Genomic DNA, 72089 nt, shown 5'->3' on the forward strand with positions numbered 1-72089 from the left:
ACATTGCTATAGAGAGGCAATAAAGGAGGGATTATTGATGAAGAAGTTCATTTTAGATCTGGACATCTTGCTAGGCAGCGAGGAGTCGATTCCGTTATATTGCGACAACAATGAGGCGATTATTCAAGCAAAAGAACCCAAGTCTCATCATAAGTCTAAGCATTTTCTATGAAAGTTCCACCTGATCAAAGAGATCGTGGCCTGAGGAGATGTAGCCATGGAAAAAATTTCATCCAAATATAACATCATAGATCTACTAATAAAGTTGTTGTCTCAGATTTGCTAGTCATAGGTGCCCAGCAAACCAATCACGTGAGTGATGACACGTGTGACTTGATACAGAATCTTTTTGCTTATTATATTTTGGCGTATATCACTTTATAACTATTACATAAATACGTACATATATATATATATATATATATATATATATGTATATATATATATATATGTATGTATATATATATATATATGTATGTATATATATATATATATGTATGTATATATATATATATATGTATATATATATATATATGTATATATATATATATATATTGTGATGTCCTTTGATTTGTGCAATGGGAATCGGATCGTGATGAGATCACGATAATGAGATCGATTCACCTTTAAACACATCCTAAATAATCTCGGTCATAGGTTACTCGAGAGGGACATCGTGATAACCGGACAGACTGGTTTGCTATATACCCGTCCATATGATTGATGCAATTGGTCTCATAGCTGCTCATGTAGGGACACTAGGGATACAATACAGGTGCTCATTGGAGAATGAGTTCACTGATTGATCCGCTTACGGAATGCTGGATGGTTGATGATGCCTTATTGTCAGACAACGATTCCGTAGTCCTAGTGGTGTATCTGGTCCTTAGACTTGAGACACCAAGGATGTCCTGTATGAGTGCTCCACTCTTTGATACTAGACTTATAGGTTTGGCTGTCCCAGATCTAGTACAGCTGGTCAATGGGAGTGGTAGTCGACCTTACGAGGGCTATTGAGTGTCGATAGAGGATCATCCACTCTCAACATCATGAGAGGAATATCCCATGTGTTCTTGCTCAGACAAATCCCTTGTCAAGGTCATTCGGGTTGAGAGAGAAAGAGTTCTCCGGGAGAATCCGATTAGAGCGAGACTCGAGTAGAAACCATATGGGTCTGACAACACCATGCTCGATATACGGTCTCTGGGATATTAGATGGATGAGGGACTATAGGTACACGATAACTGAGGACAGCATGTAGAGAGACGGTCAAAGGCTTAATAGTCCCATTTTAGTTGGGTTGGTGGCCTCTTTAGGCTTGTAAATAAAGGTTGTGTCATGTGGACATGTGCAAGAGATTTTTGGTCTGTAATGGACCATTTTGTTAGAATCAAGAGCACTAAGGGGGGGGGGGGGGGGGTGAATTAGTGTAGCAGAAATCTTTCGACGATAAAAATGATTTCGGTGTGAAAGCCAATTCTATGATTACTTTAACTTAAGATCAATCGAGATGACGTTAAAGTCAATCTATGAAGGCAGTTTGCAGTTATGATGAAAACTAGAATATGAGTGCAAATTGAAATATAACGTTCGTACGAAGAAACTGATTTACGTCTAAATGCTGATTCGTAAATCACTTGATTAGGCGAGATGTAGCTTAAGCAAGGATATTAAGGCAGTTTACAGTTAAGATATAAATCAAAATGTAAAGGCAAACTGAAATATGATAAATGTACGAAAAAAATAGATTTACGTCTAAACGCTGATTCGGAAAGTGCAAAGCTGAAACCCGATCGTATATGCGCAGAAAGCAATAAGCATTAGAGGAGGTTTGTAGTAAAGATAAAATGCTCAAAGTAAATGCAAACCGAGATTTAGAGTGGTTCGGTCAATCTTGACCTACTCCACTTTTGGCTTCCACCACCGACGAGGTCACCAACGTCAACTAGAGGCCATCCTTCAATAGGCGAAGGCCAACCACCTTTTTACAGTTTCACTCCTTTTGACGGGCTTAGGAGACAACCCTTACAGAATTTTCTCTCCTCTCCTCTCTTTACAGCTCAGAACTTGGAAGAAAAGAGAGAGAAGGACTTTTGGCCTTTACAACAATTTTGAGCTCTAAAAATCACAAAACAAGATCAAGATTTCGATGTGTATCCTCTGTGCTTTCAGTGCTAAATGGGTGGGGTATTTATAGGCCCCAACCTAATTCAAATTTGGAGCTCAAAATTGTCAATTCCCAGAATTCCAGGATCAGGCGGTTGCACCTCCTGACTAGAGCGGTTGCACCGCCTGGCAGAGCTCGAAGACTGAGCCTCTAGGTGGTGCCACCTCCTGTCAGGGGCGGTTGCACCTCTTGCTAGAGCTCGAAGACCGAGCTCAGGCGGTGCAACCTCCTGACTGAGGCGGTTGCACCGCTCAGCCAGTGCTCGGAGACCGAGCCCAGGTGGTGCCACCTCCTGTCAGGGGAGGTTGCACCGCCCAGTCTCGCTCGGAGACTGAGCCCAAGCGGTGCCACCGCCTGGCTGGAGTAGTTGCACCTCCTAGTCTCGCTCAGAGACTGAGCCCAAGCGGTGCCACCGCCTGGGTGGAGCGGTTGCACCTCCCAGTCTCGCTCGGAGACTGAGCCCAGGCGGTGCAACCTCCTGCCTTGGGCGGTTCAACTGCCTGGCAGAAATCAAGGTCTGAATGGGTTGATCCATTCGGCCCAATTTGAGTTTTTCAGGGGCCCAATTGCCCCAAGATTAAGTTAATGGGATCACCTCTCATTTCTAACTTAATCATTGTGCTAACTACGATATTCCCTAAGACATTTATTGCAACTTGCTCCGGTGTGTCAATCGCTTCTTCTAGCGAGCTTCCGGCGAACTTCCGTCGATCATCCGATGAACCCTCGGTGATGCTCCTGCGGACTTCCGGCAAACTCCTGGACTTGCGACGATCCACTTGGCGAGTTCCGATGAGCTTCTTTGGCAAGCTCATGGACTTCTCAGATTTGTTCCCGCAGAACCTCCGACGACTGTCCGAACTTCTGTCGAACTTTCGAACTCCCAACGTGATCATTGTCTTGACTCCGGCGCAACTCCTGCTGCATGTCTTACTTTCATCGTAGTTAATCCTGCACACTTATCTCAACATATAGATTAGATAACAAATGACTATTGACTTCATCATCAAAATCCGAGATTTAACAATCTCCCCCTTTTTTATGATGACAATCAATTGATAATGGAGTTAACCTTAACTCCCCCTGTCTATATGCCATACTTGAGATAAGTCATTTTAGAATTCAAAACCTTTGAATTCAAGAGACATATTGATCATTTAAACTTATCAATACTCCCATCATGATGTATCTCTCTGAAGATGATGTCAAGGCTTGACATTCATTTTCAAATTTTACATTACATGTTTGAATGATGATAATAGTAGCAACTCATCATATTGTAAGATATCAACATGTAAAACTGCGAAGTAAGATTTTGATATCATTACATGATGCACACATTTCAAATGATGTTTTAGCAATTATTGCATTTCATCACATGGTAAGATATCAATACATAATATTACGATGCAAGTTTTTTGTTTGATATCTTGACCTGATTATAGCAATCATAGCATCTCTTGGTGATGCGAGCATGGCATTAATACTCATATATTTCTCCCCCTTTGTCATCAACAAAAAGCATGGTAATTATGATACCAAGAGAACAATATAAGCAAATTTTAAGCATCAGTGTAATAATTGTTCATGCCTTTACTCGGTTCATGTTATTTTCCAATAGTAAGTGATAGGAAATCAATTATACAAGCATGATATGTAGATCACTTTGAATACTTCTTCTTTTTTATTTGTTATAATCTTTTTGCATGAAGGAGGAAGGCCATTTGTGATACCAGCTATTTGTGAGTTTACACTGAGTGAAAAAAAATCGATGAGAGATTAAATCATGCTTCAGGTATCAAGATGTGTATGTGAAGCAAATCTTTATAAGTAAAAACACTATCATTCATATTTCAAGATGGAATTCATAAGCAGGAATCATTTCATCAAGTCCATTTCAGCAAAATATTTTTCACACAAAAGTGTATGAGAAAATCTGATTTTTAGGATACCAATTGTTAAGCGAATCCAAACATGAAATGAACACTTTCATGCATTCGGACAAGACTATGCTACATATTTTCAAATACAATCATGAAGACAAAACATGCTTATTGTTATGGAAATTTTTGTATTCAACACATAATTTCCAACATGTTATTTAGGCATGTAATGGTAGTCAAGTGATTTGATCATTCAATAAAGTCCGAAATATAATTTTAACTAGTTTATATACTCGGAAACATCAACATTCCTAATTATCTTCTTATGAAATCAAATTATTCTTCACTTAGAGGTTTTGTAAAAATATCAGCTAGTTGATGTTTAGTATCAATGAATTCTATGATTACGTCATGATTAGTAACATGATCTCGTATAAAGTGATGTCTAATATCAATATGTTTTGTTCTTGAGTGTTGTATAGGATTTTTCGTTAAGCATATTGCACTTGTGTTATCACATTTAATAGGAATATTTTTAAGATGAATTTTATAATCTTCTAAGGTGTTTTTCATCCATACAACTTGTGCATAGCATGCACTTGCTGCAATATATTCAGCTTCGGTTGTTGAAAGTGCAATCGAGTTTTGTTTCTTAGATGACCAGGAAACAAGGGCATGTCCTAAAAATTGACATGTTCCTGATGTGCTTTTTCTATCTAGTCTACAGCCAGCAAAGTCCGTATCAGCAAAAGCAATTAACTCAAGATTCTCTGATTTTGGGTACCATAATCCTAGATTTGTGGTACCATTAAGATATCTAAGTATTCTTTTAATTGCTTTGAGATGAGATATCTTAGGGTTTGATTGAAATCTAGCACAAAGTCCTACATTGAACATGATATCTGGTCTAGTTGCAGTGAGGTAAAGTAAACTTCCTATCATACCCCTATAAGTTTTTTGATCGAAGCTTTCTCCACTTTCATCAATTTCTAACTTAGTGGAGGTGCTCATAGGAGTGTTAATAGCTTTTGAGTTATTCATATCAAACTTTTTCAGCAAATTCATAGCATATTTAGTTTGACTAATAAAGATGCCATTACTTAATTGTTTGATTTGTAAGCCTAAGAAGAATGTTAATTCTCCCATTAAACTCATTTCAAATTCAAGACTCATAGTTTTAGCATAAGATTCACAAAGAGATTCATTCGTAGAACCAAAGATAATATCATCAACATAAATCTAAACAATGAGAAAATTATTTTCAAAATTCTTGATGAACAATATAGTATCAACCTTGCCTTTTGTGAAATTATTTTCAATAAGAAAAGAACTAAGTCTCTCATACCAAGCCCTCGGAGCTTGTTTTAAACCATAAAGAGCTTTAATTAATCTTAACACATGATTAGGGAGGCTGTTATTTTCAAATCTAGGAGGTTGTTCAACATAGACTTCTTCGAAAATAAAGCCATTTAGAAAAGCGCTTTTAACATCCAATTGAAACAACTTAAAATTATTACTACTAGCGTAGGCAAGGAGCATCCTTATGGCTTCTAATCGAGCCACAGGAGCGAAGGTTTCTTTGTAATCGATACCTTCTTCTTGGGTGAAACCTTTAGCAACTAATCTAGCCTTGTTTCTAACCACGATACCATATTCATCTTGCTTATTTCTAAAAACCCATTTACTACCAATAACTAAATGGTCATTTGGCCTAGGAACAAGCTTCCACACCTCATTTCTCTCAAATTGATTTAATTCATCTTGCATTGCGATAATCCATGAATCATCTTTCATGGCTTCGTCAACACATTTGGGTTCAATTTGGGAGAGAAAAGTGGCGTTGGAACAAAAATTTTTAAGAGAAGAATGTGTTTGAACCCCCTTTGATGTGTCTCCTAAGATTAGCTCCTTAGGATAAGCATCTACATACTTCCAATCCTTGGTTAAGGATATTTCGGAAGTGGATGCATCCAAGTTACTAGTTGGAGACGGGGTTTCATTTAAATTCAAGGAATCAAAATTAACATCATCATCAAAATCGTTTTTCATGATTTTGGAAATCTCATTGAAGACAACATGAATTGATTCTTCAATAATTAAAGTTCTTTTATTGAAGATATGAAAAGCTTTCAGAAACCGAAGAATAACCAAGAAAGATTCCTTTATCGGATTTAGTATCAAATTTTCCTAAGTTATCTTTTTCATTCAAGATAAAACACTTACACCCAAAGACTTTAAAATATGAAACATTGGGTTTTTTGTTGTTCCATAACTCATAGGGAGTTTTGGTGAGTAAGGGTCTTACTAGAACTCTATTCAAAATATAGCATGCAGTATTTACGGCTACGGCCCAAAAATATTTGGGTAGGCTATGTTCATTCAACATGGTTCTTGCCATTTCTTGTAGATTTCGATTTTTTCTTTCTACTACTCCATTTTGTTGAGGATTTCTAGGAGTAGAGAAATTATGGTTGTATCCATTGAGTTCACAAAATTCTTGGAAATCATGGTTTTGAAATTCACCACTATGATCACTTCTAATTGACGAAATCATGGAACCCTTCTCATTTTGAACAAGTTTACAAAACTTGGTAAAATATCTAAAGCATTCATTTTTCTGTTTTAAGAAGTAAGTCCATGTGTATCTGCTATAGTCATCCACAATGACGAAGGCGTATTTGCTACCTCCTAGGCTCGATGTAGAGATTGGTCCGAACAAGTCCATACGGATCAATTGTAAGGGCCTAGAGGTGCTTATTTGATTCTTAGATTTGAAACTGCCTTTAATTTGTTTACCTAATTGGCAAGCATCACATACATTATCTTTGATGAACTTGATATGAGGAATACCTTTTACAAGTTCTTTAGATGATATTTGAGTGATTAGTTTCATGCTAGCATGACCTAATCTTCTATGCCATAGCCAAGCATCCTTATTCAAAACTGAAAAACACATTTCATTACACAAATCATTGATGTCAATATTGTATACGTTATTTTGTTTTAATGCAATCATAGACGTGTTTTTGTGTGGTTTTTCAATGATGCAAGCATTAGACTCGAATCTGACAATATATCCTTTATCACATAATTGACTGATGCTCAAGAGGTTATGTTTTAAACCATCAACTAACAAAACATCTTCGATAAAGAAGTTGGATTTGTTACCTATGGTTCCTTTGCCAATGATTTTACCCTTGTTGTTGTCTCCGAAGGTGACATAGCCTTCGTCTATGCTAGTGAGCTTAGAGAATTGAGATGGATCTTCGGTCATATGCCTTGAGCATCCACTATCAAGGTACCATCTCTTGCTCCTAGCTTGCGATGGTATAGGTTTCTACAAGAAAGGATGATTTTTAGGTACCCATTTGCTTTTGGGTGCCTCAAAAATAGATCTACATTATTTATCATGTTGCATAGAATTTATCATAGTTCCTTTAGGAACCCAAATTAATTTGTTTGGACTAATTTTCTTGAATGGACAATTATGCGTTTTGTGTCCAAGTTTGCAACAAAAGTTGCATTTGCTTTGGTGTCGAATATGTAAGATGGGGCCTTTTATGAAGGTGGTTGGATTTTGGTGAGGACTTCTCACAAATCCGATTCCACTTCTTTTGGGAACGTGACCCTTGTTTGCAAAGATCATGTTCAATGACTTGCTACCAACCTCGAATTTCTTTAAGGTGTCCTTAAGTAGCAAGTTTTCCTTTTGGAGAGTTTCTAGATCATGGCATTTTATGCATGAACTTAAACTATCATGATATTCAGTTTTTAACTTATCAAAATTACAAGTAAGACTATCATGCTCCTTTTTTAGCAATTTATATTTTCTACTAATAATCTTGCATTCATCAAATAAGTCATGGAAGGCATTTAATAATTCATCAAATGATAAATCTGCATCTATTAAATTCGTTACCTCCTCTCCGATGGCCATTAAGGCGTAATGAGCAACTTGCTCGGTGTTGGACTCCTCTTCTTCGGACGCGCTCGAGTCATCCTATGTTGCTTTGAGCGCCTTCTTCTTTGATGTTCTCTTCTTGACTTGGGGACAATCACTCTTGTAATGTCCTGGCTTCTTGCACTCATAGCAAATAACTTGGTCCTTCTTGGATTCAAATTTATTTTTTGTTTCATTCTTAAACTTGTTTCTTTTAATGAATTTTTTAAATTTTCTTGTTAGAAGTGTCAAGTCATCGTCACAGTCCTCATCACTTGAGTTTTCTCTCAAGTGGTCTTCTAAAATTTTAAGTGTCATATCCTTCCTGTTCTTTGGAAGGATGTCTTCTTGCTCTTCATGAGCTTTGCAAGTCATCTCGTAGGTCATTAATGACCCAATTAGTTCTTCAAGAGGGAAGTTGTTTAGATCTTTGGCCTCTTGAATAGTAGTGACTTTAGGATCCCAACTCTTAGGAAGGGATCTTAGAATCTTATTTATGAGCTCAAAATCCGAAAAACTTTTTCCGAGTCCTTTTAGACCGTTGACGACATCCGTGAAACGGGTAAACATGTCGCCAATAGTCTCACTCGGTTTCATCCGGAAAAGTTCGAAAGAGTGTAACAAAAGGTTTATTTTTGACTCTTTCACTCTACTTGTGCCTTCGTGAGTCACTTCGAGTGTGTGCCAAATATCAAATGTAGTTTCACAAATCGAAACACGGTTGAACTCGTTTTTATCAAGTGCACAAAATAAGGCATTCATAGCCTTTGCATTAAGAGCGAAAGCCTTCTTCTCCAATTCATTCCAATCGATCATTGGAAGAGAAGATTTCAAAAATCCATTTTCGACAAGATTCCAAAGTTCAAAATCCATAGAAATAAGAAAGATCCTGATTCGGGTCTTCCAATAGGTGTAGTCCATCCCATTGAACAGGGGTGGACGTGTAATAGAGTGGCCCTCTTGGTTTCCGGCGTATGCCATCTCTCTTGGGTTTTAATCCATTTGAGAGTTAACCCCGCTCCAATACCAATTGTTAGGATCAAGAGCACTAAGAGGGGGGGGGGGGGGGGGGGGGTGAATTAGTGCAGCGGAAATCTTTCGACGATAAAAACGTTTCAACAATAAAAACGATTTCGGTGTGAAAGCCGATTCTAAGATTACTTTAACTTAAGATCAAGCGAGATGACGTTAAAGTCAATCTATGAAGGCAGTTTGCAGTTATGATGAAAACCAGAATATGAGCGCAAACTGAAATATGACATTCGTACGAAGAAACTGATTTACGTCTAAACGCTGATTCATAAATCACTTGATTAGGTGAGATGCAGCTTAAGCAAGGATATTAAGGCAGTTTGCAGTTAATATATAAATCAAAATGTAAACGCAAACTGAAATATGATGATCGTACGAAAAAAACAGATTTACGTCTAAACGCTGATTCGGAAAGTGAAAAGCTGAAACCCAATCGTATATGCGCAGAAAACAGTAAGCGTTAGAGGAGGTTTGCAATAAAGATAAAATGCTCAAAGTAAATGCAAACCGAGATTTAGAGTGGTTCGGTCAATCTTGACCTACTCCACTTTTGGCTTCCTCCACCGACGAGGTCACCAACGTCAACTAGAGGCCTTCCTTCAATAGGCGAAGGCCAACCATCCTTTTATAGTTTCACTCCTTTTGACGGGCTTAGGAGACAACCCTTACAGAATTTTCTCTCCTCTCCTCTCTTTACAGCTCAGAACTTGAAAGAAAAGAGGGAGAAGGACTTTTGGCCTTTACAACAATTTTGAGCTCTAAAAATCACAAAACAAGATCAAGATTTCGGTGTGTATTCTCTGTGCTTTTAGTGCTGAATGGGTGGGGTATTTATAGGCCCCAACCCAGTTCAAATTTGGAGCTCAAAACTGTCAATTCCTGAAATTCCGGTATCAGGCGGTTGCACCTCCTGAATGGAGCAGTTGCACCGCCTGGCAGAGCTCGAAGACTGAGCCTCTAGGCGGTGCCACCTCCTGTCAGGGGCGGTTGCACCTCCTGCCAGAGCTCGAAGACCGAGCTCAGGCGGTGCAACCTCCTGACTGAGGCGGTTGCACCGCTCAGCCAGTGCTCGGAGACCGAGCCCAGGTGGTGCCACCTCCTGTCAGGGGAGGTTGCACCACCCAGTCTCGCTCGGAGACTGAGCCCAAGCGGTAGCGGTTGCACCTCCCGGTCTCCCTCGGAGACTGAGCCCAAGCGGTGCCACCGCCTGGCTGGAGCGGTTGCACCTCCCAGTCTCGCTCGGAGACTGAACCCAGGCAGTGCAACCTCCTGCCTTGGGCGGTTCAACCGCTTGGCAAAAATCAGGGTTCGTATAGGTTGATCCATTCGGCCCAATTTGGGTTTTTCAGGGGCCCAATTGCCCCAAGATTAAGTTAATGGGATCACCTCCCATTTCCAACTTAATCATTGTGCTAACTACGATATTCCCTAAGACATTTACTGCAACTTGCTCCGGTGCGTCAATCGCTTCTTCCGGCGAACTTCCGTCGATCATCCGAAGAACCCTCGGTGATGCTCCTGTGGACTTTCGATAAACTCCTGGACTTGCGACGATCCACTTGGCGAGTTCCGATGAGCTTCTTTGGTAAGCTCATGGACTTCTCGGATTTGTTCCCGCAGAACCTCCGACGATTGTCCGAACTTCCGTCGAACTCTCGAACTCCCAACATGATCATTGTCTTAACTCTGGGGCAACTCCTACTGCATGTCTTACTTTCATCATAGTTAATCTTGCACACTTATCTCAACATATAGATTAGATAACAAATGACAATTGACTTCATCATCAAAATCCGAGATTCAACACATTTTACCCTTTGTTGTGCAACTGTTCAGAGCTTGTAAAGTCTGTTTGTAATTTGCATTGTCTATGAAGTGTTTTTTAGAGATGTTTGCTTGTGGATCCCGATTGAGACGTTCTCTCTAACCCGTTCTCTCTTTTGTTGGTCTTAAGCGGCAATGGGAGGCTTCGGGGAGGCTGACCTTTATGGATGGACACGCAAGGGTGCCGCACAACTTAGGCAAAACCAGCTAAGTTCGTGACTGATGGTATCAGAGCGGGACAAGCACTCATAGAAATACTTAGCATGCAAACATGGGGGGCCTAGTGGGGCTGCGTTGAGGGCATTCAGCACACGCGCGACCGTTTGGGGGAAAACGGGCATGGAGATGTAGGGAAAAGGAGTCGCTCGAAGGAGCGGGCATCTGACATTGGCATTCAGAGGAATGGCCAACCCTTCGCGGAAGAGGCACCACGAGAACAGGTAAGCTTGGAAGAATGCGGAGCGCATAAAGGTTGGGATGGCTGAGTTTGAGCTATGGCTCAACGTTGACAACCATACTTGATGGTGCTTAAGACAAGCAAGGCGCTTGGTAAAGGATAAGACAATGCAAGGTGGAATGAGTTGCTCAATGACCAAAAGAGTTATGCAAAGCTCACAGAGGTGAGGGGAATTGTTAACTCGAAGAATTTGGTACTCATGCATGGGCTTATATGCGGACGATGGAATGTTCGTAGCCATCCCAAGGTGACCGAAACTCGGCGCCATGGAGCATTAAAACTTTCTCTTCGGCATGTAAAGGATACGTCCGTAGGAGGCTGAAGTGTGCAACGAGTTCAGTATGTTGCTAGGCCTTGAGTGGTGCAGCGGGGGTTGTATTGACGTGGAGTCACAATCTAGCAAGTGTGTTTGCAGGAGACAGAACAATGCATAGTTTGTTCAGCAGATCAGAATAGTCCAAGGGGATGGTGGTCTCCGAAACGAAGAGAGATGTTGCTCCAACGGGACAATTATCCAGGAGGGATAAGTCCCGGTTCTCTAGAGGGAGAATCATGTGGGACGGACCTTACAAGTTGGGGAGGAGTACCTCAACAAACAACAACTCCACGAAGCTCAATGGACTAAGCAAGCAGCGAGGAGTCGTTGCATGATCTCGCTCGAGAGAATGCATTGGTGGATGCATTGCGAGATCAAGTGGGGGAGCAACCCAAAGCAACTCTAATGAAGGCACACTTGGAGTCGATATGGAGATCGGGCTCAAGGGAGGGCTGACCCGTGGAATGGTGGGCGCGAGGGCCACCATCGACTCAATGCAAAAACGAGGAGCGGAGCAACTTGGGTGTAACTCGGCGAAGTACCCAAGCCGCATGAAGGGAGCTAGCATAGAAGTTGGAACATGGAGCGGAGGCACAGTGCTTTCCTTAGACAGAGGTCAAGGACATGAACTCTTGCAGAGGAAAGAGTAGAATCATGTTGTTCCATGGGTTCTTCATTCTGACTGAGCGGACTCATCTTGCATGGTGCCAAAGATGAAAGGAACTTCTGGGAACATGCACCTTATCTCGGAGAAGCATTTGATGGAGGAACTAAGGTGACTTAATTTGCGGAGGCGAAATTGGGTTCAGAAGGCCTTAGCACGGGGCAAGAGGACTCAGAGGTGGGTACTCTTGAAGAATATGCCACAGTGTTGCCATTCAAGTTGCCATGAAGGAAGCGGTGCACAGCGGAGATTGTGCTGGTAGGGACAGAGGCCCAAGATCTAGACAATGGTGCACAAATTACAATGAAGTCGGTGGACTTCGGGAGCTACTAGGCGACGGACTGTCCTAGAGCGGTGCTTCATTTAGGTGTGACTCAAGAGTGGGTGGATGAAGGTCGATTGCCAAAGGAGCGAACAAAATCGAAGGTGGAAGAGACCCTGCGCTGTATTGGCAAAGGCCACACATGGAGGGTTCACAATTCGAGTTTATTCCACAAGGATCAGAATGCAATGAAGATGTCACCAGGAGGCGACATGGTGCAACGGATCGTGGTGGAATAGTTCGTAGCAATACGATACACACTACATAGTCCTATGAGGGACAAGATCATATGGAGGTATGATCGGGAGCTACTAGAAGCTCCACTTCGGTGAACAATAGAACGGCAAGAAGGGCTATGGATTCAAGGAGTGAAGGCCATGGTACCGCAGAGGCGGGTCTTCCGTGCTTGCATCGAATTTTGCATCGAATAAAAACCTTGGTCATCAGCATATGGGGGCTGGGTTCCACCAAGGGAAAAGTTCGAATGCAAGTACCAGTGAGTTCCATGGGAGGGACTTGATCATGCAGAGGTATGATCGAAGCAGCTGGAGAGTTGGACTGCTCTAGAGCTCATATTCGCTTAAGGGAGCCCGACAAGTCAGAGGACAAGGTCGAGTAAGCGAACGTTGCTACCAAGGAAGCTAAGGAGAACAGAATCATGGCAAACCCTATAATGCGATGGCAGAGGCCATGCATGGGAGTTGCAGTCTATCTTTCCATCGACCAAAGGAGAGCTGCTTGGAGAACACAAAGGTGTTGAAGCAGGGGGTCAAAAGGGGCGAGGAAGCGACGATGAGTCCAAAGGGACTTAGCTACCCAAAATCTAGCATCAGTTAGAATGTAGGTGGACTCAAAATAGTGCCACGGAGACATATCTACTGATCGTGAAGAAAAGGGATGCAGATGCGAGGCAACGGATAGTAGGGCCATGGGCATGGCAGCGCCATGGTACCGTAGATGCGGGACTTCCGTGAAAGTCATTGATCCCTTGCTCTCATGGAGAGAGAGCGCTTGGTCGTGAAAGGGGTTGAGGAGGTGGAGCATGCAGAGGCAATCTCCAGGTACCGAGACAAGGCTGAAGGGCAGAGGCCGAGGAACTTTATAAGACCGGTGTCATGAGCTTCTCATCAAGATAGCCGAAAGTGAAGGACTTCAGGTCATGCAAGAGTGTATAACCAAGGAACAAAGCAGGTAGTACGCGGTGCTATACCTTCGCTACTCAAGAGAGTAGGCGGCAGGGTTGATGGAGAAGACGGTACAATCCCAGAGACGACCTCATCTATTAGAGAATTACTCCAAGTTGGAGTGAAAACTTCCCGCATTCCAGAAGTTCGATGCCATTGAGAAGGTGAATCATAGTAGCTAACTCAACGCAAGGAGTGCAAACACTTCAAGTGCTTCAGAAGTGTGAGCAAAGAGCAGGTGAAGGCCAGTAACCAGATCGATGCATGAAGTACAACCTCGAGGAGGCAGGCGAAGTCAAGTAACCTTTGCCTTCTCAACTCTTAAGAGAATGGGCGAAACCGAGTACCCCAATTCTCTTATCTATCCTGCAGAGGAGCTCTGCACAAGTTCAAAGACCCTTCGAAGATAATGAAAGACAATAGTTGTCAAATCCTCACCAACGGTGATCAGTGCTACTGAGAGTAGATTGTCCGCTTCATTTCCCAACGAAATGCCAATCAAAAGTGCAAGTGATGCGAACCTACTTGGATGTGACAACTAAGTGAAAGAAGAGTTAATGAGCAAATTTTGTGGAGGAAGGACCTAAAACTTCAGAAGTTTGCGAGACGATGCTTGTTAAAGCTCCAACAAGCATCCACCCAATTCAAGCAGCATGAGGAATTTGAGAGACTGGCGTAGTAAGGATGGTCTTTTCCTTCATCTGGGGGATCCGCAGGAATCAACAATGATCAACACAACTCAGCCAACCCCACACCAGAGTTAGAGTTATTGGTGAGTTGAAGCAGCATGGCGGATCAAAGGTTCGACTACTCAAAAACAACAGCGGAGAGCAGCTAGGAGCCAAGAGGCGCATTGTAGCTGGAGCAGAAGATTGAAGACTCAGCAAAGGCGAGGAGTTGCAGTGTCGACAAAGGCTTCAACGAGGACGTCGAAGGAATAAGTGGGGGAGAATGTCACGGACAAACTTCTAAACAGGATGTTTGATGTAATGCTTATGTATATCCGTGTCTTTTGGTATGTTCATGCCTTGTACAGTATGTAGAGGGATGGTCGAAGGCTTAATAGTCCCATTTTAGTTGGATTGGTGGCCTCTTTAGGCTTGTAAATAAAGGTTGTGTCATGTGGACACGTGCGAGATATTTTTGATCTATAATGGACCATTTTACCCTTTGTTGTACAACTGTTCAGAGCTTGTAAAGTCTGTTTGTAATTTACATTATCTATGAAGTATTTTTCAGAGATGTTTGCTTGTGGATCCCGATTGAGACGTTCTCTCTAACCCGTTCTCTCTTTTGTTGGTCCTAAGGGACACTGGGAGGCTTCGGGGAGGCTAACCTTTGCGGACGGATACGCAAGGGTGCCGCACGACTTAGGCAAAACTAGCTAAGTCCGTGACAAGGCGGTGGTACTACCAGACTAGGTGGTGGTACCGCCCAGTGCAGTGTCAGTGTCAAACTAACACTAGCAGTGGTACCGCCCAGCACAGGCGGTGGTACCACCCGTACTCGGGAAACCCGGGATGAGACTTTTTTATGCTCTAAGTTTGAATCAACTTGAAGCCTATAAATATCCCTATCATCCCTGGTTAAATTATACAAGCACAGAGAATTTAAAAAGGGAAAAATGTTGTTGTAATCTCTTGTGAGAATTTTTCTCTTCTAGTTTAAGTGTTAGAATAGTTTGAGAGAGGAATAAGTGCTTGTAAATGTTGATTCCTAAACCTGTGAAAAAGAGAAGAGGGGTGTAAAATGGTAGTTGATCTTCGCCTATTAAAAGAAGATCATTAGTGGATGTCGGTGGTCTCGATGGAAGGGGAATTGGCACAGTGGATGTAGGTCACAACGACCAAACCACTCTAAAAATCTGGTTTACATTTTGTCTTAAGTAATTTACTTTAACTGCAAATCACTTTATTTGCTTACTGCTTTCAATACATTTATGAATGTGTTTCAAGTTAAGATCTTTATAAAACAGTTTTCATCGGAATCGATTTTAATCTAAATGAAACGATTCAAATCTATGATTTTACCACTGCAATAATTCACCCCCACTTTTAGTGCCAACTCGTTCCTGACAGTTGGTATTAGAGCCTCGTAATTTCTCATTTGGTTTAACACTCAAGAGAAAAGGTGCTTTTCAGCTTTCAAGAGGATCACTCTCTCATTCGTCCTCCCTTGTTCAATAGGACGGACTACATATATTGGAAAACTCGAATGACAGTTTTCTTGCTTTCGTTGAATCTTGATTTATGAAATATTATTGAAAATAGATTTCAAAGGTCTTCTCCTCCAATGAACCATTGGAATGATTTGGAGAAGAAGACTTTCTCTTTAAATTCGAAAGATATGAATGCTTTGTTTTGCACCTTAAACAAAAATGAATTTAATCATGTTTCTATTTACGAAATTACGTATGATATTTGGTATGCTCTTGAAATCACACATGACGGCGCTAGCAAAGTTAAAGATTCGAAAATCAACCTTTTAATGCATAATTTTGAACTGTTTTATATGAAACCAAGCGAAACCAATGGTGACATGTACACCTGTTTTACGGATGTCGTCAATGGTTTAAAATCACTTGGTAGAAGTTTTTTGGATTTTGAACTTGTAAACAAAATTTTATGTTCTCTTAATAAGAGTTGGGATCCGAAAGTAACTACAATATAAGAGGTAAAAGATCTTAATAATTTGTCACTTGAAGAACTTTTTTGGTTCATTGATGACATATGAAGTGGCCCATAATGCACAAAATGAACTTGAGAATAACTTTCCAAAGAACAGGAAGGAGTTAGCACTTCGAACAAAAGAAGACCACTCAAGCATAAGCTCAAGTGATAATGAACTTGAACTCCTCATAAAATTTAAAAAGTTCATTAAATAACAATTGAAGTACAAAAATAAACTTAAAAAGAGCGGAACTACTTGCTATGAACGCAAGAAGAAGTTACCAAAAGACGAATCGAGCTCCTTCGAAGACGAGGAGAAAATCAATAAAGGCGAGGTGGCAAACTACATCTTAACGACTTTCGACGATGAGGTAATCAAAATGCCCTTAGTTTATTTCAAAATTACATGATGCTCTTCATGAGTTATTTTTAATTTAGAAAAATTATTTTTTTGAAAATTATATGTTTGATAATGTAATGATAATGCAAAATATTAGGAATCATGCTTATCCTTCTAGTAATGATCATGAAAATTGCATGTGTTATGATAAAGGAACAAAATGTTAGACTTAAATCATGCTAGATGTTTTAATGATAATGTATATCTAAATGATTTTGATTAAAAATACCTTATGAAATCATGATGTTTTAATGATGTAATGAAGTAATATTTGTATCATAATGATTTTTATTGATCTTGATGATTTCGACGATTTTTCTTGCTCTTTCAATTTTAAACTATGATGTATGGTTTTCATACGAAAAACTTGAGCATCCTAATATGAAATCAATCATACAAAATGAAACACATAAAAAGAAAATTGTATTATCATTGAAATCAAAATGATAAACCAAAACACTTGTATAAAAAAGCCTTATGTTGAATGTGTTATATCTTTGGTCATGATGAGGAAATTTGTTTTTTGGTTTATATGATGATATATGTTTTAATTTGGCATAAATGACAAAGGCATGCTTGTATGAAACAAAAAAATATATTTTTTTTTCTTGAAAACTTCTCAATCACTATCTTATCGAGTTTTCAAAAAAAGATTAATGAATCTATTTATATTTTGAATCTCTTGAATTATGAAAGTGATTTTGATGATTATGAAATTGAATGAATTTTGTCTATATCATGATCTTGATTTCTCAAAATTATAACTTAGGATTTTCCCTTATATGAATCAAGATCTCTCATTTGATCACTTATGTCCTTTTTGTCATTTAGAAAATATCTCTTTCGGAATTCATGACTTAAAATTTCATTTGGATATCTTTTATTATTTGATCTCCTAAGATTTCTTTTTGAATATTTAAGAAGAGATTTGATGAAATAAATCATGTCTTGTGGCATTCATGATTTGATATTATTATCTTTCATGACATGACTCCTTTGTATTTGTAGTTGTAAACCTCATGTTATAAGTAGAGCATTGATGTAAAAATTGTATTCTTCCACTCTAGTTCTTCCTTGATTACAATAAAGGGGAGAAAGAAAATCGTTAGTTTGAATGTTAAATTTAAGTAAATTACAAAAAATGCATAAACTCTCCTTATATATTCTGTTTCGGATCATGATCTTGATTTCTCGAATTTTAGACTTGAATCTTCTTTTTGAATCAAGATTATTTTCCTATCATGCTTTCTATTTACAAAAGAAGAAACTTGTCAAAAATGATATATGATCTTTTGACATTCATTTTTGTTGTTTACATTTGTCATGATTTGAAAATTGATGTAAAGGGAAAAAGAATTATAACATTGTATTCTTCACTTCTTTTTTACAATGACAAAGGGGGAGAAATATTGCTAGATCATCTTACAAAATTTAGAAACTTACACTTTGCAAGGGAAACAAAATTGCTAGCTCAAATATTGCAAAGGAAGCAAAAATTTGCTAGCTTGCAAATTGCATAAAGAGAGAAATGCTATCTTGCATTATCAAGCAAAAGTGCTATCTTGCCTATTTCAAGAAGCAAAACATGCTAACTTGCACATCTAGTAAAATTTACAAACTTACATATTTCAAGAAGCAAGAGTTACTTTCTTGAACATCTCTTTTTTACTAGCTTGCATAATGGAGATTATGTTTAGCACACAATGATTTGAACTTATGTCTAAACACTTAATAGTTGCACTTCTCCTTTTTGTTGATAACAAGGGGGAGAAGTATGATATTATGCATAAGTCTATGATAACATGTTACTTGGATTTTTGAATCTAAGAGTTCTATCAATATGACATATTGATATGGGGAGTTTGGTTAAACTCCAGGAGTTAAGGTTGACTTCGTCATCAATTAGTTATCATCATAAAAAAGGGAGAGATTGTTGAATTTCAGATTTTGATAATGAAATCAATTGATAAGTGTTTATGATTTGATTTGCATTTTGAGTGATGCAGGATGCTTCGATCAAGGAGAGATAATTAAAGCAGGAAGAATCATGTTAGGTCGGAGGAAAACGTGTTAGAAGATTGGACGTCGGACCGGAAGATCGGTCGACGTATCGATAGAAGGCTTTGGGCCATAGATTCGGGCATCGAGGCAAGAAGAGTGGATATTATACTAAGGATATCGGAGTTGCAGAGGTCAACTGGCCGATTGGACAATAAGCCACAAGAGAGGATGATATACCAAAGAATCGGATGAAGCGTCGATGGACCAATGACATGCTGGACAACATGATTCATGCTTACTAATAATTGTCTAGATCAAAGTATGTTTTATGTGTGCAGGATTAACTATGATAGCAAAGCATAAAGCAAAATGAAGTCCTAGAGTCAAGAACATGATTTTGTTGGGAGTTCGAGAGTTTGTCGGAAGTCCAGACATTCTGTCATGGACAAAGTTCTAAATAGGATGTTTAATGTAATACTTATATATGTCTATATCTTTTGGTTTGTTCATGCTTTGCACAGCATTTAGAGAGACAGTCGAAGGCTTAACAACCCCATTTTAGTTAAGTTTGGTGGCCTTCTTAGGCTTGTAAATAAAGGTTGTGTCATGTGGACACTTATAAGAGATATTTGGTCTGTAGTGGATCATTTTGATCATTTGTTGTGCAACTGTTCAGAGCTGGTATAGTCTGTTTATAATTTACATTGTCTATAAAGTGTTTCCTAAAATATTTGCTTGTGGATCCCAAGTGAGCCACTTTCTCTAACCTGTTTTCTCTTTTGTAGGTCCTAAAGAACCATGGGAGGTTTTGGGGAGGCTGACCTTTGCGAACGGACACGCAAGGGTGCCACACGACTTAGGCAAAACCAACTAAGTTTTTGATAGATAGTATTAGAGTGAGACAAGCACTCATAGAAACACTTGGCATACAAACATGGGAGACCTAGCAGGGTTGCATTGAGGGTAGTCAGCACGCGCGACCATTTGAGGGAAAATGGGCATGAAGATGTAGGGAAAAGGAGTCGCTTAGAGGAGCGACCATTTGAGATTGGTAATAAGAGGAATGGCCAACCCTTCGTGCAAGAGGCACCATGAGAACATGCAAGCTTGGAAGAATATGGAGCGCACAAATATAAGGATGGCTGAGTTCGAGCTACGGCTCAACGTTGACAAATATACTTAATGGTGCTTAAGGCAAGCGAGGCGCTTGGTAAAGGATGAGACCATGCAAGGTGGAATGAGTTGTTCAGCGATCGAAAGAGTTGTGAAAAGCTCATAGAGGTGAGGGGAATTACTAACTTGAAGAATTCTATACTCATACATGGGCTTGTATACGGACGATGGAATGTTCACGGCCATCCCAAGGCGACCGAAACTCGGCACCATAGAGCATTGAAACTTTTTTTTCGGCATGTGAAGGATATGTCCGTAGGAGGCTGAAGTGTGTAGTGAGTTTAACATGTTGCTTGGCCTTGAGTGGTGCAACGGGGGCTGTATTGACGTAGAGTCACAATCTAGCAAGTGCGTTTGTAGGAGGTAGAACAATGCACAGTTTGTTTAGCAAATCGGAGTAGTCCAAAGGTGATAGTGGTCTCTGAAACTTTCAGAGAGAAAGAAGCAAAGAGAGATGTTACTCCAATGGGACAGATATCCAAGAGGGATAGGTCCTGGTTCTCCAGAGGGAGAATCATATGTAATAGACCACACATGTTGAGGAGGAGTACCTCAAAAACAACCACTCCATGAAGCTCAATGGACTGAGCAAGCAGCACATTATCTCGCTTGAGAGAATGCATTGATGGATGCATTACGAGATCAAGTAGGGGAGCAATCCAAAGAAACAAAATGAAGGCACACTTGGAGTCGATATGGAGATTAGACTCAAGGGAGGGCTGACCCATGGAATGGTGGGCGCGAGGGCCACCATCAACTCAATGCAAAATGAGGAGCGGAGCAACATGGGTGTAACTTGGCGAAGTACCCAAACCGCATAAAGGGAGCCAGCATAGAAGATAGAACATGGAGCTAAGGCACTGAGCTTTCCTTGGACAGAGGTCAAGGACATGAACTCTTGTAGAGGTAAGAGCAGGATCATGTTGTTCCATGGGTCCTTTATTCTAATATAGTGGACTCATCTTGCATGGTGCTAAAGACGAAGGGAACTTTTGGGCACATGCACCTTATCTCAGAGAAGCATTTGATGGAGGAACTAAGGCGACGCAACTTACGGAGGTGAAGTTGGGTTTAGAAGGCCTTGGCATGGGGTAATAGGACATGGAGGTGGGTACTCTTGAAGAATATACCATACTGTTGCCATTCAAGTTGCCATGAAGGAAGCGGTGCACAACGGAGATTGTGTTGGTAGGGGTAAAGGCTCAGGATCTAGACAATGGTGCACCATTTTCAGTGAAGTCGGTGGACTTCGGGAGCTACTAGGCGACGGACTATCCTAGAGCGGTGCTTCATCTAGGTGTGACCTAAGAGTGGGTGGATGAAAGTCGATTGCCAAAAGAGCGAACAAAATCAAAGGTGGAAGAGACCTTGCGATGTATTGGCCGAGGCCACACATGGAGGGATCACAATTCGAGTTCATCCCACAAGGATCAGAATGCAATAGAGATGTCACCAGGAGGTGGCATGGTGTAGTGGATCATGGTGGAATAGTTCGTGGCAATACGATACATACGAATATAGCCCCATAAGGGACTAGATCATATGAAGGTATGATCGGGAGCTACTAGGAGCTCCACTTCGGTGAACAACACGATAACAAGAAGGGCTATGGATTCAAGGAGTGAAGACTATGGTACTACAAAGGCGGGTCTTCCGCACGTGCATCAAATTTTACATCGGATGAAAGCCTTGGTCATCAGCATATGGGGGCTATGTATCACCGAGAGAAAAGTTTGAATACAAATACTAGTGAGTCCCATAGGAGGGACTTGATCATGCAGAGGTATGATCGAAGCAACTGGAGAGTTGGACTGCTCTAGAGCCCATATTCGCTTAAGGGAGCCCGGCAAGTCAGAGGATAAGGTCGAGTAAGCAAATATTGCTACCAAGGAAGCGAGACGAGTTTAGAGGGACTTAGCTACCCAAAATCAAGCATCAGTTAGAATTGAGGTGGACTCGGAGGAGTGTCATGGTACCACAGAGGTAGGACTTCCATGAAAGTCATTGATCCCTTGCTCTCATGGAGGGAGAGCACTTGGTCATGAAAGGGGCCAAAGAGGTGGAGTATGCAGAGGCAAACTCCAAGTACTGAGAGAAGGCTGAAGGGCAAAGGCCAAGGAACTTCATAAGACTGGTGTTAACGAGCTTCTCATCAAGATTGCCGAAAGTGAAAGACTTCAAGTTATGCAAGAGTGCACGACTAAGGAACGAAGCAGGTAGTACGCAGTGTTGTACCTTTGCTACTTAGTGGAGTAGGCGGCAAGGTTGATGGTGAAGATGGTACAATCCCAGAGGCGACCAAAACTATTAGAGACTTACTTCAAGTTAGGGTGAAAACTTCTTGCATTCTAGAAGTTCGATGGCATTGAGAAGATGAATCATAGTAGCTAACTCAATGTAAGGAGTGCAAACACTTCGAGTGCTTCAGAAGTATTAGCAAAGACCAAGAGAAGGTCAGTAACCAGCTCAATACATGGAGTACAAACCTTGAGGAAGTGGGCGAAGTCAAGTAACCATCGTAAACCGCTGAAATTTTTCGACGAGAATTCTGCTATCGCAACTTGCACCAATTTCCTTACTGTTATACTATCGAAATTTCCTTAATTAAATTAATCATCCTTGCTGTCATATAAACTGTGATTTTGCTATCAATTCCCTCCTCAATTCTCTCAAGTTTTTGGTGGAAATTACGTCGAGAAACTGCTGTTTCTTCGACAATAATTCTGCTCTTATAAGATAGCACATACTTGCTGCAACTTCCACTGATTTCTATCAAACCTTTGCTATCATCTACCACAGATCCAAAACTTTCATCCACAGCCCTAAAACTCCACCAAACCACACCCTCAAACTGCACCCAAAATAGCCACAAAACAAGCCTAAACCATAGCCTATATCCACCAATCCACCAACCCTTTCGACCATCACCTCTCTCAACCAATACATGTCTTTAACCCGACAATAAAAGAGAGATCTTAACATCACAGATTTGGCAGCATATACTATGGCATCTGAGGAGGTAATCAATGCTAAATTTGAAGCCTTCGAGGCTCGAATGGAGGATAAGATTCGGACGCTCTTTACCAAACTCATATTGGGCCAACCACTAAGCCCGAAGAAATCACATCAAGGAGAGAGCTTTGCCCAATCGCACCAAGCCCGAAGATATGACTTCCAAGAGAGGGGAAGCTCTATGACCAACCCCAACTATCCATGCATGAGAGTGGACTTCCCTAGATGGGAAAAAGGAGACCCGATTGGTTAGATCTCGCACGCGGAGCGATATTTTCGGTACCACAAAACCGCAGATGCATCAATGGTGAAAATTGTAGCTATACATCTTGAAGGGGATGCTATATAGTGGTTTAACTGGTTTGAACATACTTATGGAGTCCTTTTATGGCGATAATTCAAAGAAGGACTACTGATACGCTTCAGACCAACCAATTATGAGAATATTGATGGACAACTAGCAAAGATCCGACATACCTCCACCATTCAGGAGTACCAAACCAGGTTTGAAAGGTTATCTAATCAAACTCATGATTGGTCTCAAAAACAGCTATTAAGGACCTTCATTGAGGGCTTGAAGCCGGAGATCTAAGGAGAAGTTAAAGCATGACAACCGTACACGCTTATGATAGCCATCTCTTTTGCACGACATCAAGAGGAGCAATTGAACCATGAAGCTCGGAGGACTAGGGTCACTCCTCAACTAGCAATATTGAAGCCCTCATCCCCCCCTACTGTCAACTGAGTCTCTACACTAAAGAGGTTAACAAGAGAAGAGCTTCAGGAGTGATATGCGAAGGGGTTATGTTGGCATTGTGACGAGCCGTGGAGCCGTGAGCATCGTTGTAGTAAAGGGAGACTTCTTATGATTGAACCAATAGAAGAAGAGGTCATTGAATATCCAGAAGAGAGCCTTGAACATGAAGAAGAAAATGCAGAAGAAAAGCCACAACCGATTGAAGTTATGGTATATGCACTAGTCGGCTACTCAAACCCGCAAACAATGAAAGTTGGAGGCCTTCTCAAACAACAACCGATCACTGTTCTCATCGACATGGGTAGTACTAATAACTTTCTAAACATTAAGGTTGCTATCCAGATAGCTTTACCTATTGAGAATTGCAGCAGGTTTGACGTTAAGGTCGCCGATGGATGGATTTTGAATTGTGATCGTAGGCACCCGCAGGAGAAACTATTGATGTAGGACCAAGAGATAATTGCATATTTCTTCCTTCTCCCTCTTAACAATCATGAGGCCATGCTTAGAATTAAATGGTTGATGACATTATGTGATGTTTCCTGAAATTTTAAGAAACTAATTATGAAATTTTACAGTAAGGAGAAACAGGTGACATTGCACGGGAAACGTGGGGGCGACATAACAATGATTTGCACACAACAAATGGAGAAGGTTTTGCATAAAGCATGCAGCAGCTTTTTGGTACAACTTGAGCAACAAACTAAGGGAGAGCCAATAGAATTTGAAGATCCAAATCTACTTCCTTTGCTTGATGAATTTTCAAATATATTTGACGAACCACGCAACCTACCTCTTACCCGTCGGCATGATCTTTGTATAATGATTCTTCCAGGAAAATCTTCAGCAAATGCTTAGCCATATTAGTATCCACATCTCCAGAAGGATGAAATAGAAAGGATTGTAAAAGAGATGCTCAAAACAGGAGTTATTCGGCCAAGTTGCAACCTCTACTCTTCACCGGTGTTACTTGTACGCAAGAAGGACGGAACAAGGCGAATATGTGTTGATTACCGAGCTCTCAATGGCATAACCATCAAGGACAAATACCTTATTCCAATAGTAGATGAATTGCTAGATGAAAGGGAGCACAAATTTTCACAAAGCTGGACCTTTGATCTGGGTATCATCAAATACGAGCGTGCGAAGAAGACATACGGAAAACCATCTTTTGAACACACAACAACCACTACAAATTTTTGCTTTCTTCAACAGAAGGTGGAATATCTTGGGCATATCATATCAGAGGAAGGTGTGGCAGTGGACCCCTTCAAAATTGGAGCAATGCAAAACTGGCCGACCCCGAGGAACAAAAATTGCTACATGGCTTTCTGGGTTTAACAGGCTACTACCATAAGTTCATGAAAAACTATAGAAAGATCAATGCACCACTTACTTTCTTATTGGAAAAAGATGTCTTCCAATGGTTGGACAGAGCCTCCGCTACCTTCGACAAACTTAAGGCAGCCATGATGATGACGTCGGTGCTAACACTATCAGATTTCAACCGACCCTTCATTATTGAGGCCGACGCATCTGGAGTCGGAATTGGAGCCATTCTCATGCAAGATGGTCGACCACTTGCATACACTAGCAAGACATTATCTCCCTCCCATCAAAATAAGTCAACATATGATAAGGAGATGCTCGCCATTGTGCGCGCAGCAACGAGGTGGAGACCCTACTTGATTGATCGACGATTTCAAATTAAAATCGACCATAAAAGCCTCAAGTACTTTTTGGAGCGAAAGATATCATCCCCTAAGCAGCAAAATTGGGTAACAAAACTTCTTGGATTTGATTATGAAATAACTTACAAAAAGAGGAAAGAGAATATTCTTGCAGATGCACTTTCGCAATTACCCGAGCAAGTTGAAGTTTCGACCGTTTCACTTCCGACCAGCGGCTTCCTTGAGGATATTAAGATGGAATGGCAGGAAGATTCAAAAACTAGTAAGATTACAAAAAATTTGGAGGAAGCACCAAGCTCCGTTGCTCATTACAATTGGGACTCAAAAAAATTACACTATAAGGGACGCATTGTGCTTAGGATAAATTCTACTTGCATCTTCACGAGCAGATTTTGGACAAAGTTATTCTATATACAGGGTACTAAATTGAAAAGGAGTACGGCATATCACCCACAAATCGACGGCCAGACAAAAGTTGTAAATAGGTGCTTGGAGACAGTCCAAAGCCACCCGCCAAATATGACTATCCAAGGAGAACTCCAGACCCAGCCAAGTACCATTATTGATTGATGGATCAAGACTCGATGACGACGACCCACTACTAAAGTGATAATACAGTGGGTGAACCTACCAACAGAAGATGCCACTTGGGAGAACTATGACGACTTGAAGATCAAATTCCCAAAATTCATGAATCGTTAGCCTCGAGGACAAGGCTAATTTGAAGAGGCGGGTCTATTAGGACTATAGCTAGGAGAGTCCTAATTGAGAGGGACATTCATGTTAAACCTACCTAAGCCGACCCTTATTAAAGAGGTGAAGAGGCCGGCTAGGGTTAGGAGGTTGTTTCTTATAGAAGAATTAGGAGTTGTAAAGGAATATGAGTCTTGAGTAAAAGTCCTATTAGGAGTTGGTTAGAAGTAGGAGTCTTGAGTAGGAGTCCTATTAGGAGTTAGGGTTTAGAAACCCTATAAATAGCCATGTATTTCTCCTCTTTTGATAAGCAATAGATGAATCTTTTCTACAGCCTTTGAGCAGCAACTTGGAGGGAGGAACCCCTATAGAGTTCCAAGGAGGCCGATCCCCTAAAGAGATCAACCCCAAGTTTAGAATCTGCAAGGGTTCTAACAGAAGGTTTAGAGAGGTTGTGGGAGAGATTGAGGTAGTTTCTCACGGGTTGGGGGTGGTGTCACCGCCGGCCCTAACCCCTCGGCTTATAAAGGGGCTCTCGGGCGGTGCTACCGCCAAGACGAGCGATGCCACCGCCTGGCGCCCGAGCGCTCAGGCGGTGCTACCGCCGGTTCTAGCAGTGCCACCGCTGGCATGCCGCGAAAGAGAAAAAAAAAATTCTTTCTTCCCCCCTGTTGTTTTTCAGAGGTGTTTGACTCAAGATAGGTTGAGATATTGGGTTGTACTTTAATATATCATTTGGAATCAAAGAGAAGGATAAAATCAAATCCACAAAAGAACGGAACAAGGATGAGACATTTTTCGAAAAATACATTCAAACAAGCTTATTTTCAAGGACAATTTAACATGCCTAGTTCCCTTCTAATGAATTCAAATTGGTCTTCATTTAAGGCTTTTGTAAAAATGTCTGCTAATTGATGCTTTGTGTCAATAAATTCTAGAATGACATTATTGTTAGGGATATGATCGTGTATGAAATGATGCCTAAAATCGATATGCTTAGTTCTAGAGTGCTGAATTGGATTTTTGGTAAGACATATGACACTTGTATTATCACATTTTATGGGAATATTTTTCAAGTGAATTCCATAGTCTTCTAATGTATTTTTCATCCAAACAACTTGTGCACAGCATGCACTTGCAGCAATGTATTCGGCTTCTGCCATGGATAGTGCAACTGAATTTTGTTTCTTGGAAGTCCAAAAAACAAGTGCATGTCCAAAAAATTGGCATGTTCCAGATGTACTTTTTATATCTATCCTGCATCCGCCAAAATCGGCATCTGCATAAGCTATTAAATCGAATTTATCAGATTTTAGATACCACAATCCTAAATTCGGAGTTCATTTAAGATATCTAAATATTCTTTTAACACTCTTAAGATGAGATAATTTAGGATTGGATTGAAATCTAGCATAAAGTCCTACACAAAACATGATATCCGGTCTAGTCGCGGTGAGGTAGAGTAGACTACCTATCATTCCCCTATATGTTTTTTGATCGAAATTTTTACTATTTTCATCCATTCCATATCTAACTTAGTTGAAGTACTCATAGGGGTGTTTATCGCTTTTGAATTATTCATGTTAAATCGTTTTAACAATTCTAATGTATATTTAGATTGGTTAAGAAATATACCATCACTAAGTTGTTTGATTTGAAATCCTAGAAAGAAGGTTAATTCACCCATTAAACTCATTTCAAATTCATGACTCATACATTTGGCAAATGATTCACATAGCGATTCATCCGAAGAACCAAAAATAATATCGTCAACATAAATTTGCACAATAAGAAAATTGTTTTCAAAGTGTTTGATAAACAATGTAGTATCAACCTTGCCTTTGGTAAAATTATTTAAAGTAAGAAAGGAACTAAGCCTTTCATACCAAGCTCTAGGAGCTTGTTTCAAGCCATAGAGAGCCTTAGTCAATTTGAATACATGATTAGGAAGAAGAGAGTTTTCAAATCTAGGAGGTTGTTCGACATATACTTCTTTGGAAATAAAACCATTCAAGAAGGCACTTTTGACATCCATTTGAAATAGTTTAAAATTATTACTACTAGCATAGGCAAGGAGCATCCTAATGGCTTCTAATCTTACCACAGGAGCGAAGGTTTCATCGTAGTCGATACCTTCTTCTTGGTTGAAACATTTGGCCACTAATCTAGCCTTGTTTCTAACCACGATACCGTATTCATCTTGCTTGTTTCTAAAGACCCATTTAGTACCAATGACTAAATGATCACTAGGTCTAGGAACAAGCTTCCATACCTCATTCCTTTCAAATTGGTTCAATTCCTCTTGCATTGCAATGACCCAAAAATCATCTTTTAAGGCCTCGTCAATGTATTTAGGTTCGATTTGAGAAAGGAATGCGGCATTAGCACAAAAATTCTTGAAAGAAGAATACGTTTGAACCTCTTTTAATGTATCTCCTATAATTAGCTCCTTTGGATGAGCATCCATATACTTCCATTCCTTGGGTAAGGAAATTTCGGACGAAGATGCATCCAAGTTACTATTTTGAGGAGGGGATTCATTTAAATTCAAATTATCAAAACCAAGATCATCATTAAAATCATTTTTTTTTTAATCAAAAATTTCATTAAAAACTATATGAATAGACTCTTCAATAACTAAGGTTCTCTTGTTAAAAACATGAAAAGCCTTAGAAACGGAAGAGTAACCAAGAAAGATGCCTTTATCGGATTTAGCATTAAATTTTCCTAAGGCATCCTTTTCATTCAAAATAAAGCATTTTCAACCGAAAACTTTAAAATAAGAAACATTTGATTTTTTGTTATTCCATAATTCATAGGGAGTTTTTGATGAAGACGATCTTATTAGAACCCTATGCATGATGTAGCAAGCCGTATTCACGGCTTCGGCCCAAAAATACTTTAGTAGACTATGTTCATTTAACATAGTTCTTGCCATTTCTTGTAAGTTTCTATTTTTTCTTTCAACTACTCTATTTTGTTGAGGATTTCTTGGAGTGGAGAAGTTGTGATTGTATCCATTAACTTCACAAAGATTTTGAAATTCACGGTTTTGAAATTCGCCACTGTGATCACTCTAAATTGATGAAATCATGAAGCCTTTTTCGTTTTGAGTGAGTTTACAAAATTTTTAGAAACACTTGAAACAATCACTTTTGTGAACTAATAAATAGGTCCAAGTGTACTGTTAGGACCCTTTTTCTAAGCTTTTGAATAATGTTTGTTGAGTCTGTTTAGTCCAATTGTTTATTGAGTCGGTTTGGTTCAATTAGAGTCAAGTAGAGGTTTATTTAATATTTATTTATTATTAGAGTTCAAGTCCTGATGGACTCTGGGTGTAACTCAATAAATAGGGATGTAACTGCTTCTTTTCAATAATCTATGAAAAATACTATTCTGTCTTTGGACAAACCCTAGGAGGCCATCCCCTCGAAGTGATCAAGGAGGGTCGATCCCCTCGAAGCGATCAAGGAGGGCCGATCCCCTCGAAGCGATCAAGGAGGTCGATCCCCTCGAACCAATCATTATCATCCTCATTTCTCCCCTTTCTTCTACGATAAGACTTTAGGGTCTTACCATTTGGTATCAGAGCCTATGATAAGACTTTAGGGTCTTATTATTTGGTATCAGAGCAGCGATCCTTCGCGTTCTCATTGCAACGAAGCTATCAAAAAAAAAAAAAAAAAGATACGAAGAAAGAAAGAAAGAAAGAAAGAAAGAAAGAAAGAAAGAGAGAAGAAGAAGCAGCAACCGCAGCCACGCACCCTTGCTTCCCCTACGTCCGACCAGCCCACCCGCCGGCCATCGCTGCTCTCCGGCCAGCGCCCACCATCGCCCCGCTTCCCGGCCGGCGACCACCACCGCCGCTGTTCCTCGGCCAGGAGACGACGCTACCAGCGTCCATCCCAGCCCCGCTTCCCCTTGCGTCGTAGCGCAACCGCTTGACTCTTCTCCTCGGCGATCGTTGGTGACGCTGCTCCCAGCCGCGCCACCACCGCTGCCTCTCCACCGCAACCCTAGTCGTGCCCCCCCTTGGGTCGCAGCCGCAGCCGCCTGTTGCCGCAGCCCCTCATTGCAACGATTGCAGAAACAGAGTTCCTCTGTTGCCGCAGCCCCTCGTCGATATCAGCCGTGCCTCCACCAGCCGCGCCGCCTCCAGCACTCCTCTTCCCCTCCAACGCCGTCGTCGACCAACCGACCCATCACTGCTGTGGGCCACCGTGCGACTGTTGAATCTCGTATTTTGATGATGAAACCAATTGATAATTATGTTTATGTTTAACTGTATTTTGAGTGATACAGGTCTACTCAATCAGTATTAGACAAATAATGTTGGGAAATCATTGGGGGGCGACATCATATGAGCAGCGGAAGAACAAGAAAAACAAAATCCCCGATTCCCAAAAAGTTGTTCGTCGTCGTGCGAAGATTGGTGCGCAAAAATCCGCAAAACACAAAACTGCATATAGAGATTGTGTTACCTAGGGAGATCGTATATCCCTGTTTCCTTGCAGATCCTTAGGAGAGGGTGAAGGAGGTCAAGCGTCCTCCTCTCTAGCGGTGATCCACACAGTAGGGTTGCGATGACGCTCCTCAAAACTCCAGGCCTGCTCTGAGGTGGAGAGGGAGAGGAGAATAGGAAAGGCAAGCAAAGACTCTAGCCTATGAGGCTGTGAATCCCTCCTATTTATAGAGATCCCGTGTCAAACCCTAATGGGTCCTTCCCTAGTGGGTATTGGATCTGCATCCAATAAGACAAGGGCTCCGTCGGATATCTCATATTCGAACCTCTACTCATCGCAATTCCTACCATATGTGTGTGACCCTCTAGGCCCAATATCGAGCTGGCCGTGAGTCATACCTGTCAGAACTCCTTCTAACTCAGTGAATTATTATCTCTGTAATAATTCACTAGACTCATCGACTACGGACGTACTAGGCCACTACGCCGTAGTCCCCAGACGATACAGGGGAATCCAATCCATTGGACCTGTCTGTCCTCAGTTACCATGTACCTATAGTCCCTCATCCATCTAATATCCCAGAGACCGTATATCGAGCATGGTGCTGTCAGACCCATACGGTTTCTACTCGAGTCTCGCTCTAATCGGATTCTCCCGGAGAACTCTTTCTCTCTCAACCCGAATGACCCTGGCCAGGGATTTGTCTGAGCAAGAACACATGGGATATTCCTCTTATGACGCCGAGAGTGGATGATTCTCTGTCGACACTCAATAGCCCTCGTAAGGTCGACTACCACTCCCAATGACCAGCTGTACTAGATCTGGGAACAGCCAAACCTATAAGTCTGGTATCAAAGAGTGGAGCACTCATACAGGACATCCTTGGTGTCTCAAGTCTAAGGACTAGATACACCACTAGGACTACGGAATCGCTGTCTGACAATAAGGCATCATCAACCATCCAGCATTCCGTAAGCGGATCAATCAGTGAACTCATTCTCCAATTAGCACCTGTACTGTATCCCTAGTGTCCCTACACGAGCAGCTATGAGACCAGCTGCATCCATCATATGGACGGGTATACAGCACACCAGTCTATCCGGTTATCACGATGTCCCTCTCGAGTATCCTTTGACCGGGATTATTTAGGATATGTGTTAAAGGTGAATCGATCTCATTATCGTGATCTCATCACGATCCGATTCCCATTGCACAAATCCAAGGACATCACAATAAATATATGCATTTATGCAATAGTTATAAAGTGATATACGCCAAAATATAATAAGCAAAAAGATTCTGTATCAAGTCACACGTGCCATCACTCACGTGATTGGCTTGCTGGGCACCTATGACTAGCAATCTCCCACTTGACCTAAAGCCAATCACCTATGTGTCTGATCCCCATCAGACTCCTGTGACGCTCAAAGACAATCTGAGACAACAGCTTTGTCAGTGGATCTGCAATGTTATCTTCGGATGGAACTCTTTCCACTGCTACATCTCCTCGGGTCATGATCTCTCTGATAAGGTGGAACCTCCTCAGAACATGCTTAGATTTTTTATGAGACCTAGGTTCCTTCGCTTGAGCAATTGCCCCGTTGTTGTCGCAATATAGGGAGATCGGCTCCTCGCTATTCGGCACGACTCCCAAATCTGTGATGAACTTCTTCAACCAGACTCCCTCCTTTGCTGCATCTGATGCAGTAATGTACTCCGCCTCTGTGGTCGAGTCAGCAGTGGTATCTTGCTTGGAACTCTTCCAGCACACTGCTCCTCTATTCAAGGTGTACACATACCCTGAATTCGACTTGCTATCATCGACATCAGACTGAAAACTTGAGTTAGTGTAGCCTTCAACTTTAAGGCTATTACCTCCATATACTAGTAAAAGATCCTTAGTCCTTCTCAAGTACTTAAGGATACACTTTACTGCTTTCCAGTGCTCCAAGCCTGGATCCGCCTGGTACCTGCTCGTGACACTCAGAGCATGCGCTATATCAGGCCTAGTACATAGCATGGCATACATGATAGACCCTATTGCTGAGGCATAAGGTATCATATCCATGTTCGCCCTTTCTTCTGGAGTCTTTGGGGACATACTCGTAGAAAGCGATATCCCATGTCTCATCGGTATGAGACCTCTTTTGGAATTTTCCATGCCAAACGTTTTGACAATAGTTTCTATGTACCTGGACTGGGATAAGCCAAGCATCCTCTTGGATCTATCTCTATAGATTCTAATCCCCAAGATATAAGATGCTTCCCCTAAGTCCTTCATGGAGAAGTGTCTAGATAACCAAGTCTTTACTGTGGATAGCATTCCTATGTCATTCCCAATGATGAGGATATCATCCACATATAACACCAAAAAGGTGATAGCGCTCCCACTTACCTTTCTATATACACAAGGCTCATCTTCGCTCTTAACGAAGTCATAAGATCTGATTGCCTCATCAAATCTTATGTTCCAACTTCTGGAAGCTTGCTTTAGTCCATAAATGGATCTAAGCAACCTACACACCTTATCTGGGTAGTTCTTGGACACGAATCCCTAAGGTTGCATCATATACACCTCCTCCTCGAGGTTCCCGTTGAGGAATGCATTTTCACATCCATTTGCCAGATTTCATAATCATAGTGTGCTGCAATAGCCAATAGAATTCTGATGGATTTTAGCATTGCTACGGGTGAGAAAGTTTCGTCGTAGTCAACACCTTGCCTTTGACGATACCCCTTAGCCACTAGCCATGCTTTATAGGTCTCTACCTTTCCATCTACTCCGATCTTTTTCTTAAAGATCCACTTGCAACCGATGGGTACAATACCTTCGGGTGCATCAACTAGGTTCCAAACCTTATTGGAGTACATAGAATCCATCTCAGAATTCATGGCTTCTTGCAACTTCCCGGAGTCTATACTCATAATAGCCTCCTCGTAGGTCTGAGGATCAATATCCTCTACATCCTCTGCTCTAATATGTCCCACATATCTCTCAGGAGGATGGGATACTCTATCAGACCTGCGTAAAGTTGATACTTGTGTATTAGGTACCTGAACAAACTTGGGCTATAGAGTGGTGCTTGAGCTTGGTTCTCCAACCTCGCTCAACTCTATCATTCTCCCACTGTCTCCGCCAAGAATGTGTTCCTTCTTAAGGAACACTGCTCTCTTAGCTACAAAGACCTTTTGGTCCTCGAGATGATAGAAATAATACCCACAAGTTTCCTTGGGGTATCCCACAAATTTGCATCGCTCTGTCCTTGATTCTAACTTATCGGGGTTATGTCTTTTAATGTGGGTAGGGCAGCCCCAAATCTTAACAACCTTAAGATCAGGCTTCTTCCCTTACTATATCTCATATGGTGTAGACACTACCGACTTAGTTGGAACTCTGTTCAGAAGGTAAGCTGCGGTTTCTAGGGCATATCCCCAGAATGAGATGGGTACGTCAGCGAAACTCATCATGGACCGTACCATATCTAATAATATACGATTTCTCCTTTCAGAGACACCATTGAGCTGAGGTGTATAAGGAGGTGTCCATTGGGATAATATCCCATGGTCCTTGAGGAACTGAGTAAACTCTGTACTTAAGTACTCACCTCCTCGATCTGATCGAAGAGTTTTGATACTCTTTCCAGTCTGGTTCTCCACTTCATTCTTATACTCTCTGAATTTCTCAAAGGCCTCGGACTTGTACTTCATTAAGTACACATATTCATACCTTGAGAAATCATCAGTAAATGTAATGAAGTAGGAGTAACCTCCAATGGCATGAGTTGACATGGGTCCACATACATCACTATGTATGAGTTCCAACAACTCAGTGGCTCTCTCTCTAGTTCTACTAAATGGAGATTTGGTCAGTTTTCCACGAATGCAAGGCTCACAAGTTGCATATGACACATAGTTGAATGGATCTAGATATCCATCATTTAGCAACTTTTGAATCCTTCTTTCATGGATGTGACCTAGCCTACAATGCCACAGGTATGCACTGTTCAACTCATCTCGTTTCCTTTTGGACACATTTACATTCATGATATGTGGAGTGGTGTCTAACATAAATAAACCATTATGCAATGTTCCTTTCGTGATGATCTTATCATCTAATAATTTTGAACAACCATTGTTCTCAAAAACAAATTTATATCCACTAACTGTTAAACATGAAATGGAGATAATGTTTTTGATAATAGAAGAAACAAAATAACATGCATCTAATGCAATAAAAGCTCCACTAGGCAGATGTAAGGCGACCTCGCCAACAGCTACTACAGCAACTTTTGCTCCATTACCCATCTTGAGGTTCATCTCGCCTCTTTCTAGTCTCCTAGGCCTTGCTAGAACCTGCAACGAATTGCATATATGATAAGCACTACCGGTATCTAATACCCATGTGTTATCATAAGAGTCTGACAAATGGAGACTGATCATGAATGTACCTGAAGCTTCATCAAGCTTTTGTTTCGCCCTTTTTGCAAGGTACTCTTTGCAGTTTCTCTTCCAGTGCCCATCTTTACCACAGTGGAAGCACTGGCCTTTGTCCTTTGTTGGGTCTTTCTTAGCAACCTTTGCTTTACCTTGTTTGCCCTTGCCCTTTCCCTTCTTAAGGGACCTTTCTGCTTTCCTTTTCTTTCTGGTCTCACCAGTGTAGAGAACTGGCTTCTCTTTCTTAATAGTACTCTCTGCCTCCCTCAACATATTGAGGAGCTCTGGGAGAGTCACCTCAAGCTTGTTCATATTAAAATTCATTATGAACTGTGAAAAGGAATCTGGTAGGGACTGAAGCACAATGTCCAAACACAAGTTATCCTCTAGGACCATTCCTAGACCTGTGAGTTTCTTTATCCACTCAATCATCTTTAGGACATGGTTCTGAACCGGTGTCCCCTCAGTCATCCTAGCGCGGAAAAGGCTCTTGGATATCTCATATCGTTGAGTCCTTCCCTGTTCCTCAAAAAATTTGCGGACATGTAGGAGAATGGATCTGGCATCCATTTTTTCATGTTGTCTCTGTAACTCTGGAGTCATATAGCCCAACATATAGCACTGAGCAAGAGTGGAGTCATCAATATACTTCACGTAGCGAGCGATCTCATCCTCGCTTGCCCCTTCTTCGGGCGTAGGCATCACTGTATCAAGGACATACACGATTTTCTCCGCTGTGAGAACAATTCTCAAGTTACGGAGCCAATCCGTATAATTTGGACCAGTGAGGCGGTTGACATCAAGTATGCCACGTAAGGGATTTGAAAGCGACATTTTCTGAAAATAAAGATGTAGCAAAAATGTATAACATGCAGATTTTGCAAGAAATAAACTATCAAGATATGGACTTCTATCTTAATATGCTCCCACTATTTTACTATTGAGTCACGCGACACCCTCAGCACGTAAAACGGAAGTCTCCGGCAGACTTCTAGTGGGGATCAGGATCCAATCAGCATCTTAGTGTAACCTCGAGGGACTCGACCAATCACACTAAGCCTAAAAGGTAGGCAACTCTTGCCGATCATAACTCCTTGTGATTCCCGTCCTGTTCGGCCTCCGAATCACCATGGCCTCGAGGGACTCGACCAACCATGATGCTCGGTTAAGTCAACACCTTTGTTACAAGATGAGTCTGATTTAATGATATACCCTCGAGGGACTCGACCAAGCATACTATGCCCTCAGGTCACCGGTGACATCTCTATGTCGTAAGCAAGATAACGAATCGCGATATAGGCGAGTCTCGAGGGACTCGACCAACTCAACCTACACCGGGAATCGGTTCCTACTCATAACGATGGAAGGCCACGTGGGTCAATCTAATTGCCTCACGTTTACCGACTTAATATTATCGAGAGATGTTTCTATGATTTGGTCTCCTAATATGACATGTCACACATATACATATTTAATATATATCTACATCGCATGCAAATATATATACATATCTAGTATATGTATAAGCAATCACACCAGATGATCATGGACCACAACCTAATATGATTAGGCCCGAGCCAGTAGGCCTAATCACTCACATCAAGATCTATGTGTGCAACGGTGCATCTCCATGCCCTGTGATCGTCCATCTCATCCTCGTCGGTTTCATCGACATCTTGATGCATCTCCATGCATCACGATCGTCCGTCTCGTGGGTCCCGCTATCGCATCCACGCTCCCGCTGCGCCTCCTCATGTGATTACAACTTAATCATAGGCACGTAGGCCCGACAATAAACGAGAAATATAATGGAGGTTCGTAGACCTCAATAATAATAATCACAAATACACACATCACACGGTCCATGATCATCCGTCCACACATCATACATCACATGTATAAATAATCATCATCATGTAGGACTACTAGATAATAATAAAAATAATAATAAACTAAACCTTTTAATTAATTAATATTTTCTGAAATCAGGGATATATAGGGAATTTCTCAATTCCTAAGGGTATTTTCATAATTTGGACAAAAGACAGAAACTGGAATTTCTCAAATTCCGAGGGGTAAAACTATCTTTTTCCCAGAAAACCCTAATGCCCTTTCCCCCTTTCGTTGCTGCCGCCGTCGCCACCCTACCGGCAACGAGGGGTGGGGCGCTGCCCTCGCCTGCGGGCGGCACGCCCGCTGGCGGCGATGCCGCTGCGGGTGGGCTCCCCCTTCGGGCGCCGCTGCCTCCGCAGGCGGTGCTGTCCCGCCGGGCGGCCGCCCCTGTGGGGGGGTTTCGCCCGCGGGAGCAGCGGCGGCAAGCGTCGCGCGTCGCTGCCCTACGGCGCCTCTGCCCGTGGGTTGCCAGCCCCGCCGGCAGCAAGCCTGCTGCAAGCAGGCCGCCGGCCGGCTGTTGCAAACGCAGCCCCTGCGCTGCCCACCTTCGGCTGCACTTCACGCACGCAGATCGAGGGCAGCAACTGTTGCTGCCCTTTCTCGCTAAACACAACACACGCAGTTCAAAACCAATCATTAGCACGAATAACCTGGCTCTGATACCACTTTTGGGAAATCATTGGGGGGCGACATTATATGAGCAGCGGAAGAACAAGAAAAACAAAATCCCCGATTCCCAAAAAGTTGTTCGTCGTCGTGCGAAGATTGGTGCGCAAAAATCCGCAAAACACAAAACTGCGTATAGAGATTGTGTTACCTAGGGAGATCGTATATCCCTGTTTCCTTGCAGATCCTTAGGAGAGGGTGAAGGAGGTCAAGCGTCCTCCTCTCTAGCGGTGATCCACACAGTAGGGTTGCGACGACGCTCCTCAAAACTCCAGGCCTGCTCTGAGGTGGAGAGGGAGAGGAGAATAGGAAAGGCAAGCAAAGACTCTAGCCTATGAGGCTGTGAATCCCTCCTATTTATAGAGATCCCATGTCAAACCCTAATGGGTCCTTCCCTAGTGGGTATTGGATCTGCATCCAATAAGACAAGGGCTCCGTCGGATATCTCATATCCGAACCTCTACTCATCGCAATTCCTACCATATGTGTGTGACCCTCTAGGCCCAATATCGAGCTGGCCGTGAGTCATACCTGTCAGAACTCCTTCTAACTCAGTGAATTATTATCTCTGTAATAATTCACTAGACTCATCGACTACGGACGTACTAGGCCACTACGCCGTAGTCCCCAGACGATACAGGGGAATCCAATCCATTGGACCTGTCTGTCCTCAGTTACCATGTACCTATAGTCCCTCATCCATCTAATATCCTAGAGACCGTATATCGAGCATGGTGTTGTCAGACCCATACGGTTTCTACTCGAGTCTCGCTCTAATCGGATTCTCCCGGAGAACTCTTTCTCTCTCAACCCGAATGACCCTGGCCAGGGATTTGTCTGAGCAAGAACACATGGGATATTCCTCTCATGACGCCGAGAGTGGATGATCCTCTGTCGACACTCAATAGCCCTCGTAAGGTCGACTACCACTCCCAATGACCAGTTGTACTAGATCTGGGAACAGCCAAACCTATAAGTCTGGTATCAAAGAGTGGAGCACTCATACAGGACATCCTTGGTGTCTCAAGTCTAAGGACCAGATACACCACTAGGACTACGGAATCGCTGTCTGACAATAAGGCATCATCAACCATCCAGCATTCCGTAAGCGGATCAATCAGTGAACTCATTCTCCAATGAGCACCTGTACTGTATCCCTAGTGTCCCTACATGAGCAGCTATGAGACCAGCTGCATCCATCATATGGACGGGTATACAGCACACCAGTCTATCCGGTTATCACGATGTCCCTCTCGAGTATCCTATGACCGGGATTATTTAGGATATGTGTTAAAGGTGAATCGATCTCATTATCGTGATCTCATCACGATCCGATTCCCAATGCACAAATCCAAGGACATCACAATAAATATATGCATTTATGCAATAGTTATAAAGTGATATACGCCAAAATATAATAAGCAAAAAGATTCTGTATCAAGTCACACGTGCCATCACTCACGTGATTGGCTTGCTGGGCACCTATGACTAGCAATTAAGGCAGGAGGAATTGACGTTGCGCCGGAGGAGATCACGTTAGGATATTGGATGGCAGAAGGCTTCGGACGTTGGGCATCGGGCCAAGAGCGGAATTGCACCAAGGATATCGGCGTTGTGGAGGTCAACCGCCGATTGGGCAACAAGCCGCAAGAGAGGACGAAGCGCCAACCAATGACGTGCCGAGCAACAGAATGTCAATTCGCTTTATAATAATTGTCTAGATCGGAGTAGAGTTTTGGTTTGTGTGTGCAGGATTAACTACGATAACGATGAAGACATAAAGCGAAACAAAGTGCTGGAGTTAAGCGCGAAGGATTCGTTGGGAGTTCGAGAGTTCGACGGAAGTCCGAAGGTTCGTCGGGAATGCTGCCGGAACTAGCCGAGAATGAGTAGGGAGCTTGCCGAAGGGTTTTTCGGAAGCTCGCTGGAAGGTTCGTTGGAAGTTCGCGGAGCTCGCCGAGAAAGATCGAAGCTTGCCGAAGAAGCTCATCGGAACTCGCCAAGATCAAATCGTGAAGTCTAGGAGCTTGCCGGGAGTCCGCAGAATGGTTTCCGAGAGTTTATCGGAAGACCGCCGGAAGTTCGTCGGAAGCTCGCTGGAAGAAGTCTTGACTTACAAACTTTGTAATAGCTTAGAAAATGTCTTTAAATTCGTAGTTAGCATGTTAATTAGGGTTAGAATTAGGTGTTAATCCTATAACCCAAGTAGGGGCCAATTGGAACTGAGTTCGGACTGGTTTGGGCCAAGTTGGAGCCCAACCAGTGAGCTGATTTGGCCTAGGCGGTGGCACCGCCCAGCACCCGAGAGCTGGGCGGTGACACCTCCTTGGCTGGGCGGTTGCACCGTCCAGCACCCGAGCGCTGGGCGGTGGCACCTCCAGCATTCGGGAACCCAAAGAGAATTCAAATTTTGGAGCCCAAAATTTGAATCCTCTTGAGGCCTATAAATACCCCTCAAATCTCAGCTGAGAGAATAACTTTTTGAGCAGCAAGTGTTTGAGAGAAAGGTCTTAGAAAAGTCCTAGCTAATCTTGTTTTCATTTTGCTAGTGTTCACCTCCTTCTTTCTTGCTGAAAATTTGTAAGAGAGTGAACCGCTTGTAAAGAGTTGTAAAAGGGGTATTTACCCTTCCCTTTCAAGAGATTTGCTAGTGGAAGGTGGGAGCCTCATCGAAGAGGGGCCTCGCAAGTGGATGTAGGTCACTTGACCGAACCACTTTAAAAACGGCGTAATCTCTGGTTTGCATTTCATTACTGCTATTTACATTACTGCAAACCCTCTTATTTGCTTTATTTCCTCATTACATTTACTGCACAACTTTGCGAATATGCTTTCAAGTTAAACACTTCTGATTCCGATTTTTATCGTACGAAAGATTTGTCGAAACCGAAGTTTTAAGTCACTGCACTAATTCACCCCCCCCTCTTAGTGCCGCTCCGATCCTAACAATTGGTATCAGAGCCACGGTTTTCTACTTTGGTTTAACACCCAAATAGAAATGGCTCTTTATGGCTTTCAAGAGGGTCACTCTCTCATTCGTCCTCCCTTTTTCAATGGGACGGACTACACTTGTTGGAAAACTCAAATGAGAGTTTTCTTACTTTCTTTGGATTTGAATTTATGGCACATAGTCGAAAATGGATTTGAAATGTCTTCTCTCCCAATGAACCATTGGAATGATTTGGAGAAGAAGATGTTTTCTCTAAATGCAAAGGCTATGAATGCCTTATATTGTGCACTTGACAAAAATGAATTTAATCGCGTTTCGATGTGTGACTCAGCTTTTGATATTTGGAAAACTCTAGAGGTCACTCATGAAGGCACTAGCCGAGTGAAAGAGTCCAAAATCAATATTCTTGCGCATTCTTACGAACTTTTCCGGATGAAACCAAGTGAGTCCATCGGAGACATGTACACCCGTTTCACGGATGTCATCAATGGACTCAAAGCTCTTGGTAAAAGTTTTTCTAATTTTGAACTAGTCACTAAAATCTTAAGATCCCTTCCAAAAAGTTGGGATCCAAAAGTTACGGCCATTCAAAAGGCCAAGGACCTTAAAACATTCCCTCTCGAAGAACTTATTGGGTCTCTAATGACCTATGAAATGAACAATGTGATAAAAAGAAAACTCGAGAATAACCTTCCAAAGGACAGGAAGGATTTCGGACATAGAACACATGAAGACCACTCGAGCATAAGCTCAAGTGATGATGAACTTAAACTACAAATGAAACAAAAATTAAAAAGAAAAAGGAATGGAACTACTTGCTTTGAACGCAAGAAGAATAACAATTGGGATGAATCGAGCTCTTCCGAAGATGAGGAGAAAATCAAGAAAGGCGAGGTAGCAAACTACGCCTCAACCACTTTCAATAATGAGGTAATCGAAATCCCCCTAATTTATTTCGAAATTACATAATACTTTCATGAGTTATTTTTAATTTAGTTTAGGATTAATTTTCTTGAAAATTACATGTGTTATGTTAATGCAATAAAATGTTAGATATAAATCTAATTCTTATACACCTAGTAAGATTAATCTTATGTATGTGCTTGAGAAGCAAGAATGTGTATTTTGACGATTTCAATATTGATTTTCAATGACGATGCATAACTTTTGAAAGGAAGGCTTGATGATTTTTTTTATGAACCTTGTCTTTGGTTTTCAAACATGATTTATGGTTTTGACATATGAACAAAATTTGAGCATGCTAAGATAAAGTCAATCATATAAACTAAAACTAAAGAAGTTTTAGTTATCTATAAGAATCATTCAAAATTATGTTCAATAAAAAAAGCAAAATGATGGAATGAAAATATTAAATGTTTTAATACCATTTTATGCATGAGATTTTAAACATTATACATAATGATCTTGATGGTTGTTATGAAGAAATTTATTTTTCGATCCTAAATGATTGATGATATATATATTTTTTGGCACAAAAAGGACAAAGGCATACTTATATGAAACAACTAAATAGATAAAAGTATTTTTCTTGAAATTTCTTGGTTTGATGAATCTATTTTATCATCTTTTTATGAATATCTTGAAAATATTTTTTGATTTGATGATTTGAATTTGAATGAGCTTTATCTTGATTTTTTGAGATTTATAACTTGAGATTTACTCTATAAAAATCAAGATCTTGTATCCTCAATGTTCCTTTTTAGCATCTATTATCCAAATGAATTATGATTGGTATCATTGCTATATTTCTTCTTATCGTGCACTAAAGAGAAAATTTACCTAAATGAATCGTGATATTTCGGAACCACAATTCTTTTTATGATTCATAATGAATTGAGAAATTTTATATACTTGAATTAAGATTGAATGAATTTTATCTATATCATGATCTCCTAAGATTTTTCCTTGATTATTTAAGAGGAGATTTTTCAAAACAAAACGTGTCTTCTATTATCTTTTCATGATATGATTTTTATGCAATTCCTTGTACTCATGAAATATTTATCTCATCACCCAATAACTCTTCTTGATATTCCTTATGTGATGAAACGAAATAATGCATTAAATTCAAATAAGAAGTTAATGATCATGCATGATAGGATGTAATGAATTTTGACATTTAGATACTATCATTTGAATAGCTATGATCATGTTGCCAAAATGATTTATCATGAATTCTTGAATATCATGTATGATATGCCGATATTGATGATTGAGTTATTTGTATCATACATGAAAAATAAAAGATATAGTTTTGAAATTGTGCATGTTCGAATTTGAAAATATGATGATGCCTAATGATGAAATTGTGCAATGAAAATATTAAACATTTTGAAACCATGTTTTAGTGTCATGCATAATGATCATGCTTAATAAATTTTAAAATTATGCATGATGAATCTTGCGATTTACGGATTATTGATTTTTACTATAATGGAAGTGCCTTATTGATCCTTGTTGTAATAAATCTTACACTTTCGGTTTTAAATATGATATATGTTTTTATTTGGCATAAATGAAATAAAATCATATGAATTGAAACAACTAAAAAGAGAAAAATATTTTTTCCTTGAAAATTTATTTTTCTCTATCTTATTGATCTTGATGATTATTATGATAAATCTATGTATACCATTTTGAATCTCTTGAAAGTAATGTTGAGATTTTGATGAATTTGACGATTTGAATTTGAATGAGTTTGTATTTAAATTATGATCTTGATTTCTTGGATTTACTACTTGAGATTCTTTTTTAATCACAATCTCTTCTTTGTACACCTACATTTTTTGTTATTTATAAAAGGAAGAGATTTGATAAAATGAATCATGTCTTTTAGTATTCAAATGGTTTTATCTTTGATGATATGATTTATTTATATCTATGATATAAATGCCTTGAAATGATTGAAATATTTTACACTTTTATGCTCTTCCCTACTTCTTTCTTGTTTTCAATGATAAAACGGGGAGAAGTTTTGATCATGCATGGTAGGATATAATTTGACAAAATTTATACCATCATGAAACATTTATGATTTGCAATGATGCATGCAATACTTGTGCTTTCTAATTATGATGTGATGTATTGCATATGATGCAAATCATGATTTAAATGCTATGAGTTGTTACAAAAATGATAAATGTTGATTTAATGTTTTGTATCATGAATGCTCTAAATGATGATTGTTTGGTACCATGATCAAAATATTGATAAATAGTTAAAAATTTTAGTATCATATATGATATCCTCATAATGTCGATCGATTTATTCAATATCGTGCATGAATGAAATATAAGGCTTTTGAAAATATGTATATTTTAATTTAAAAATATAATGATGCACAAATAAGATTGACACTTGACCCTTGTCATAATTTGAAGATTATAGTAAAGGGAAATGAATTACACTATTGTATTGTTATTCCCTTCTATTTGATAATGACATAGGGGGAGCAAATTTTGCTAGCTAGCTCGCAAATATCAAGAGAAGTAATGAGTGCTAAGTTACACATTCTGAGAAGAAATTGCTATATTGAAACATTAATGTAATTATGAATGATGATATGATATTATGCATGTAATACTTCAACTTATGATAATGATGTATGCAATGATAAAATATTCATGATGAAAAATTGTCTTGACATTTATAACTTGATTATTCATCCTTTGTCATGATTTTGAAATCGTTGTAAAAGGAAAAAGAACTACAAAACTATATTCTTCTTTTCTTTTTGACAATGACAAAGGGGGAGAAATATTGCTCGCTCAAGATGCAAAATTTGAAAACTTGCACATTGCAAAAGAAGCAAAACTTGCAACTTGCACATTGCAATAGGAAGCAAGAATCATGAGCTTACACAAGAAAGCTATCTTGTATTTGCTTTCATAATTTTTTTTTGCTAGCTGGTATGTAGTAAAACTTGCATATCATAAAAATTGCTAGCTTATAGTCTAAAGAGAAGCAATCAATAGCTATCTCAAGAAGACCAAACATGCTAAACTTACACATCTTTAATCGTTAGATTGCATGATGATAAAACTTGATATTATGTTTTTCATGCAATAAGTTGAACCCATATAACAAACATTTGATTGTGGTACTTTTCCTTTTTGTTGATGACAAAGGGGGAGAAGTATGTTGATGACATGATATGTGATGCATAAGTTTTATGCATATGTTCATGATGATGTGTTGCAAGTATTCATGATGAATATTGCAATGACTTGATTTTAGTTTGAATTCAAGGTTCTATCAATATGGCATATTGATAGGGGGAGTTTGTTTAAACTCCGGGAGTCAAGTTTAACTCCGTCATCAATTGGTTGTCATCATCAAAAAGGGGGAGATTGTTGAATCTCGTATTTTGATGATGAAACCAATTGATAATTATGTTTATGTTTAACTGTATTTTGAGTGATACAGGTCTACTCGATCAGTATTAGACAATTAAGGCAGGAGGAATTGACGTTGCGCCGGAGGAGATCACGTTAGGATATTGGATGGCAGAAGGCTTCGGACGTTGGGCATCGGGCCAAGAGCGGAATTGCGCCAAGGATATCGGCGTTGTGGAGGTCAACCGCCGATTGGGCAACAAGCCGCAAGAGAGGACGAAGCGACAACCAATGACGTGCCGAGCAATAGAATGTCAATTCGCTTTATAATAATTGTCTAGATCGGAGTAGAGTTTTGGTTTGTGTGTGCAGGATTAACTATGATAACGATGAAGACATAAAGCGAAACAAAGTGCTGGAGTCAAGCGCGAAGGATTCGTTGGGAGTTCGAGAGTTCGACGAAAGTCCAAAGGTTCGTCGGGAATGCTGCCGGAACTAGCCGAGAATGAGTAGGGAGCTTGCCGAAGGGTTTTTCGGAAGCTCGCCGGAAGGTTCGTTGGAAGTTCGCGGAGCTCACCGAGAAAGATCGAAGCTTGCCGAAGAAGCTCATTGGAACTCGCCAAGATCAAATCGTGAAGTCTAGGAGCTTGCCGAGAGTCCGCAGAATGGTTTCCGAGAGTTTATCGGAAGACCGCCGGAAGTTCGCCGAAAGCTCGCCGGAAGAAGTCTTGACTTACAAACTTTGTAATAGCTTAGAAAATGTCTTTAAATTCGTAGTTAGCATGTTAATTAGGGTTAGAATTAGGTGTTAATCCTATAACCCAAGTAGGGGCCAATTGGGCCTGAGTTCGGACTGGTTTGGGCCAAGTTGGAGCCCAACCAGTGCGCTGATTTGGCCTAGGCGGTGGCACCGCCCAGCACCCGAGAGCTGGGCGGTGACACCTCCTTGGCTGGGCGGTTGCACCGTCCAGCACCCGAGCGCTGGGCGGTGGCACCGCTTGGCTGGGCGGTGGCACCTCCAGCATTCGGGAACCCAAAGAGAATTCAAATTTTGGAGCCCAAAATTTGAATCCTCTTGAGGCCTATAAATACCCCTCAAATCTCAGCTGAGAGAACAACTTTTTGAGCAGCAAGTGTTTGAGAGAAAGGTCTTAGAAAAGTCCTAGCTAATCTTGTTTTCATTTTGCTAGTGTTCACCTCCTTCTTTCTTGCTGAAAATTTGTAAGAGAGTGAACCGCTTGTAAAGAGTTGTAAGAGGGGTATTTACCCTTCCCTTTTAAGAGATTTGCTAGTGGAAGGTGGGAGCCTCATCGAAGAGGGGCCTCGCAAGTGGATGTAGGTCACTTGACTGAACCACTTTAAAAACGGCGTAATCTCTGGTTTGCATTTCATTACTGCTATTTACATTACTGCAAACCCTCTTATTTGCTTTATTTCCTCATTACATTTACTGCACAACTTTGCGAATATGCTTTCAAGTTAAACACTTCTGATTCCGATTTTTATCGTACGAAAGATTTGTCAAAACCGAAGTTTTAAGCCACTGCACTAATTCACCCCCCCCTCTTAGTGCCGCTCCAATCCTAACAGCGACGACCGCCGCACGCCTCCCAGCAGCCGATCCTCCTTGCTCTGCATCCGTAGTGCCAGAAACAGGGCAACTCACCGGTTGCCCTTGTTCCCAACCATGACACCGCCGACTCCTCCTTCTCCACCGCTGCCGTTGCTTCTCAACCACACGATCACCGCCACGCCGCCGTTGCCAGCATCGCCAGCGGCTCCGGCTGTGGTTCTATAGAAACAGAGCACCTTGTTTCCCATCTCCAGCGTCGTAACTTCCCGGCCAGAGACGACGCTCGCTGCCTTTTTCTCCATTGCCAACGCTGCGCTCCGGCTAGTGACCACCGGTGCTGCCAGCCACCGCAGCCTTCTCCTCAACCGCTCGTGATCCTTCCGGCCAACTCCTTCGGTGGTGCGACAAAAACTGAACCACCACGCAGCAACAAAAACAGTGGCACCCTCTACTGCCGTAGCCGTCGATTGTAACCACCGTCGTTGCTCCCGGCCAACGACCAACCCCTCGTTCTGTAGCAGTCGCCCTCCAACAGCGAACGCAGCAACAGCAGCAAGTACGCTGCCTTGCCTCAACCCCAGCAGCGCACACAACATTGATTCCTCTTCTCAACCTCGGCCGCATCAACGCCGCCTCCCCCTTGCTTAGTATATTTTGCCACAACCATAGGTTGCTATCACCGCAGCCTCAACCCCGTTGCTCGGCGATCGCCCCTTGGGTCGTAGTAGCTATAGCCACATCAACGCAATCGCCTTCCAACCCCGGCGCTCTCACCTCACGCAACGATAAAAACAAGGCAACTACTCTTCCTCCAACGCAGCGACCGCAACACTGTCCTTGGCGTCCACCTCCTCGGCAACTTCGCATCGACAGTGTTGATGCCCTTAACCGACACCAAAAACAGGAGTTGAGATTACAAATTTACAGTCTTACGCAATGGCCACTGATAACTCGGTGAAAGCACAAATGGAAGCATTGGAAATCAGAATTGAGAACCGGTTACAAGAAGTACTTAATGATTTCAAAAAGGACTTACTGGGGAGCCTTAGTAAATTTCAACAAGGTGGGAGCTCAAGTTCTACATTGCATAGATCTGGAAATACTAGAAAAGGGCCCCAAGATTGTGACACAATCTACTCAGACATGAAGGTGGATGGATAGCTCTCAAAAATTTGTCAGACTTCTATAGTGTTGGAATATCAGAGTAGGTTTGAAAGATTATCAAATCAAGCTAGAGATTGGTCGGAACGACAACTTCTGGATACATTTATTGAAGGTCTTATTCCAGAGATTCGGTGTGAAGTTAAGGCTCGTCAACCCCGCACTATGAAAGCTGCGATCTCATTCGCACATCTACATGAGAAAAAAATCAACAGGGAAAATCATGGAAATAGAAGTGACAACAACTAGATGATTAGTAAGCCACTGGCTCCAACTAGATGATTAGTAAGCCACTGGCTCCATCTATTCCCAACCAAAGCCTTGACACCCGAAGACTAACCCAAGAAGAACTCAATGAAAGGTTAGCAAAGAGTTTGTATTATGATGTAAAATGGAGTATGAAGCATCAATGTAAACAAGGGCAACTTCTGATGATTGAACCAATTGGAGAGGAATCGAAAGCTAAGAATGTGGACTCCGATCATGAAGGTATAAATTCTAATGCAGAGGTTGGACCTACCATACATACAATGCATGCATTAGCCGACTACTCTAACCCGCAAACTATGGAAGTTGGCGAAACTCTAGAACATCAGCCTGTTATAGTTTTGATTGATACTGGTAGCACTAACAATTCTATGGACAGTGAGACTGTTGACCGATTGGCCCATCACATTGAAGACTGTGACAGATTCAAAGTAAAGATCATTGATGGACGGATTTTCACTTGTGATAGCAAAGGTTCAAAGATAAAATTGATTATACAGGGCCAGAAGTTTCATGCAATGATTACTACACTGAAAAATCAACCTGTTGCTTACACTCTCAAAAAGTGGAGACCATACTTACTTGATCAACGGGTTGTGATGCGTTGCAGATAGTCTATGGCTAAAGTGCCGAAGAGAAGCTCCCTGAGATTGATGCTGCTCAGCCTTGAGGACAAGGCTGATTTGAAGAGGGAGGAACTGTTAGGACCCTTTTTCTAAGCTTTTGAATAATGTTTGTTGAATCTGTTTAGTCCAATTGTTTAGAGGTTTATTTAATATTTATTTATTATTAGAGTTCAAGTCCTGATGGACTCTGGGTGGAACTCTATAAATAGGGATGTAACTGCTTCTTTTCAATAATCTATGAAAAATACTATTATGTCTTTGGACAAACCCTAGGAGGTCGATCCCCTCGAAGTGATCAAGGAGGGCCGATCCCCTCGAAGCGATCAAGGAGGCCGATCCCCTCGAAGCGATCATTATCATCCTCATTTCTCCCCTTTCTTCCACGATAAGACTTTAGGGTCTTATCATGTACCTAGTATAGTCATCCACAATTACAAAAGCATATTTACTTCCTCCTTAACTTGTTGTGTCAATTGGTCCAAATAAGTCCAAATGGATTAATTGTAATGGTCTAGTGGTGCTAATTTGATTTTTTGGTTCGAAACTAGTTTTTATTTGTTTACCTAGTTGACATGCATCGCATACTTTGTCCTTAATAAACTTTATATTTGGAATCCCTCGTAGTAATTCTCTAGATGAGATCTTAGATATTAGTTTCATGCTTGCATGGCCTAATCTCCTATGCCAAAGCCAAGCATCATCATTTAGAGCATAGAAGCACATTTCATTACTTAGTTCATCAAGGTTGATGGTGTAGACATTATTTTGTTTTAATACAATCATAGTTATGTTATTATTTGATTTTTCAATAATACACATATTTGATTCAAATCTAACAATATAACCTTTATCGCATAATTGACTAATACTCAAGAGATTATGTTTCAATCCATCAACTAGTAATACATCAACAATAGAAAAACTTAATTTGTTACCTATGGTTCCCTTGCCAATGATTTTGCCTTTGTTGTTGTCTCTGAAGGTGACGTACCCTTCTTCTTTGCTAGTGAGCATAGAGAAATGAGATGGATCTTCAGTCATATATCTTGAGCATCCACTATCGAGATACCATCTCTTGCTCCTAGCTCGTGGGTTTGTCTTCAAAAGAGGATGATTTTTAGGTACCCATTTGATTTTGGGTGCCTCAAAAATTGATCCACTAATTTTGTTATTCATTATTGAATTTTTATAGTTTCTTTAGGAACCCATATTAATTTATGTGGACTAATTATCCTAAACGGACATTTATAGGCAATATGTCCGGATTTGCAACAAAAGTTGCATTTCATATAAGATGAAAAATGCAAAGTATGTCCTTTTATAAAAGTGGTAGGATTTTGATGTGATCCTTTTACAAATCCAATTTCACTTCTATTTGCGACGTAACCCTTGTTTGCAAGGATCATATCTAATCCTTTGCTACCGACCTTAAACTTGTTTAAGATTTCTTTATGTAGCAAATTTTTATTTTTTATTGCTTCTAAATGCTCATACTTAGAGCATGGAGGAGTTTAGAGACTATCAAACTTATTTTGTAGTAAGACATGCTCTTTCTTTAAGATGTTTAACTTCTTACTAATAATTCTACATTCATCAAATAATTCATGAAAAGCAATAGAGAGTTCTTCCAAAGATAAATCTTCATTAATTAAATCACATACCTCTTCTCCTAAAGCCATTAGCGTGAAGTTTGCCTCCTCTTTGTTGCTAGCTTCTTCACTTTCGGAATCACTTGAATCATCCCAAGTTGCTTTTAGAGCTTTCTTCTTCTTCGATTGCTTCTTCTTGGCTTTGGGGCATTCATTTTTAAAATGCCCCGGCTTCTTGCATTCATAGTATATCACTTGATTCTTTTTATATTCAAGTCTGTTTTTGGTGTTATTTTTAAATTTGTTCTTTTTTAAAAAATTTTAAATTTTTGAGTCAAAAGTGCAATCTCATTTTCACTGTCCTCATCACTTGATGTTCCTTTCAAGTGATCTTCTTGTGATGTGAGTGTCATATCCTTCCTGTTCTTTGGAAGGGGGTTCTCGAGTTCGTCATGATCTTGACACGTTATTTCGTAGGTCATTAGAGACCCAATAAGTTCTTCAAGAGGGAATGTTTTAAGGTCCTTGGCCTCTTGAATGGCCGTAACTTTTGGATCCCAACTTTTAGGAAGAGATCTTAAGATTTTACTTACTAGTTCGAAGTTAGAAAAATCTTTACCAAGAGCTTTGAGTCCATTGATGACATCTGTGAAACGGGTGTACATGTCTCCGATGGACTCACTTGGTTTCATTCGGAAGAGTTCATAAGAGTGCATAAGGATGTTGATTTTGGACTCTTTTACTCGGCTAGTGCCTTCATGAATGACCTCAAGAGTTCTCCAAATATCAAAAACCGAATCACAAATTGAAACACGATTAAACTCATTTTTGTCTAGTGCATAAAACAAGACATTCATAGCCTTTGCGTTTAAAGCAAATACCTTCTTCTCCGATTCATTCCATTCGCTCATCGGAAGAGAAGATTTTTGAAATCCATTTTCGATAATAGTCCAAAGCTCGAAATCAATGGAAATGAGGAAGATCCTCATACGGGTCTTCCAATACGTATAATCTGACCCATTAAACATAGGTGGACGTGTGATAGAATGACCCTCATGCATGCTGGAGTAAGCCATCTCTCTTGGGTATTAAACCAAATATGAGAGTGAGCCTTGCTCTAATACCAATTGTTAGGATCGGAGCGGCACTAAGAGGGGGGGGGGGGGTGAATTAGTGCAGCGGATTAAAACTTGTAAGTTCAAAAATGATTCCGTAAAATGCAAGAAGATTTCACTTTGATTATAACTTGAGTAAAGTAAAAAACCAGAAATGATTGTAGAAAGGTAAGTACTCACAGATTCAATGAACACGCCAATTTAAAGTGGTTCGGTCAAATGACCTACATCCACTTGCGAAGCCTTCTTCAATGAGGCTCCCAACTTCCACTATCAAATCACTTTGAAGGGGAAGGACTAATACCCCTCTTACAACCTTTACAAGTGGTTCACACTTTTACAATTTTTTTAACAAGAAGGAAGGAGGTGAACACTCAAGCAATTTGAAAACAAGACTTGCTAAGACTTTGCTAAGGCTCTTATCTCAAACTATTGCTTTGCAAAAGTTATATTCTCTGCTGAGAATTGAGGGGTATTTATAGGCCCCAAGAGGATTCAAATTTGAGCTCCAAATTTTGAATTCTCTTGGGTTTCCGAGACTGACGGTGCCACCGCCTGTCAATGTTTGTTAGATGATGTACTGGCGGTGCCACCGCCTGTCGGTGGCTGTGCCATCGCCTGATCTCGGGTGCTGAGCTGTGCCACCGCCTAGTCTAGCGGTGCCACCGCCTGACACTTCGGGCTCTGGGTGGTGCCACCGCCCAATCCGACGGTTCCACCGCCCATCCTTACTGATCTTTGGTTAGGCTTCAAGTCCGTCCCGAACCAAGTCACTTTTGGGCCCAGTTGGCCCCTAACCAAGATATAGGATTATCCTTTAATCCTAACCCTAATTACATGTGAACTATGTACCTAAAAACATAATCCTAAGCAAGTTCTTTTTTAACCGACGAATGTCGAGTCTTGTTCCGGTGAGCTTTCTAGCGATCTTCCGGTGAACTTCCGATACGCCCTCAGGTTTCTTCCGGTGGACTCCTAGCAGGCTCCCGATCTTGTGACGAATTCAATGAGTAGCTGAGCCTTCTCGATTATCTCTACGAACCTCTGATGATCTCTTCGGCAGACTTCCAAAAGTTCCGACAAGTCTCCGATCTTTCTTGGTTGGTTCCGACAGCATCTCCGACGAATCTTCGAACTCTCAAATGTCCATCGAACTTGACTCTAGTATCCTTGCTTTATGTTTTTAGGCTATCATAGTTAATCCTACACACTTAACTTCAATAATATGGATTAGATCAATTAACCAATCAATTGATTTCATCATTAAAATCTGAGATTCAACAATAAGACATGCAGTAGGTGTTATGCCGGAGTCAAGATCAAGATCATGTTGGGAGTTCGATAGTTCGTCGAAAGTCCGGACGTTCATTGGAAGTTCTACGGGAACTAGTCGAGAAGTCCAGGAGCTTGCCATAGAATCTTGTCGGAACTCGCTAAGAAGATCGTCGCAAAGTCCAGGAGCTTGTTGGGAGTCCATTGGAGCATCGCCGAGAGTTCGTCGGATGTTCACCGGAAGTACGCCAGAAGTTCGCCGGAAGAAGCGATTGACGCATCGAAACATGAATTACAGTAATGATGTCTTAATTGTCATAGTTAGAGTATAGATTAAGTTAGGATTGGGTGGTAATCCCATTAACTTAATTAGGGGCCAATTGGGCCCTTAACAGACCCAAATTGGGCCAAATGGAATAGCCCATTCGACCCTTGAATTTTTGGCCGGTGGTGGCACCGCTTGGGAGACTCGGTCTCCCAGGAATTCTGGGCAGTGGAACCGCCTTTGTCAAGCAGTAGTACCGTTGGCAGTTATTGTTGCCAACAATGGTACCGCCCTTGTCAGGCGGTGGTACCACCTAAGCTCGGTCTTTGAGCGCAGTTAGGCGGTAGTACTACCTAGTGCCTGATGACAGGTGGTAGTATCTCCCAGTAATGGCAGCGGTACCGCCAGGACCCTGAAAATCTAGGAATGGACACTTTTAGGCTCCATTTTTTAACTCATTGGGCCTATAAAAACCCCACCCTTTCCTGCATGAAAGAGCAATGAAAACTTGACATTATCTTGAGTTTTTTAGGCCTTAAAGTGTTGTAAAAGCTAGAGTTCTCCTCCTTCTTTCTAAGTGTTGAAATCATTCGAGAGAGGAGTGAAACTTGTAAGGGTTGTCTCCTAAGCCCGGCAAAAAGAGATAAGCTATAAAAGGGTGGTTGGCCTTTGCCTATTGAAGGAAAGCCTCTAATGGACACTAGTGACCTCGTCGGAGGAGGAAACCGATAGTGGATGTAGGTCACGTTGATTGAACCACTCTAAAAACTCGGTTTGTATTTATTTTGAGCAACTTTCCTTTATAGCAAACTGCCTCTCCTCCTTACTGTGCCTTAACTATGTCTACTTACGTTTTGACGTAAATATTTTTCGAGATCGACTTTAATCGTATGAAGACCTTACAAAACTGATGCTTTTCATTTATGTACTTTACTTTGCTACAAATCACCTTAGTCTTTTCTTGCTCTTTCACGAAAGGTTTTAAGTTCAAAGTTATTCCGAAAAGGATTGAGTTGAAACTATTCTTGTTGAATCGGCTTTAATCGCAATAAGTTTATTGAAATCGTAAAAGTTTTCCGCTGTACTAATTCACCTCCACCCCCTCCTTCCTCTTAGTGCGCTCTTGATCCTAACAGCATTCCATCTGAGTTTGAGTGTCACAAGCTTTACCTTCTTTTGTTCTGGAGGTTCATGAAACTCGAACATTTTTTCCACCATATTAAGCCAATCAATAAATTCATCAACATTGATTTTACCTTCAAATTCTGGAATATCTAATTTTGGATTGTATTTGTTCTACTACTCATCTTGATTTATATACATTGCTTGATATCTTACCAACTCCCTTAGATGAGAGGTGTGTTATCATCAGAACCAAACTCTTGGGCATCATTATCTTACTGGTTGTTTCTTCTCCAAAGTTCTTCAATGATTTCATTCTTTTCTAGTAGACTACATAGCAATCATGGCAGCTATAATCTCAAGGACTCAACATCATCTTCATGACCTCTACCTTCACCAACTACATCTTTTTCATTCTGCTTTGTCTTGATCTCTAGCCTTTAGCTCTAATATCAAACTTGTTAGGATCAAGAGCACTAAGAAGGGGGGGGGGGGGGGGGGGGTGAATTAGTGCAGCGGAAAACTTTCGACGATTTAAAACGACATTCGTATAATAAAAATAATTTCGGTAAGAAAGCCGATTCGGAAATCACTTTAACTTGTGATCAAGCGAGATGCAGTTAAAGTAAAGATATAGAGGAAGTTTGCAGTTAAGATAGAGAACAGAATGTAATTGCAAACCGAAATACGACGTTCGTACGATAAAAGTGATTTCGGTATGAAAGCTGATTCGGAAGTTGCTTTAACTTAGATTAGGTGAAGTGCAGTTAAAGTAAAGCTATGGAGGCAGTTTTTAGTTAAGATAGAGAACAGAAAGTAAATGCAAATTGAGATTTAGAGTGGTTCAGTCAATCTTGACCTACATCCACTTTTGGCTTCCTCCTCCGATGAGGACACCGACGTCCACTAGAGGCCTTCCTTCAATAGGTGAAGGCCAACCACCCTTTTATAATTTCACTCCTTTTGACGGGCTTAGGAGACAACCCTTATAGAATTTTCTCTTCTCTCTTGAAAGATCAAAACTTGGAAAAAAAGAGGGAGGAGAACTTCGAGACTTTACAACACTTTTGAGCTCTAAAATCACAGAGTAAGATCAAGCTTTCGGTGCCCTTTCATGCAAGAAAGGGTGGGGTATATATAGGACTCAAACTAGTTTGAATTTGGAGCTCAAAAATGTCTTTTCTTGGATTTCCGGGGTCCTGGCGATACTACCTCCTGACTGGGGCGGTACAACCACCTGGTAGCTCGGAGACTGAGCCTCTAGGCGGTGCCACCGCTTGACAGGGGCGGTACCACTGCCCAGTCTCGCTCGGAGACTGAGCCCAAGCGATGCCACCGCCTGACTAGGGTGGTTGCACCGCCCAGTCTTGCTAGGAGACTAAGCCCAGGCGATGCCACCGCTTGACCTGGGCAGTTGCACCGCCCAGCTTTCCTGGGAGACCATCTCCTGGGTGGTGCCACCGCCTAGCAGGAATTCTGGTCCGAATGGGTTGATCCATTCGACCCAATTTGGGTCTATCAAGGGCCCAATTGCCCCCAGATTAAATTAATGGGATCACCTCCCATTCCTAACTTAATTTACATGCTAACTACGATATTCTTAAGACATTTACTATAACTTGCTCCGGTGCGTCAATCGCTTCTTCTGGTGAGCTTCCGGCGAACTTCCAGCGAACATCCGACGAACCTTCGGAGATGCTCCGACGGACTTCCAGCAAACTCCTGGACTTGTGATGATCCACTTGGCGAGTTCTGACGAGCTTCTTTGGTAAGCTCCTGGACTTCTCAGATTTGTTCCCGCAGAACCTCCGATGACCGTCCGGACTTCCGTCGAACTCTCGAACTCCCAACGTGATCATGGTCTTGACTCCGGCGTAACTCCTGCTGCATGTCTTACTTTCATCGTAGTTAATCCTGCATATGTAAAATAAAACTTTGATCGAGACAATTAATCCTAAGCAATTAACCAAGTTGTTCTACATGTCATTGGTCCCTCGATGCTTCGTCTGATTCTTCGGTGAATCGTCATCTCTTGTGGCCTATTGGCCGATCGACCAGTTGACTCGGCAACTCTGATATCCTTGGCACAATACCCGCTCTTCTTGGCCCAATGCTCAAGTCCACGGCCCGAAGCCTTTTATCGATACATCGACCGATCCACCGGCCCGATGTCCAATCTTCTGACATGTTCCTCTAGCACAACATGATTTTTTCTACTTTAATTATCTCATCCTGATCGAAGTATCCTACATCACTCAAAACGTAGATTAAATCATAAACATATATCAAGTGGTTTCATCATCAAAATATGAGATTTAATAATCTTTCCCTTTTTTATGATGACAACCACTTGATGACGGAGTTAACCTTAACTCCCAAAGTTTAAACAAACTCCCCCTATCAATATGTCATATTGATAGAACCTTGAATTCAAACTGAATTCAAGTCATTGCAATATTCATCATGAATACTTGCAACATGTCATCATGAACTTATGCATAACATCATACTTCTCCCCCTTTGTCATCAACAAAAAGGAGAAGTTCCAACTCTAATGTGTTTGTAATATAAGTTTAACTCATTGCATGAAAAATATAGTATCAAATTTTATCATCATGCAATCTAGCAATTAAAGATGTGCAAGTTTAGCATGTTTGCTTTTCTTGAGATAGCAACTGTTTGCTTCTCTTTAGACTACAAGCTAGTAATTTTTACGATATGCAAGTTTTACTACATACAAGCTAGCAAAAATTTCGAAAGCAAATGCAAGATAGCTTTCTTGTGTAAGCTCATGATTCTTGCTTCCTATTGCAATGTGCAAGTTGCAAGTTTTGCTTCTTGAGATAGGCAAGATAGCACTTTTGTAATTTTTGTTTCTTAAAATAGGCAAACTTGTGATGTTCAAGATAACAAGCTCTTTCTTCTCTTTTGAGAAGTGTTATTTTTTATTTCTTTGCAAAGTGCAAGCTAGCAAAATGCCAAACTAGCAAGAGATAGTGTTTTACATGAGGCAAGCAAACAATTTGACAAGTGTTACATTTGCATCTTCTCTTTTGAGAAATACAATTTTTGCTTTCATCTTGAATTGTGCAAGCTAGCTAGTTTGCCTCTTTTCATGATGTCCACGCTAGAAATTCTTGCTCCCCCTTTGTCATTATCAAAAAGAAGGGAAGACCCTTATATCAATTTTCAGATTATGATAAAGATAAGTATCAATCTTATTTGTGCATCATTATATATTCAAATTAAAACATACACAATTTCAAAAACCTTATTTTTCATTCACGGTAACAAAAAATAAATCGATCATCATTAATGAGCATATCATACATGAAACTCAAATATTAAAATTTTTAAGCATTTATCAACATGTTGATCATGATACCAAACATTCATCATTTAAAGCATTTATGATACACATCATATGCAGTACATCAAGTACATCATTATCATAAGTATTGCATACATCATTTCAAATTCATGAATAATTCATCATTGCATGCATCGTACCAAATCATAAAATATAAATCATCATTACATGCATGATTCCAAATCATCATTATATCAAAAAATGATAATTATTGATTTTCACATTATTTAAAAAAAAATCAAAGTGTTGCATGCATTTTTATCTAAGGGAAAAATCATAATGTTGCATGCATCATTCCAAAACATTTCAAGTCATGCAAGCCAGAAATACAAAGAAATCATGTCATGAATGATAAAATTATTTTAATACCAAAAGACATGATTCATATAGTAAATATCTTCTTTAAATAAAATATAAAGAAAAATCATAGGAGTACAAAGAAGAGATCTTGTTTTAAAATAAAATCAAGTAATAAATCCAAGAACTCACAAGGAAAAATCATGATTCATTTAAAAAATCTCCTCTTAAGAAAACATCAAGTAGAATTATAAGAGATCGATTAATGAGAAATTTTGATTTATAATAAAATCTCATGTATCAAATGTCGAGAAATCAAAATGATGATTCATAAAAAATCACAAGTTATATTCAAGAGAAAAATCATCATTCATTTTCAACTCATTCAATTTGTCAAATCAACGTTTCTTGGATATGCATGATATCAAAACATGGTTTCAAATCTTCAATACATAACATATATAAATTCAAAAATCAAAAGGAGAAGGGAAGAATTCAAAGGTACAAAGATTTCAACCATCTCATAAACAAATGAGAGATCAAGTCATGAATCCAAAATTCCATGAATTATTTTGACAAATCTCCTTTTAAATAATCGAAATGATCATCAAAAGAAATCTCATATTATTCCAAGAAATCAAGATCATGATTTTGATAGAACTCATCTCAAATTCAAATAATCAAAATCATTTTTATGGTTCACAAAATTCATAACATAAGTAGATTCATGATCATTGATAACATATTTTCCCCTTTTTTAAGTATTTCATGTTAGCATGCTTTTTCATTTCTGTTAAATAAAAACATGCATCAACATTTAGGTTCAAAAAATGAATTTCGTCATAAAACCATCAAGATCAATAGATTTTCAAAAATAAATTATTAGGATCAAGAAAATCTGAAAATAAAATTTAACACTTTCATGCATTCGGACATGGTTTTGCTATAGCTTTTCAAACACAATCATGAAGATAAAACATGCTCATGATCATAGAAATTTTTGTATCCAATACACATAATTTCCAACATGTTATTAAGGCATGTAATAGTGTAAAGTTCTCATCATAGCAATTAAGTGAATGAATTAAGAACGTCCGAAAAATGATTTTAATAAGTTCATGCATTCGGACACATTTTTGTCATATGTTTTTCAAATACACATGAAAATAGCACATGTTTATCATCATATATAACTTAAAATCTCATGCATAAAATTATCAATCATGGTATCAAAATATTTAATATTATATCATTATACATTTCTTCAAATCAAATATGATTTTATTTAATCAAAATCAAGAAATAACAATGATACACAATATTACTTCTTAACCACATATAGCATGATTTCATAAGGTATTTTTAATCATTTTTCAATCAAAATTGGAAATCATCAAGAAGAAATTTTTCAAAAACATACATACGATTATCATTACATTTAATTCTTACATTTAATTGTATTTTCATAAGACATGCAATTTTCATGATTATTTTTAAAATCATTAGAAAGGTAAGCATGATCTAATTTTATTTTTGTATTTTCATTAAACATGTAATTTTCATTATCATTTTCATAATTACTAGCATGATCATAATCTTTGTATTTTTATTTTTAAATATGTAATTTTCAAGAAAACTAATTCTAAACTAAATAAAAAAGGAAAATACACCATGAAAAATATCATGTAATTTCGAAATAAATTAAAGGTATTTCGATTACCTCATCGTTGAATGTCGTTAAGGCATAGTTTGCGACCTCACCTTTTTTATTTTCTCCTCGTCTTCAGAGGAGCTCGATTCATCCCACTTTATATTCTTCTTCTTGCATTCAAAACAAGTAGTTTCATTCTTTTTGTTCTTAAATTTTTGTTTCTTTAATTTTTTAAATATCTTAGTGAGTAGTTCTTGTTCACCATCACTTGAGCTTATGCTCGAGTAGTCTTCAAATATTCTATGTCCCAAATCCTTCCTGTTCTTTGGAAGGTTGTTTTGTTCATCATGTTCATCATGTGCATTGTGCACCATTTCATATGTCATCAATGAACCGATAAGTTCTTCAAGTGGAAAAATATTTAAATCTTTTGTTTCTTGTATTGCCGTTACTTTTGATTCCCAAGCTTTAGAAAGTGATCGTAAAACTTTACTAACAAGTTCAAAATTCAAGAAACATTTGCTAAGAGCTTTTAAACCATTGATGACATTCGTGAAACGAGTGTATATGTCAACAATGGTTTCACTCAACTTCATTTGAAAAAGCTCGAAATCATGCATCAAAAAATTTACTTTAGAATCTTTCACACTACTTGTGCCTTCATGTGTGATTTCAAGAGTACGCCAAATATTGAAAGTCATTTCGCACATAGAAACCCGATTAAACTTGTTTTTGTCTAAGGCACAAAATAAAACATTCATAGCTCTAGCATTTAAAGAAAACGTTTTCTTCTCCAAATCATTCCAATGGTTCATTGGAAGAGAAGACATTCGAAAACCATTCTCGACAATATTTCATAAATTTAAATCCAACGAAAGCAAGAAAACTCTCATTCGAGTTTTCCAATAAGTGTAGTCCGTCCCATTGAAAAAGGGAGGACGAATGAGAGATTGACCCTCTTGAAAGCCGAAAAGAGCCATTTTTATTTGGGTGTTAAACCAAATTAGAAAACTGTGGCTCTGATACCAATTGTTAGGATCACGAGCACTAAGAGGGGGGGGGGGGTGAATTAGTGCAGCGGAAAACTTTCGACGATTTCAAACGATGTTCATACGATAAAAATGATTTCCGTAAGAAAGCCGATTCGAAAATCACTTTAACTTGTGAATAAGCGAGATGCAGTTAAAGTAAAGATATAGAGGCAGTTTGTAGTTAAGATAGAGAACAGAATGTAATTGCAAACTGAAATACGACGTTCGTACAATAAAAGTGATTTCGGTATGAAAGCTGATTCGGAAGTTGCTTTAACTTAGATTAGGCGTAGTGCAGTTAAAGTAAAGCTATGAAGGCAGTTTGCAGTTAAGATAGAGAACAGAAAGTAAATGCAAACCGAGATTTAGAGCGATTCGGTCAATCTTGACCTACATCCACTTTTGGCTTCCTCCTCCGATGAGGTCACCAACGTCCACTAGAGACCTTCCTTCAATAGGCAAAGGCCAACCACTCTTTTATAGTTTCACTCCTTTTGACGGGCTTAGGAGACAACCCTTACAGAATTTTCTCTCCTCTCTTGAAAGATCAAAACTTGGAAGAAAAGAGGGAGGAGAGCTTCTAGCCTTTACAACACTTTTGAGCTCTAAAATCACAGAGTAAGATCAAGCTTAGGAAAGGGTGGGGTATATATAGGCCCCAAACTGGTTTGAATTTAGAGATCAAAAATGTCTTTTCCCGGATTTTCGGGGTCCTAGCGGTACTACCTCCTTACTAGGGTGGTACAACCACTTGGCAACTCAGAGACTGAGCCTCTGGGCGGTGCCACCACCTGACAAGGATGGTACCACCGCCCAATCTCGCTCGAAGACTGAGCCCATGCGATGCCACCGCCTGACTGGGGCGGTTGCACCGCCTAGTCTCACTCGGAGACTGAGCCCAAGCTGTCACGGATAAACTTCTAAACAAGATGTTTAATGTAATGCTTATGTATGTCCGTGTCTTTTGGCATGTTCATGCCTTGTACGGCATGTAGAGGGGCGGCCGAAGGCTTAATAGTCCCATTTTAGTTGGGTTGGTGGCCTCTTTAGGCTTGTAAATAAAGGTTGTGTCATGTGGACACGTGCGAGAGATTTTCGGTCTGTAATGGATCATTTTACCCTTTGTTGTGCCATTGTTCAGAGCTTGTAAAGTATGTTTGTAATTTGCATTGTCTATGAAGTGTCTTTCGGAGATGTTTGCTTGTGGATCCCGATTGAGATATTCTCTCTAACCCGTTCTCTCTTTTGTTGGTCCTAAGGTGCTAGTCATAAGTGCCCAGCAAGCCAATCACGTGAGTGATGGCACGTGTGACTTGATATAGAATCTTTTTGCTTATTATATTTTGGCGTATATCACTTTATAACTATTGCATAAATGCATATATATTGTGATGTCCTTGGATTTGTGCAATGGGAATCGGATCGTGATGAGATCACGATAATGAGATCGATTCACCTTTAAACACATATCCTAAATAATCCCGGTCATAGGTTACTCGAGAGGGACATCGTGATAACCGGATAGACTGGTGTGCTGTATACCCGTCCATATGATGGATGCAGCTGGTCTCATAGCTGCTCGTGTAGGGACACTAGGGATACAGTACAGGTGCTCATTGGAGAATGAGTTCACTGATTGATCCGCTTACGGAATGCTGGATGGTTGATGATGCCTTATTGTCAGACAACAATTCCGTAGTCCTAGTGGTGTATCTGGTTCTTAGACTTGAGACACCAAGGATGTCCTGTATGAGTGCTCCACTCTTTGATACCAGACTTATAGGTTTGGCTGTTCCCAGATCTAGTACAGCTGGTCATTGGGAGTGGTAGTCGACCTTACGAGGGCTATTGAGTGTCGATAGAGGATCATCCACTCTCGGTATCATGAGAGGAATATCCCATGTGTTCTTGCTCAGACAAATCCCTGGCCAGGGTCATTCGGGTTGAGAGAGAAAGAGTTCTCCGGGAGAATCCGATTAGAGCGAGACTCGAGTAGAAACCGTATGGGTCTGACAGCACCATGCTCAATATACGGTCTCTGGGATATTAGATGGATGAGGGACTATAGGTACATGGTAACTGAGGACAGACAGGTCCAATGGATTGGATTCCCCTGTATCGTCTGGGGACTACGGCGTAGTGGCCTAGTACTTCCGTAGTCGATGAGTCGAGTGAATTATTACAGAGATAATAATTCACTTAGTTAGAAGGAGTTCTGACAGGTATGACTCACGGCCAGCTCGATATTGGGCCTAGAGGGTCACACACATATGGTAGGCATTGCGATGAGTAGAGGTTCGGATATGAGATATCCGATGGAGCCCTTGTCTTATTGGATGCAGATCCAATACCCACTAGGGAAAGGACCCATTAGGGTTTTGACACGGGATCTCTATAAATAGGAGGGATTCACAGCCTCATAGGCTAGAGTCTTTGCTTGCCCTTCCTATTCTCCTCTCCCTCTCCACCTCAGAGTAGGCCTGGAGCTTTGAGGAGCGTCGTCGCAACCCTGCTGTGTGGATCACCGCTAGAGAGGAGGACGCTTGACCTCTTTCACCCTCTCCTAAGGATCTGCAAGGAAAAAGGGATATACGATCTCCCTAGGTAACACAATCTCTATACGCAGTTTTGTGTTTTTATGGATTTTGCGCACCAATCTTCGCACGACGATGAACATCTTTTTGGGAATCGGGGATTTTTGTTTTCTTGTTCTTCCGCTGCGCATATGATGTCGCCCCCTTATGATTTCCCAACAGTGGTATCAGAGCCAGGTTGTTCGTGCGAATGATTGGTTTTTGAACTGCGTGTGTTGTGTTTAGGAAGAAGATTGACGTCAAAATCGTTGACGCAAAAGCAAGGAAGGGCAGCAACAGTTGCTGCCCTCGATCTGCATGCCTGCAGCCAGCCGCAGCCGCAGCCAGGCAGCACAGCGCCGGCGCATGCGCAAGCGCTGTGCCTGCAGCAGCCGGCCAGCGGTCTGCTTGCAGCAGGCTTGCGGCCGGCGGGGCTGGCAGCCCGCTCGGTAGAAGCGCCTGCGGCCACTGAGCAGCGCGGGCTGAGGCACCGCAGGGCAGCGGCGCCTGTGGCCGCTGCTCCCACGGGCAAAAACCCCGCAGGGGCGGCCGCCAGCGAGACAGCACCACCTGCGGGCGCTGACTCGCGGGCAGAACTGCCCGCGAAGGCGGCGGCGCCCGCGGGGGCACCCACCTGCAGCGGCAACGACCCCAGCGGGCGTGCCACCTGCAGGCGAGGGCAGTGCCCTCGCCCTCGCCGCACAGGCCGCCGCCAGCAGGGTGGCGGCGGCGGCGGCGCAGCAGCGAAAAGGGGAAAGGGTATTAGGGTTTTCTGCGCAAAAGACAGTTTTGCCCCTCGGAATTTGAGAAATTCCAGTTTCTGTCTTTTGTCCAAATTATGAAAATACCCTTAGGAATTGAGAAATTCCCTATATATCCCTGATTTCAGAAAATATTAATTAATTAAAAGGTTTAGTTGATTATTATTTTTATTATTATCTAGTAGTCCTACATGATGATGATTATTTATACATGTGATGTATGATGAGTGGACGGATGATCATGGACCGTGTGATGTGTGTACTTGTGATTATTATTATTGAGGTCTGCGAACCTCCATTATATTTCTCGTTTATTGTCGGGCCTGCGTGCCTATGATTAAGTTGTAATCACATGAGGAGGCGTAGCGGGAGCGTGGAAGCCATAGCGGGACCCACGAGACGGACGGTCGTGATGCATGGAGATGCATCAAGATGTCGACGGAACCGACGAGGACGAGATGGACGATCACAAGGCATGGAGATGCACCGTTGCACACATAGATCTTGATGTGAGTGATTAGGCCTACTGGCTCGGGCCTAATCATATTAGGTTGTGGTCCATGATCATCTGGTGTGATTGCTTATACACATACTAGATATGTATATATATTTGCATGCGATGTAGATATATATTAAATATGTATATGTGTGACATGTCATATTAGGAGACCAAATCATAGAAACATCTCTCGATAATATTAAGTCGGTAAACGTGAGGCAATTAGATTGACCCACGTGGCCTTCCATCGTTATGAGTAGGAACCGAATCCCGGTGTAGGTTGAGTTGGTCGAGTCCCTCGAGACTCACCTATATCGCGATTCGCTATCTTGCTTACGACATAGAGATGTCACCGGTGACCTGAGGGCATGATATGCTTGGTCGAGTCCCTCGAGGGTATATCATCAAATCAGACTCATCTTGTAACGAAGGTGTTGACTTAACCGAGCATCATGGTTGGTCGAGTCCCTCGAGGCCATGGTGATTCGGAGGCCGAACAGGACGGGAATCACAAGGAGTTGTGATCGGCAAGAGTTGTCTACCTTTTAGGCTTAGTGTGATTGGTCGAGTCCCTCGAGGTTACACTAAGACGCTGATTGGATCCTGATCCCCACTAGAAGTCTGCCGGAGACTTCCGTTTCACGTGCTGAGGGTGTCGCGTGACTCGTTAGTAAAATAGTGGGAGCATATTAAGATAGAAGTCCATATCTTGATAGTTTATTTCTTGCAAAATCTGCATGTTATTCATTTTTGCTACATCTTTATTTTCAGAAAATGTCGCTTTCAAATCCCTTACGTGGCATACTTGATGTCAACCGCCTCACTGGTCCAAATTATACGGATTGGCTCCGTAACTTGAGAATTGTTCTCACAGCGGAGAAAATCGTGTACGTCCTTGATACAGTGATGCCTACGCCCGAAGAAGGGGCAAGCGAGGATGAGATCGCTCGCTACGTGAAGTACATTGATGACTCCACTCTTGCTCAGTGCTATATGTTGGGCTCTATGACTCCAGAGTTACAGAGACAACATGAAAAGATGGATGCCAGATCCATTCTCCTACATGTCCGTAAATTGTTTGAGGAACAGGGAAGGACTCAACGATATGAGATATCCAAGAGCCTTTTTCCGCGCTAGGATGACTGAGGGGACACCGGTTCAGAACCATGTCCTAAAGATGATTGAGTGGATAGAGAAACTCACAGGTCTAGGAATGGTCCTAGAGGATAACTTGTGTGTGGACATTGTGCTTCAGTCCCTACCAGATTCCTTTTCACAGTTCATAATGAATTTTAATATGAACAAGCTTGAGGTGACTCTCTCAGAGCTCCTCAATATGTTGAGGGAGGCAGAGAGTACTATTAAGAAAGAGAAGCCAGTTCTCTACACTGGTGAGACCAGAAAGAAAAGGAAAGCAGAAAGGTCCCTTAAGAAGGGAAAGGGCAAGGGCAAACAAGGTAAAGCAAAGGTTGCTAAGAAAGACCCAACAAAGGACAAAGGCCAGTGCTTCCACTGTGGTAAAGATGGGCACTGGAAGAGAAACTGCAAAGAGTACCTTGCAGAAAGGGCGAAACAAAAGCTTGATGAAGCTTCAGGTACATTCATGATCAGTCTCCATTTGTCAGACTCTTATGATAACACATGGGTATTAGATACCGGTAGTGCTTATCATATATGCAATTCGTTGCAGGTTCTGGCAAGGCCTAGGAGACTAGAGAGAGGCGAGATGGACCTCAAGATGGGTAATGGAGCAAAAGTTGCTGTATTAGCTGTTGGCGAGGTCGCCCTACATCTGCCTAGTGGAGCTTTTATTGCATTAGATGCATGTTATTTTGTTCCTTCTATTATCAAAAACATTATCTCCATTTCATGTTTAACAGTTAGTGGATATAAATTTGTTTTTTAGAACAATGGTTGTTCGATATTATTAGATGATAAGATCATCACGAAAGGAACATTGCATAATGGTTTATTTATGTTAGACACCACTCCACATATCATGAATATAAATGTGTCCAAAAGGAAACGAGATGAGTTGAATAGTGCATACCTGTGGCATTGTAGGCTAGGTCACATCCATGAAAGAAGGATTCAAAAGTTGCTAAATGATGGATATCTAGATCCATTCGACTATGTGTCATATGCAACTTGTGAGCCTTGCATTCGTGGAAAACTGACCAACTCTCCATTTAGTGGAACTGGAGAGAGAGCCACTGAGTTGTTGGAACTCATACATAGTGATGTATGTGAACCCATGTCAACTCATGCCATTGGAGGTTACTCCTACTTCATTACATTTACTGATGATTTCTCAAGGTATGGATATGTGTACTTAATGAAGTACAAGTCCGAGGCCTTTGAGAAATTCAGAGAGTATAAGAATGAGGTGGAGAACCAGACTGGAAAGAGTATCAAAACTCTTCGATCAGATCGAGGAGGTGAGTACTTAAGTACAGAGTTTACTCACTTCCTCAAGGACCATGGGATATTATCCCAATGGACACCTCCTTATACACCTCAGCTCAATGGTGTCTCTGAAAGGAGAAATCGTACATTATTAGATATGGTACGGTCCATGATGAGTTTCGCTGACCTACCCATCTTATTCTAGGGATATGACCTAGAAACCGCAGCTTACCTTCTGAACAGAGTTCTAACTAAGTCGGTAGTGTCTACACCATATGAGATATGGAAAGGGAAGAAGCCTGATCTTAAGGTTGTTAAGATTTGAGGCTGCCCTACCCACATTAAAAGACACAACCCCGATAAGTTAGAATCAAGGACAGAGCGATGCAAATTTGTGGGATACCCCAAGGAAACTTGTGGGTATTATTTCTATCATCTCGAGGACCAAAAGGTCTTTGTAGCTAAGAGAGCAGTGTTCCTTGAGAAGGAACACATTCTTGGCGGAGACAGTGGGAGAATGATAGAGTTGAGCGAGGTTGGAGAACCAAGCTCAAGCACCACTCTACAGCCCGAGTCTGTTCAGGTATCTAATACACAAGTTTCAACTTTACGCAGGTCTGATAGAGTATCCCATCCTCCTGAGAGATATGTGGGACATATTAGAGCAGAGGATGTAGAGGATATTGATCCTCAGACCTACGAGGAGGCTATTATGAGTATAGACTCCGGGAAGTGGAAAGAAGCCATGAATTCTGAGATGGATTCTATGTACTCCAATAAGGTTTGGAACCTAGTTGATGCACCCGAAGGTATTGTACCCATCGGTTGCAAGTGGATCTTTAAGAAAAAGATCGGAGTAGATGGAAAGGTAGAGACCTATAAAGCAAGGCTAGTGGCTAAGGGGTATCGTCAAAGGCAAGGTGTTGACTACGACGAAACTTTCTCACCCGTAGCAATGCTAAAATCCATCAGAATTCTATTGGCTATTGCAGCACACTATGATTATGAGATCTGGCAGATGGATGTGAAAACCGCATTCCTCAACGGGAACCTGGAGGAGGAGGTGTATATGATGCAGCCTGAGGGATTCGTGTCCAAGAACTGCCTAGATAAGGTGTGTAGGTTGCTTAGATCCATTTATGGACTAAAGCAAGCTTCCCGAAGTTGGAACATAAGATTTGATGAGGCAATCAGATCTTATGACTTCGTTAAGAACGAAGATGAGCCTTGTGTATACAGAAAGGTAAGTGGGAGCGCTATTAGCTTTTTGGTGTTATATGTGGATGACATCCTCATCATTGGGAATGACATAGGAATGCTATCCACAATAAAGGCTTGGTTATCTAGACACTTCTCCATGAAGGACTTAGGAGAAGCATCTTATATCTTGGGGATTAGAATCTATAGAGATAGATCCAAAAGGATGCTTGGTTTGTCCCAGTCCAGGTACATAGAAACTATTGTCAAAAGGTTTGGCATGGAAAATTCCAAAAGAGGTCTCATACCGATTAGACATGGGATATCGCTTTCTACGAGTATGTCCCCAAAGACTCCAGAAGAAAGGGCGAACATGGATATGATACCTTATGCCTCAGCAATAGGGTCTATCATGTATGCCATGCTATATACTAGGCCTGATATAGCGCATGCTCTGAGTGTCACGAGCAGGTATCAGGCGGATCCAGGCTTGGAGCACTGGAAAGCAGTAAAGTGTATCCTTAAGTACTTGAGAAGGACTAAGGATCTTTTACTAGTATATGGAGGTAATAGCCTTAAGGTTGAAGGCTACACTGACTCAAGTTTTCAGTCTGATGTCGATGATAGCAAGTCAAATTCAGGGTATGTGTACACCTTGAATGGAGGAGCAGTGTGCTGGAAGAGTTCCAAGCAAGATACCACTGCTGACTCGACCACAGAGGCGGAGTACATTGCTGCATCAGATGCAGCAAAGGAGGGAGTCTGGTTGAAGAAGTTCATCACAGATTTGGGAGTCGTGCCGGATAGTGAGGAGCCGATTTCCCTATATTGCGACAACAACGGGGCAATTGCTCAAGCGAAGGAACCTAGGTCTCATCAGAAATCTAAGCATGTTCTGAGGAGGTTCCACCTTATCAGAGAGATCGTGACCCGAGGAGATGTAGTAGTGGAAAGAGTTCCATCCGAAGATAACATTGCAGATCCACTAACAAAGCCATTGTCTCAGATTGTCTTTGAGCGTCACAGGGGTCTGATGGGGATCAGACACATAGGTGATTGGCTTTAGGTCAAGTGGGAGATTGCTAGTCATAAGTGCCCAGCAAGCCAATCACGTGAGTGATGACACGTGTGACTTGATATAGAATCTTTTTGCTTATTATATTTTGGCGTATATCACTTTATAACTATTGCATAAATGCATATATATTGTGATGTCCTTGGATTTGTGCAATGGGAATCGGATCGTGATGAGATCACGATAATGAGATCGATTCACCTTTAAACACATATCCTAAATAATCCCGGTCATAGGTTACTCGAGAGGGACATCGTGATAACCGGATAGACTGGTGTGCTGTATACCCGTCCATATGATGGATGCAGCTGGTCTCATAGCTACTCGTGTAGGGACACTAGGGATACAGTACAGGTGCTCATTGGAGAATGAGTTCACTGATTGATCCGCTTACGGAATGCTGGATGGTTGATGATGCCTTATTGTCAGACAACAATTCCGTAGTCCTAGTGGTGTATCTGGTTCTTAGACTTGAGACACCAAGGATGTCCTGTATGAGTGCTCCACTCTTTGATACCAGACTTATAGGTTTGGCTGTTCCCAGATCTAGTACAGCTGGTCATTGGGAGTGGTAGTCGACCTTACGAGGGCTATTGAGTGTCGATAGAGGATCATCCACTCTCGGTATCATGAGAGGAATATCCCATGTGTTCTTGCTCAGACAAATCCCTGGCCAGGGTCATTCGGGTTGAGAGAGAAAGAGTTCTCCGGGAGAATCCGATTAGAGCGAGACTCGAGTAGAAACCGTATGGGTCTGACAGCACCATGCTCGATATACGGTCTCTGGGATATTAGATGGATGAGGGACTATAGGTACATGGTAACTGAGGACAGACAGGTCCAATGGATTGGATTCCCCTGTATCGTCTAGGGACTACGGCGTAGTGGCCTAGTACTTCCGTAGTCGATGAGTCGAGTGAATTATTACAGAGATAATAATTCACTTAGTTAGAAGGAGTTCTGACAGGTATGACTCACGGCCAGCTCGATATTGAGCCTAGAGGGTCACACACATATGGTAGGCATTGCGATGAGTAGAGGTTCGGATATGAGATATCCGACGGAGCCCTTGTCTTATTGGATGCAGATCCAATACCCACTAGGGAAAGGACCCATTAGGGTTTTGACATGGGATCTCTATAAATAGGAGGGATTCACAGCCTCATAGGCTAGAGTCTTTGCTTGCCCTTCCTATTCTCCTCTCCCTCTCCACCTCAGAGTAGGCCTGGAGCTTTGAGGACTGTCGTCGCAACCCTGCTGTGTGGATCACCGCTAGAGAGGAGGACGCTTGACCTCTTTCACCCTCTCCTAAGGATCTGCAAGGAAACAGGGATATACGATCTCCCTAGGTAACACAATCTCTATACGCAGTTTTGTGTTTTTGTGGATTTTGCGCACCAATCTTCGCACGACGATGAACATCTTTTTGGGAATCGGGGATTTTTGTTTTCTTGTTCTTCCGCTGCGCATATGATGTCGCCCCCTTATGATTTCCCAACATAAGGGACAATGGAAGGCTTCGGGGAGGCTGACCTTTGGGGACGGACATGCAAGGGTGCCACACGACTTAGGCAAAACCAGCTAAGTCTGTGACAAATGGTATCAAAGCGAGACAAGCACTCATAGAAACACTTAGCATGCAAACGTGGGGGACCTAGCGAGGCTGCGTTGAGGGCAGTCAGCACACGCGCGACCGTTTGAGGGAAAACGGGCATGGAGATGTAGGGGAAAAGGAGTCGCTCGGAGGAGCGGGCATCTGACATTGGCATTTAGAGGAATGGCCAACCCTTCGCGCAAGAGGCACCACGAGAACAGGCAAGCTTGGAAGAATGCGGAGCACACAAAGGTTGGGGTGGTTGAGTTTGAGCTACGGCTCAACGTTGACAACTATACTTGATGGTGCTCAAGGCAAGCGAGGCGCTTGGTAAGAATGAGACCATGCAAGGTGGAATGAGTTGCTCAGCGATCGAAAGAGTTGTGCAAAGCTCACAGAGGTGAGGGGAATTAATAACTCAAAGAATTTGGTACTCATACATGGGCTTGTATGCGGACAATGGAATGTTCACGGCCATCCCAAGGCGATCGAAACTCAGCGCCATGGAGCATTGAAACTTTCTCTTCGGCATGTGAAGGATACGTCCGTAGGAGGCTGAAGTGTGCAACGACTTCAGCATGTTGCTAGGCCTTGAGTGGTGCAGCGAGGGCTGTATTGACGTGGAATCGCAATCTAGCAAGTGCGTTTGTAGGAGGCAGAACAATACACAGTTTGTTCAGCAGATCAGAGTAGTCCAAGGGGATGGTGGTCTCCGAAACGAAGAGAGATGTTGCTCCAATGGGACAGTTATCCAGGAGGGATAAGTCCCAGCTCTCCAGAGGGAGAATCATGTTAGACGGACCTCACATGTTGAATCATGGTGCCGAAGACGAAGGGAGCTTCTAGGCACATGCACCTTATCTCGGAGAAGCATTTGAAGGAGGAACTAAGGCGACTCAATTTGCAGAGGCGAAATTGGGTTCAGAAGGCCTTAGCACGGGGCAAGAGGACTCAGAGGTGGTTACTCTTGAAGAATATGCCACAGTGTTGCCATTCAAGTTGCCTTGAAGGAAGCGGTGCGCAGCGGAGATTGTGTTGGTAGGGGTAGAGGCCCAGGATCCAGACAATGGTGCACAAATTATAGTGAAGTCGGTGGACTTCGGGAGCTACTAAGCGACGGACTGCCCTAGAGCGGTGCTTCATCTAGGTGTGACCCAAGAGTGGGTGGATGAAGGTCGATTGCCAAAAGAGCGAACAAAATCGAAGGTGGAAGAGACCCTGTGATGTATTGACAGAGGCCACACATGGAGGGTTCACAATTCGAGGTTATTCCACAAGGATCAGAATGCAATGGAGATGTCACCAGGAGGCGACATGGTGCAACGGATCGTGGTGGAACAGTTCGTGGCAATGCGATACACATGACATAGTCCCGTGAGGGACTAGATCATATGGAGGTATGATCGGGAGCTACTGGAAGCTCCACTTTGGTGAACAACACGATGGTAAGAAGGGCTATGGATTCAAGGAGTGAAGGCCATGGTACCGCAGAGGCGGGTCTTCCGTGCATGCATCGAATTTTGCATCGGATGAAAACCTTGGTCATCAGCATATGGGGGCTGTGTTCCACCAAGGGAAAAGTTCGAATACAAGTACTAGTGAGTTCCATGGGAGGGACTTGATCATGCAGAGGTATGATCGAAGCAGCTGGAGAGTTGGACTGCTCCAGAGCTCATATTCGCTTAAGGAAGCGCGACAA

The sequence above is a fragment of the Musa acuminata genome, chromosome BXJ2-6, assembly GCF_036884655.1.
Source record: "Musa acuminata AAA Group cultivar baxijiao chromosome BXJ2-6, Cavendish_Baxijiao_AAA, whole genome shotgun sequence".
Lineage (NCBI taxonomy): Eukaryota > Viridiplantae > Streptophyta > Magnoliopsida > Zingiberales > Musaceae > Musa > Musa acuminata.